Genomic DNA, 72,089 nt, shown 5'->3' on the forward strand with positions numbered 1-72,089 from the left:
GTCGGCACCCGAAGCCGATCTCTAGATCGTCTCTCGAGTGCTGCCGCCGCCATCTTGGGTATGGGAATCAGGAAATGGAGCCTTTCGGCTTAATTTCCCGGTTCCCTACTGCGCATGCGCGAGTCGGGCTGTGCAATAAGGACGGTCCCCGCTGCCTCTGGGATCTGTGTGTTTCCCAGCAGGCAGCGGGGCACTTGCAGAAAAGGGGCGGGCACTTGCGGAAAGGGGCGTAATCTACGCCCCTTTCCGCAGAGAGCTATCCCGGAAGTGGGTGCAGATACCTGTACTGTACAGGTATCTGCACCCCCCTCCCCCCTGAAAGGTGCCAATTGTGGCGCCGGAGGGGGGGGAGGGTTCCGATGAGCGGAAGGTCCACTTTAGGGTGGACCTCCGCTTTAACTGAAAAAAGTTTGAAACACTAGTCTAGAGACATCTCATACAATATAAATTCCTACACAAAATATACCTCACCCCAGCCAGGTTGGCTAGGATCTTTACCACTCAATCACCGAATTTCTGGTGGTGTACCTCCTCTAGCGCAGATTTTACCCATATTTTTTTGGAATGCACAGCGAAACAGCAGTTCTGGTTAGGAGTTACACCATGCATTCAAGAGATTACCACAGTGGTGGGGCAGATGTGCAGGGGGGTACAGTGGTGGGGCAGATGAGCAGGGGTGTACAGTGGTGGGGTAGATGAGCAGGGGGGAACAGGGGTGGGTGGGGCAGATGAGCACCAGGGGGGGGGGGGAACAGTGATCTGAAGTGTGGAGCTGCAGGAATCGGGGTTAATCTGAGGCGTGAGAGTGCAGGATGTTAATTTCTCACTCGTTTACAGCATTTACTTTATAAAAAAATCCTTTTCCTGATTGAGAGTGTGAAGTTGAATTTGCTTTTTTTGTTATAAAATTGGCACACTCAATTTCTTTGAAAACATTTTTCAGCACACTGTGATATCTATGATATAGGATTAAATGGTCTGGTCCAGATGTGGTATTTTATATGCGGGTTATACGTATGATTCTCGATTCGTATATGATTTCTCTTATGCCCTGTACACACGGTCGGGCATTCCGACCACAAAATCCGTCTGATTTTTTCAGATGGATTTTGTCCGAAACTTGTGTTGCATACACACGGTCGAACAAAGTTGTCGGAAAACCCAATCGTTCTGAACGAGGTGACGTACAACATGTACGTCGGGACTATAAACGGGCCAGTAGCCAATAGCTTTCATCTCTTAGTTTATTCTGACCATGCGTGGCACTTTGTCCGATCGAAATTTATGCGATCGGATTTTGTTGTCGAAAAATTTTAGATCCTTCTCTCAAACTTTGTGCATTGGAAAATCCAACAGAAAAAGTCCGATAGAGCCCACACACGATCGGACTTTTTCCATCTGAATTTCCGACCGTGTGTACAGGGCATTACACATCTTATGTCAGTCATAGTCCGAGATATAGGAGCCGACAACTTAAAAATGTAATATTTTTGTTTTTTGACGCACAAGTATTGGTAGATTACTGTTTAAAATATTCTGTTCTTGCCTGAGAGTCTTACTGGTGACCTGGTGCTGATGTTTTGTATGTTTTATGGTTTGGTGTCGCCTGGTTGTCAGGCGGTCACTCTGTGCTATTGGTATGTTCATAGTGCAAATTCAATAAAAAAAAAATCTCAAAAAAAAAAATAAAAAATTGTGATTTGGTATTGCCTAATTCGTATATGTAAATTTTAAGTACAAGTTCACTTCATCGGTTATTAATAACTCCAAACCCATACAAATAAAGCTCCAACACGCAAGGCTATAAATACTGTATTTGTGGTCCATATTACATATGCGTGAGGACACAGTTCTTGTTCATCGGTTTATTAGTCTCCCAGCCACATCTGATCTTCTGGATCCTCTTGCTGAAACACGGCAGAAGAAAGATGGCTTTACAGAGAAGGACGAGGATGGGGAGGAACACCGCCAACATGAAGGAGGGGGGCGTGTACCAAATAAACTGGCCGACATCTGCCCATTTATTCCAAGCAAACACCAAGGTGTGCGCGGTGCTCAGTAACAATGCCACGTAGCCCATCTTGCTCTGTGAAGGTCAACAGAAAGAACAATAAGTACATATCAAAGTGAACAGGATGTATTAAAGGCCTAGTGACCCTATCGAGGGATCTCAAAGTATACTATGCACAGGATGTTTAGCCACTTCAGCCCCGGAAGATTATACCCCCTTCCTGACCAGAGCACTTTTTGCTATTCGGCACTGCGTCGCTTTTACTGACAATTGCGCGGTCGTGCAATGTTATACCCAAACAAAATGGACGTCCTTTTTTCCCACAAATAGAGCTTTCTTTTGGTCGTATTTGATCATCTCTGCGGTTTTTATTTTTTTGCGCTATAAACAAAAAAAAAAAGCAACAATTTTGAAAAAAAAAAAACAATTTTAATATTAATATTTAATAAAATATCCTCATTTCTTTTTATTTTATTTTTTTTTTACAGCAAATTTTTTTCTCAGTTTAGGCCGATATGTATTCTTCTACATATTTTTGGTAATAAAAATTGCAGTAAGCATATATTGATTGGTTTGCGCAAAAGTTATAGCATCTACAAAATAGGGGATAGATATTTTTTTATTATATTTTTTTTTTACTAGTAATGATGGCAATTTGTGATTTTTAATCGGGACTGCAAAATTATGGCAGACACATCGGACAATTTTGACAAATTTTTGGGGACATTGGCATTAATACAGCGATCGATACTATAAAAATGCATTGCAGTTTCATAGTTAGTAAGGTTGAATAAAGACACCAGTCCATCCTGAGTGAGTGTCTACAATTTTCCCTATCCCTGTACATTGCACACTCACGTCGGTCCCCATTCATATACTAGGGCCAATTTTGGACAGAGGCCAATTAACCTATCTGCATGTCTTTGGATTGTGGGAGGAAACCCACACAGGCACAGGGAGAACATGCAAACTCCAGGCAGGTAGTGTCGTGGTTGGGATTCGAACCAGCGAACCAGGGCTGATCAAGGGGTTAATTGGGTTCCCTAGTAGTGTGTGTTCTAACTGAAGGGGAAGGAGACTAACTAGGGGAGATGACAGATTGCTGTTCATACTTTGCACTCAGTCACTTCTCCCCTCAGAGAACCGGATTCTCGCTGTGTTACAAGCGATCGCGGGAGTCCGGCGGTCTTGCATCGGCTCCGGGCGCGTGCCCCTAGTGGCCCCTTTAAGGAGCGACGTAACATGACAGCAGTGTAACTACGGCGGCTGGTCGATAAGCGGTTAATTCGTCTTATTTGCAGTGTTGTAATCCAGCAACAAGGGGTTGCTACTATATCTACCCAATTAGTGAAGTGAAACTAAAGGCAAACACTTTTTTCATTTTGGATATAACCCATGTCAGTTTTTTTGGCCATCTGTGTCCCATTGAGGAGATTTCCCTTCACTTCCTGTCCCGTAATCAAAACTGAGTGAGAGAAAACCCTGTTGCCACCAGAATTAATGTTCCTGTAATTTCTCCAGTACGCTCGTTCTGGGGACAACCCAAAATTTGGGATTTTCTTTTGCTTTCAGGACAAATAGGGAGATTCACTCTCTCTAACAGGGGTGCATACAGCAATAAAAACTTGAAAAGTGTTTTTATTCCTCGCCACTCTCTCCAACACAGAGACCGGGGTCTCACCGAGAACCCTGGACCCCATACTAGCAATCGGGACGCGGAATTCCAGATTCCAGGTCACTTAATCAATGTGATAGCCTCTGATTTGTGTCCGATTGGCTATAATACTGATCAGTCACTGTAAAGCCCGCCCCCAGGTTTTCTCTCTCTGAATGGAGGAGAGAGATACAGTGCAACTCTCTCTCCCCTTGCAGAGAGGGGAAAAAAATACTACTGTGTAAAAAAATAAATAAATAAATAAATAATAAAAAAAAAAAACTTATATCAAGGTTTGATCTAGGTCAGTGCCAGGGTTTGGGCCAAGGTCAGTGTTTTTTTTTGGGCAGGATTTTTTTTTTTAATTAGTATCAGTGTCAGTGTGTATAATGCCCTGTACACACAGTTGGACTTTCTGACGACAAAATCAGTCAGATTTTTTCCAACGGATTTTGCCCCAAACTTGTCTAGCATACACACAGTTGTACAAAGTTGTCGGAAAATCTGATCATTCCGAACGCAGTGACTTAGAACACGTATGACGGGACTATAAACGGGCCAATAGCTTTCATCTTGTAATTTATTCTGAGCATGCATGGCCCTTTGTCTAAATTGTCTAAACACGATCGGAATTTAAACAATCGGATTGTGTTGTCGGAAAATGTTAGATCCAGCTCTCAAACTTTGTGTGTCGGAAATTCCAATGGAAGAAGTCAGATGGAGCCCACACACGATCGGATTTTCTGACAACACGATACGATTGCACATTTTCCATAGGAAAGGCCGACCGTGTGTACAGGGCATAAGTCTGGATTCACACCTATGCAGTGTTAGTGCATTTTGCAGATTTGCACTGCAGTCCATTCAACATTGTTTCCTATGGAACACGTTTTGTAGTGCAAATCTGCAAAATGCACAAAAAATGCATAGGTGTGAATCCAGCCTTAAGGCAGGAGGGAAAAAAAAAAAAAAAAAAAGCAAAATGCGCACAATTGTTTCTGGGCTGTATTACGTGTGCAAACAACAACTAACATAAACATACATGGTATCACTGACAGGAGCAGGAGAATATAATAGGAGTTATTATTTGGTGGAAGGTTATGTAAGTAGCAAGAAACATACAGCTACATTTAAAAAAAAAATTTTTTTTACCATTTTGACACAGTTTTTTTATTTTGTTTTTATTTTTAAAAGAAAATCAGGAGATAACCATTTACCACCAAATGAAAACCCAATTTGTTATGGAAAAAAACAAGGTATAATCCACCTGGATGCACAAAGCAGATGCGAGGATACGTACAGTTTTACCAACACATGTCAAAGTTGCCAAATTGTGCTTAGGCATTAACATTGGTTATCCCCTTAGGCGTGAAGGGATTAAATGTGGTGGCTGCATTCGTTTTTCTTTAAGGCCTTTTTACCTCTATTTTCATCAGGCGATCCAGCCAGTAACACACTTCCTGTCTAAAGCCTCATACACACGATAGGACTTTGTACAAACTTTCCCTTGGATTTTTGTACAAAGGGCGTCGGCCCTGAACTTGTGTTGCATACACACAGCAGGACTTTTTCAGCCAACTTTCACCAAATCATGTGGTTTTTCTGCTCTTTACCGCCACCTTTGGTCAACTTCTGTATTGTTGTCTGATCTTTTGCATTGGTTCTGAGCATGCCTGTTTGTACTTTGTACAAAAGTCCTATGGTTTTCTGTACACACGATCGGACTTTGCTCCATCGGACTTTTGTTGCCAGAAAGTTTGTCCATTCGCACAGCCAACAAAAGTCCGATGAAAACCAAAAAAGTTTGGATGTTGCTCCAAAACAGCTAATTTGCATGTTTGTTGTCAAAAAGTCTGATCGTGTGTATGGGCCTTTAGGCTGGATTCACACCTATGCAGTTTTAGTGCTTTTTACCTTTTGCAGATTTACACTACGGTCCATTTAACATTGTTTCCTAAGGAACATGTTCTGTAGTGCAAATCTGCAAAATGCAAAAAGCAGTGAAAATGCATAGGTGTGAATCAGGCCTTAGGGTGTCTCTACTCTAGGTGGAGGAGCAACGGAGCCACCCTTGAACAGCAGCATTGCCAATCTGGGGAGAGGGTAGTGTTAAAGCCTCATACACACGGATAGGACTTTGTACAAACTTTTCCGTGGACTTTTGTACAAAGGGCGTGGTCCACAAGTTTGTATTGCATACATACGGTCGGACTTTTTGACAACAAACACGAACGTAATGACGTCACAAAAGAGGACGTTCAATGACTCCAGCACCACCTTTGGTGAACTTCTGTATTGTAGTCTGATCTTTTGCATTGGTTCTGAGCATGCGTGTTTGTACCTTGTACAAAAGTCCGATGCTTTTGCATACACACGGTCGGACTTTGCTCCATCGGACTTTTGTTGCCAGAAAGTTTGTCCGTTCGCACAGCCAACAAAAGTCCGATGAAAACAGAAAAAGTTTGTCCGATGGAGCGTACACACAGTCGGATGTTGCTCCAAAACAGCTAATTTGCATGTTTGTTGTCAAAAAGTCCGACCATGTGTACGGGCCTTTAGACTAGCATATTTAGATGGACAAATTAAAGCAGTTACTTTAAAGCAGAGTTCCAGGCATTTTTTCAACTTTTCCTGAGCGCGTTCGTGATCACTTTCTATTTTCTACTTGGAAATTTTTTTTTTTTCCTGCAGTGTAATCTTTTATACATTCTGAATCCTCCGCTTCCACTATACTTCACTGTGGCGAGGCACGTCGTGTCTGCCCGCCCGCCCAAAGGCTCCTGGGATACGATGTGTAATCAATCCTAGGGGTCAATGCGCATCCGCCGCTTGCATCTTTGTACTTTATGCGCGAGATCAGGAGGTGCATGCCGGGTAGCCGGCAGTGCTGTATCCCAGGAGGAACGATGCCCACACTGAAGATGGCAGCGCACCCGCTGGGGACAGCAAAGCCAGTTTAAAAAATAAATACATTTAAAGAGGAAGTAAACCCTGATGGGTTTACTTCCTCTTTTTTTCCCTGCAAAGGTAAAGCATAATGGACTACTATGCATCGCATAGTAGCTCATTATGTGTCACTTACCTGACACAGGAGCCAGCGAAGTCGCCGCTGTCCCCTGTAGTCCGCCGCATCCATGTTGCTTGTGGCGTCTCGCAGCTCCGACGAATCACAGCGGCGCAACCGCGATGACGTCACTCCCGCGCATGCGCACGGGAGTCGCGTCTCGCAGCTCCGCCGCTGCCATACGGCGAAGCCGCGATGACGTCACTCCCGCGCATGCGCACGGGAGTCGACAAATTTGGCAAATCCATTCTTGGATTTGCCGCATTTAGTGCGCCTGCGCGCCGCTGTCTACGGCGCATGCGCCGTAGACAGCGGTGCCCATTTTCGGGCAAATATCTCCTAAACCATATAGGTTTAGGAGATATTGCTTGGACCTACAGGTAAGCCTTAATCTAGGCTTACCTATAGGTCCAAGTTGTTTGGAAGGGTTTACTTCCTCTTTAAAAAAAAAAATAAAATAAATAAAAAAAAAAAGGGGGGGGGGGGAGAAGGATTTAGAAAACCTACATTCCCTACTAATACTGTTTGGTATAGCATTAGGTGTAAACATCATGGTGTGCACTTTATTTGTCACGGTGTTGGAGCATACACAAGATTTGTTCACATATGATTATTATGGACATTGATAGTTTATTTTATGGTGCACTTTATTAATCAGATACACATTGTAAATTTTATATTTGATTTTTCAATTGTTTCCTTTGTGATAGAGATAAATATATATATGTATGTATGTACGTATGTATATGTAGCACTTACCCTCAAAAGGAGCTGCTGGTTTTTGTTGGGCTTACCGTTACCTCACCCAGGGCCGTCTTTAAGGCAGGGCAAAAGGGGCAGCTGCCCTGGGCCCTGTCATTGTTGTGGGGCCCAAAGCAGCTGCCTCATACTTGCCAACTATCTCAGTTTACATTCCCTTGTAGTTTTGGTCCTGCGCTGTGTCCCAATATCTCAGTGTGAAGTGCTGCTACTAATGCTGCCCAGCTCTGCCCTATTGTTGTGTACAGATGACTCGCCCACAGACCTGTGTTTACATGTAAATACTGGCATTTATATGTAAATATCAGTGACATGCATATGTAAATAGCTGAGGCCAACTGCATTGATATATAAATAAAGGCAGCATTCATAGGTATATCATGCCCCCCTGCAGTGAGGACAAGTTGTGCTGTAACCTATAGCAACCAGTGAGCAGTATTACTGTACAGCAATCTCTAGCAGCCAATCAACAAGCAGAAATGTGCTGTAACCTCTAGCAACTAATCAGTGAGCCTTAAGGAGTGCTGTAACCTCTAGCAACCAGTCAGTAAGCAGTAATGATATGCTGTAATCTCTGGAAACCAATCGCAATCGCTGCCTGATCTGATACAGTAAACTGATTTTAAGTCTAGCTGCTATTTATTGTATGTCTCAGAGAAGGTGGAGAGCGAAATTGCATGGGGGGAGGGGGGCCCTAAGAAAATTTTTGCCCAGGGTCCAATCAATATTAAAGATGGCCCTGACCTCACCTGTTCACTGCGTCCGTTTTAGGGGTCCCGTTGTAGAGTGGATTAAAGCAGTGGTCTTCAACCCTGTCCTCAAGGCCCACTAACAGGCCAGGTTTTATGTATTACCTTGGGGAGATGCAGACTAGCACTGAGCAGCAAATGCTATCACCTGTTTTGTATTTCAGTTATCTTGCAAACCTGGCCTGCTAGTGGGCTCTGAGGACAGGGTTGATGACCACTGGATTAAAGAACATTAGCTCCAACACTTATTCCTTTTGCCAAAGATTTATTTGAAAGAAACATGAAGTTTGCAATAGAGGGATAGAGGGTTAAGGGAAGTTCAGGTACCTTACAATTGTGGGTTAGAGGTATTTCCTTGATCCAGAGGACAAATGGTCTCCACAGACTGGATCTGGCAATTAGACATGTGCATTCGTTTTCGTCCGAATGCATTTTCGTCCGAATTTCAGCTATTTTCGTTTTGACAAACGATAACGAAAGCACAAAATCCGAAAAACGAAAGATCCGACATAAATAAATGCTTTATTTTCGTTTTCATTGTTACAACAGTTCGATATAGAATAGGAGATTCGACATGACTCTGACAACAATCTGTGTCTATAGAACCTGTGGTCGAATGTGCCTAACCTTACCTCTATTAGTCCAAGATTATATAGAGAAAATATTCGACAGAGAGAAAAGATTCTGCAAGTTACTGTCCTAAAAAGTGTTTGGGGACCCGGGTCCTGCCCCAGGGGACATGTATCAATGCAAAAAAAAAAGTTTTAAAACGGCCGTTTTTTCGGGAGCAGTGATTTTAATAATGATTAAAGTGAAACAATAAAAGTGTAATATTCCTTTAAATTTCGTAGGGGGGGGTTGTCTATAGTATGCCTGTGAAGGGGCGCATGTTTCCCGTGCTTAGAATTGTCCCTGCACAAAGTGTCATTTATGCAGGAAAAAAAGTCCTTTAAAATCACTCGCAGCTATTATGAATTGTCGGCTCCGTAATACAGAGAACACTCATTGAAAGTCATTGATAAAAAAATAAATAAATAAATAAAAAAGCGTGGGGGTCCCCCAAATTCAATTACCAGGCCCTTCAGGTCTGGTATGGATATTAAGGGGAACCCCGCGTCAAGTTTAAAAAAATTGACGTGGGGTTCCCCCTAAAAATCCATACCAGACCCTTTATCCGAGCACGCAACCTGGCAGGCCGCAGGAAAAGAGGGGGGGACGAGAGAGCGCCCCCCCCCCCCTCCTGAACCGTACCAGGCCACATGCCCTCAACATTGGGAGGATGCTTTGGGGGTCTGTGACCCCTCAAAGCACCTTGTCCCCATGTTGATGAGGACAAGGGCCTCATCCCCACAACCCTGGCCGGTGGTTGTGGAGGTCTGCGGGCGGGGGGCTTATCAGAATCTGGAAGCCCCCTTTAACAAGGGGACCCCCAGATCCCGCCCCCCCCTGTTTGAAATGGTAAGGGGGTACAAAAGTACCCCTACCATTTCACAAAGAAAGTGTAAAAAATGGTTAAATAAAACAAACACACTTTTGAAAAATTCCTTTATTAAAAATAAAAAAATTAAAAAAAGATTCCAGCGGCGGTAATCCACTCTTGCTATCCAGCGACGGACGGTCATCTCTCCAGCGATGGCTCATCTCATCCAGCGCAGCGAATCTATCCTTCTTCTGTCTCCGTGTAGGAGACACTGCAGGCATTCCGGCGGCTGACGTTTCTTATATACGGAGGGCGGGGCCACCCGTCACCTGACCCCGCCCCCCTCTGACGCAAGGGGAAACCCGGGGTTCCCTGTGACGTATGGGTGACCCCGCACCCCTCTGATGTAACACAGGCAGGTTTCCGTTACATCAGAGGGGGGCGGGGTCACCCATACGTCGAAGGGAACCCCGGGTTTCCCCTTGCGCCAGAGGGGGGCGGGGTCAGGTGACGGGTGGCCCCGCCCTCCGTATATAAGAAACGTCAGCCGCCGGAATCCTTGCAGTGTCTCCTCCACGGAGACAGAAGAAGGATGGATCGCTGTGCTGGATGAGATGAGACATCGCTGGAGAGATGACCGTCCGTCGCTGGATAGCAAGAGTGGATTACCGCCGCTGGAATCTTTTTTTAATTTTTTTATTTTTAATAAAGTGAATTTTTCCAAAGTGTGTTTGTTTTATTTAACCATTTTTTACACTTTCTTTGTGAAATGGTAGGGGTACTTTTGTACCCCCTTACCATTTCAAACAGGGGGGGGGGCCGGGATCTGGGGGTCCCCTTGTTAAAGGGGGCTTCCAGATTCTGATAAGCCCCCCGCCCGCAGACCTCCACAACCACCGGCCAGGGTTGTGGGGATGAGGCCCTTGTCCTCATCAACATGGGGACAAGGTACTTTGAGGGGTCACAGACCCCCAAAGCATCCTCCCAATGTTGAGGGCATGTGGCCTGGTACGGTTCAGGAGGGAGGGGGGGGCCGCTCTCTCGTCCCACCCTCTTTTCCTGCGGCCTGCCAGGTTGCGTGCTCGGATAAAGGGTCTGGTATGGATTTTTAGGGGGAACCCCACGTCAATTTTTTTAAATTTGACGCGGGGTTCCCCTTAATATCCATACCAGACCTGAAGGGTCTGGTTATGGATATTTAGGGGGAACCCCATGTCAAATTTTTTCTTAAATTTGAGGCAGGGTTCCCCTTAATATCCATACCAGACCTAAAGGGCCTGGTAATTGAATTTGGGGGACCCCCACGCTTTTTTTTAAATTTATTTATTTTTTTATCAATGACTTTCAATGAGTGTTCTCTGTATTACGGGAGCCAACAATTCATAATAGCTGCGAGTGATTTTAAAGGACTTTTTTTCCTGCATAAATGACACTTTGTGCAGGGACAATTCTAAGCACGGGAAACATGCGCCCCTTCACAGGCATACTATAGACAACCCCCCCCCTACGAAATTTAAAGGAATATTACACTTTTATTGTTTCACTTTAATCATTATTAAAATCACTGCTCCCGAAAAAAACGTCCGTTTTAAAACTTTTTTTTTGCATTTATACATGTCCCCTGGGGCAGGACCCGGGTCCCCAAACACTTTTTAGGACAGTAACTTGCAAATTAGCCTTTAAAATTAGCACTTTAGGTTTTGAACGTTGGAGTCCCATAGACTTTAATAGGGTTCTAAAGTATGCTATATACTAGCTCCGTCGAATCTTCTTTATACATTCGACAGACACCATAAGCCTTCAAAGACAGATTCGACCGTAATTCATGTGGATTTTCGGACGAATGCAATTTTTGAACGAAAAACGAAATAAATAAAAACGAATTTCGGGAGTAACTAAATAAATTAAGTTTTCAGACGAAAACGAAATTCCGAAACGAAATATTTTACTCTGCACATGTCTACTGGCAATCACCGGATAGGCCCCTCTCACTGACCTAGCAGATGGTGAGATGCTCGAACAAAGTCTCTGCCACAGACTTTAGCAATCTTGTTATGCAATCCTCTGCCACAAGAAGGCACAATAAGCTTCTGGTTGCAAAATTAAAGAATTTCCCCAGAGTACCAGATTCTTTCAGCCGACCCGGCGACACTGTGTGTTAGACAACCCAGGATGCAACCTCCAACTGAGACTCCAGGCTTCTCCATGAAGCACCAGCCTTACTTGCTCGGTTCTCCTCAGAAAAGTCCTCCCCTGGATTCTCCAGTTGCGTGGCTTCTCCCCGCAGGCAAAACAGCACAGGATCATCTCTGGACCAGTAGGCCCCAGAACCTCTGCGCCTACTCTTCAGTTGTGAAGCCTCAGGCCAGCCGGCCACGAGGCACTGATAAAAGCAGCACACACCTCAGACCAGGAGGGCCACAAGGTCAGGGAAAACGAACCCCAGAAAATGGCGTCGGTACCTTAAGTACCCTTACCCAGAATGCACAGCGGGTAGACCACTCCCACGGGCTGTTTCTGAGCAAAAGGGGTACCCAATACATTTAGCTTGTTGCATTTTCAACACTTACCAGTGGTGACAGCGACACCCACGGTCAAGTGGAAACTAGCACAACCCAGCCAAACTGGTACAGAAGCCAGAACTCTAGCATAATTAGTCTGAGCCAAACTGCAGCTTCAGACAAACTTAAATTTACAAGAATAATAACACAGCGGGTAAAATACCAGCATGCATGCATATATATATATATATATATATATATATATATATATATATATATATATATATATATATATATATATATATATATATATATATATATATATATATATATATACATATACATATATACATACATACATACATACATACATACATACATACATACATACATACATACACACACACACACACACACACACACACACACACACACACAATTTTTATTTTTTTTGCATTGTTATTAGTGTTTCACAAATTTTAGGTGCAGCATTAGTATATAATCAACTAATTGTTTTTTGTATTGTGGTGCTAAAACCCAACACTCTCCCCCCCAAAACATCACGGGGGAAGTTTAAAAAAAAATAAAATAAATAAAAAGCTGATACTCAGCTTTAACATATTTTTTTTTCCACTTTGGGATAAGGATTTAAAAAAAAATAAAAAAAATTATGACTAAAAGCTGATCATTGTAAGAAGCCCTGTCAGTGTTAAATGGTTTGTCTGAACACTCTAGAAAACTAATGCAACTATCATCTACTGTATAAGCAGTAACCACAATATGATTTTTTGATATTGCTTTGTTGGTTTGTATTTATCACATGCTGGTGGTATAATTTGTACTAAAACTTATTGCCACTGACACACAAAACCCTGAGCAATACATTGAGCACCAAGTTACCAGGTTCATACTCCTGGACCTTGTAGTTCTCCTTCCATCAGCAGCTAGTCTGGCAGTGCCCATTGCCTGCACAAGGCCAGTATACAGCCCTGTGTATACAAATCATTTCTCATTCTGACCGCCCGGCTTCAGTGCGCCCAATTTTTCATATTGTTTTAATTGCAGCAGCTGCTGACTCACTGGATTAGTAGAACAATTCCAACTGCTGTCAGAAGGGATTTCAACAGCTTTACAAAGTTTTGGCTCCGTCTGTGTTGATTTTCCCGAATTCTGATGATGTCACTAATATTCCGTGAAAAGCTCGGACAATTTCCCCAAATGAACATGAGTCTACCCAGTCTTCCCGTTATCATGGGCTGCGCTCCTTCAGTATTGGTTCTATTATTCATCAAAGACATAGGAGACAAAGTTCATTTTTACATGCCTCTAAAGTTTCCTAATGCCAGGCAAATAGCAAAATAAATACACAAATGAATAAATACGTGGGCTCTGTTTTCCTAGTCAAAAGATTTGTATTTGTCCATCCAGTACTGAAATTTACACAGTTCAGGCAAACAGCACAGTCATATCTGGCAGGGAAAGGGGTCTGATTTTTCTCTACTGCAGTTTCACTATTACTTAAAGCGGAATTCCAGAAATTCAGCTCCTTTGTAAAAAAGTGAAGGTACACTATGAGTTAAGTCCAAAGAGGTGCATGCCATCTCTATTTACATCTGACAGCTTTATTGCACCCCCAAAAGGATGGCTATATCAGTATTTCTGGGGGTCTGATGCTCATACTACAGGCATCTTCAACATTAGTGTCGGTGCAGCTGCTATGCCTGCTGATCCCTTCTTCCTGCCCAATCCAGAAGCCTTTTTATCAGTGGCTGTGCATTAAGGGCGCACGGGCGCTGCCCCCTCTCTCCCCCCCCCTCTAGCACCAATAGATAGATTCATGCATTGCATGAATCTATCTATGGCCGCTATCTATTGCGCCTGCATTACAGCGGCGGGGCGTGGGTTTGACTCACCTGATTAGAGCCATAGGCTCCAATAGGCGTAAAAAAAAAGTGACTTGTGAGCATCATGCTGGGCGCTCTCTAGTCACTCAGCTGTGTTAGAAAAGTGAATATTCGCTTTCCTAACACTAAAAAGCCTCTCCACCTATCAGGTGCTCAGATATGTTACCCGTCATCTGATTGGCTGAAATGACAGGTGCTGTGATTGGACGGCAGGCATCCAATCATAGCAGAGAATGGGTGGAGAGGACTGGAGAAGACATTGAGGAGCTGTCCCACCGAGACAGGTAAGTGCAGACGGCGGGGGGCACACTGGCAGCATTTGATATGGCACAGTGTCTGTTTGATGGGACACAGCAGCTGTGTTTGATGGGCACAGTGAGGCAGCCTTTGATGTTTTTTTTTCAGAATTTTTAAGTCTGTTCCCCCCCCAGATATTTTGAGCACCAGCCACCACTGCTTTGTACTGTGCAAACTAATTAAATTAATTAAAAGGTTTCTCTAAATGGGCAGCAGTGGGGAGGGGCAGGCATAGCTGCTCTGTGTGCCTCTCTCTATTCTCTCACAGCCCTGAGTATCAGTGTATGATCCAGCAGAGCCATAAACCTGTCAGATATAAATAGACATAGGGTCAGGAGATGTCATGTGCCTCCTTGGACTTAAAGTGTTTGTAAAGGCTGAAGGTTTTGTACCTTCATGGATTCTATGCATGAAGGTAAAAAAAAACGTCAGTGTCCAGCCCCCCCCCCCCCCCCCTCATACTTACCCGAGCCCGATATTCCTCCAGCGATGTGCAGGAGAACCTCGGCTCTCAGGGATCTCTCCCTCCGCATTGGCTAAGAAAGCAGCGGGAGCTGCTCAGTGGAAAACTATTACACAAAGTAGGTAGGGTTAACATGTTTTTTTTTTTTACTTTAACTCGTAGTGTACCTGGACATTTTACACAGTGGCCAAATTTCTGAAATTCAGCTTTAAGGCTGGGTTCACACTGTCGTACGGAGTGGCTCGCACCAAGGGGTCCGGTGCGTCCCCGTTTACCGTTTCAGGTCCGATATCAGTCCGAATTCGGACCAGAAGACACACAGGACTCCCGTGCAATTCGCTCCGCAGCTGTCCCAGAGTTGCGTGAACTGGCTCCATAGAGAGCCGGTTACAGTCTTCTGACATGCAAATTGGATGCAGAGAAATCCACATCCAATTTGCAATAATGTGAACCCAGCCTAAATGTCTTATTGACCAGATTTCAAGTTTGCATTTTGTAATTGGACAGTGAAAGCAACTCAAAAATAAACCCATCCTTCAGTAATTCACTTTACTCTCTTTGGCTCCTTGTAGTCCTTCTCCCTCCCACAGTCTGAAATTGCTGCATAAGGATCACAAGAGGCTGGTACCTGAAGGTCAATTTTGAGTGCTTGTATTGATTCCATGTTGAGTACCAATACATTTAACCACTTAAGGATCGCCCTAGATATACTGTGGCAGGGCGGTCCTCCTGCACAAAATCACGTACCTGTACATGATTTTGTGCACAGGGTATGGGGCGCATGCGCATCCCACTGGTGACCCGCTCTCGCTGTGATTGGCTCCTGCTGTGTCATCAGTGGGTTTGGCTGACATGGACAGCAGGACCCGCTGATCGTTGACAGGAGAGGCAGAGCGGCAGTCTGTAAACAAGGCAAACTGCCGTTCTGTCAGAGAGGAAGATGGAAATCTTGTGTTTCTGCTGAGCAGAAACGCATATCTCTGTCTTCCTCTAGTTAAGCCGTCCCCCACATAGTTAGAAAGCATTCCCTAGGAGCATGCTTAACCCTTACAGATCCCCTGATGTTAACCCCTTCCCAGTCAATGTCATTAGTACAGTGAGAGTGCTTTTTAGCAATGACCACTGTATTGGTGTCACTGGTCCCCACAAAGTGTCACTAAGGCTGCTTTCACACTGGGGCGAGAGCAGCGTCGGCGGTAAAGCGCCGCTATTTTTAGCGGCGCTTTACCGTCGTTTTAGCGGCGGTGCGCGGGCGCTAGCGGGGTGGTTTTAACCCCCGCTAGCGGCCGAAAAGGGGTTAAACCCGCCCGCAAAGCGCCGCTGCAGCGGCGCTTTGCCGGCGGTATTGCCGCGGTGTCCCATTGATTTCAATGGGTAGCAGCGGTATAGGAGCGGTGAATACACCGCTCCTTCACCGCTGCAAAGATGCGGCTGGCAGGACTTTTTTCACCGTCCTGCCAGCGCATCGCTCCAGTGTGAAAGCCCTCCGGCTTTCACACTGGAGTTAAAGGGGCCGGTTTTTTTCAGGCGTTACACAGGCGCTATTTTTAGCACTGTAACGCCTGAATACCGCCCCAGTGTGAAAGCAGCCTTAGTGTCCCATTTTTCTGCTGCAATATCGTCCCGCTAAAAAATCACTGATCGCCATCATTACTAGTAAAAAAAAAAAAAGTTCCATAAATCTATCCCATAGTTTATAGCAGCTATAACTTTTGCACAAACCGAACAATATACACTTACTGTGATTTTTTTTTTTTTTAACAAAAATATGTAGCAGAATGCATATTGATGAATACATAAAAAAAAACAAACAAACAAACATTTATTGGATATATTTTATAGCAGAAAGTAAAAAAAAAAAAAAAAAAAAGTGAATATATATTTATATCAAAATAAATAATATTTTTCAAAAAATTGTCTGCTTTTTTGTCTATAGCAAAAAATAAAAAAATAGCACGGCCACGCAATTGTCAAAGTAGCGCACTGCCAAATTGCAAAAAATGGCCTGGTCATAAAGGTGGAGTAAACCTTCCTTGGCTGAGGTGGTTAATGATGGGTTAATGAATACACAGCTGCATTTATTTGTCTATTATATCAGGCTATAGATCCACCTTAAACTGTTTTTTATTTTGAGGCAAGACTAATGAGTTCATTTAGAAATAAATGAATGGCAGTGCACCCTTCCGGCTATAGTACGCGGTGTTCACCTCGTGTGCATCACTGGAAAATAAGATAATAAAAGCCAGAACTCTCCATCAATAGACAGTGATCTGCACAACACATGTGATTTATGCTGATTCAGTCTTGGAGCACCTGGAAAAACCACAGAATTATCTGGCCAGAAAACCTACAATAGTAAGGGAAGTTCAGCTTCATGGCCACTAAAATAAGGTACTAAAAATAAATTGTCTGGACGACCACTTTAACACTTCCAAAAATGCCAGTAGCCTGGCTGTCACCTCTCTTCTTGGTACTCCTGACATTTCACTTACTGCATGCTAGTTCCAGTCAGTAGAACTTAGATTTTTTTGCATAACAGGTTTACTTTAAAAAGGAAACTATAATATTTTTTACATTTAACTTTTTTTCCTGTTTTTTTTTCTCGAAAATATGCGTTTTGTTTTATATCTGTTTTTACCATATGTGTGGCTGAACTCTATGGACATTTTGTTTGTTTTTTTATGTATACAATCATTACTTGAGAAAAAAAAAAATAAAAATAAAAAAAGTTATCCTTTTTAATCCTGACCATTAAAAAATAAAAATATATATAATATATAATAAATAAGGACGAGGCTTGCAGGTGGATTATTTTATTTTCATGCTGTGCAATATATCAGTGATTTATGAATTGGAGATTAATAAATGAACCATACCTGTATGAACTGGTACTCTCGCCATGACAATGAATTGCTGACTGATGGAATTGATGCGATAGCCAATATGGCTAAAATAGCGAGCGATATAATGCCCAGACACACATAGATCTCCATTCTCCACACGTCATGCTCAATCCAGCTGCTTTCTTTCTGCTGCTTCACCTATTAAAGAACAAAACATAGTAACTTTAAAACACTTCTATTCCATGGTGGAATGGAAATGAAAATGATTTGGTGAAAAAAATAAAAATAAAAAAAACAATTCAATATTTGGTATGACTACCCTTTGGCTTCAAACCAGCATTAGTTTGTACACTTGCCCAAAGTTAGGGATTTTAAAGGATTAGAGTCAGGTTATGATTAACTAATTATACCAAGCATGTGTAGGTTGAAACACAGTCATTACCTCAAAAACAAAAACAAAAAAACAGCTGTGTAGGAGACTTAAAACTGGGCGAGGAACAGCCAAACTCTGCTACTAAGGTGAGGTTGTGGAGAACAGCTTCGTGTCACAGGTCATACACCATGGCAAGACTGAGCAGAGCAACAAGACAAGTAGTGATGCACCGAAATTTCGGCCGCCGAAACATATCGGCCGAAAATGCCCTTTTTGGCAATTTGCCGAAAGAGAAAAACGTCCGATAAGGGAGCCGAAAATGGGGCGTGGCCTGGGTGGGGGGCGGGGCTCCGCCCCCCGCCCCTGGTGATGCCCATCATGGGGGGTGTATAGCGCAGGAGAGCCACCTCCGCCGCCTGTTTGATCACAGCGCGGGGAAAACATCACAGCTTTCATGTCAATAGCTGTGTGTTCCCGGCCGCACGCCGTCACACACAGCCCCTCCCCCTTGTCCGGGCACTTAGATAAACAGATCATCCGCAGGATTGGACGAATGTCAAAGTGCCCGGACAAGGGGGAGGGGCTGCGTGTGACGGCGCGCTTCCGGGAACACACAGCTATTGAAATGAAAGCTGTGATGTTCCCGGTGCTGTTATCAAACAGGCGGCAGAGGCGGCTCTCTTCCCTGCACACAGTGCACAGGCTGGCTGCAAAATGGCGCACAGGCTGGCTGCAAAATGGCACACAGGCTGCAATTGGCTGCAATGGGGCACACTGGCTGCAATTGGCTGCAATGGGGCACACTGGCTGCAATGGGGCACACTGGCTGCAATGGGGGATGCCTCCTGTACCACGTCCTCTGTCTCTGACCACCTCCTGTACCACGTCCCCAGTCTGACCATCTCCTGTACCATGTCCCCAGTCTCTGACCACCTCCTGTACCATGTCCCCAGTCTGACCACCTCCTGTACCATGTCCCCAGTCTCTGACCACCTCCTGTATAAAAATATTTTTTAAAAACAGTCATTTTCGGTATCGGTGCTGTTTCGGTTTCGGTTTTCGGCCTAGTGTATTTTTCATTTTCGGTATCGGTTTCGGCACCAAAAAACCCATTCGGTGCATCCCTAAAGACAAGGTCTTTCCCATGCAAAGATTTCAAAAGCAGACTCGGGTTTCATGATGTGCTTTTCAAGATTTTTTTTGAAGAAGCACAAAGAAATGGGAAAAGCCGAGGACCGTAGACTCAGTGGTTGGCCAAGGAAACAATGTAGTAAGACACATCATGCTTACTTCCCTTCAACATCAGAAGATGTCCAGCAGTGCCATCAGCACAGAACTGGTGGGTCCCAGCTACACCCATCTACTGTCCGGAGAAGCCTGGCCAGAAGTGGTCTTCATGGAAGAATTGCAGCCAAAAAGTCATATCCCGATGTGGAAACAAGTCTAAGCGACTTAACCATACACAAAAACATAGGAACTGGGATGCAGAAAGATGACATCAGGTTCTCTGGACTGAGGAGTCAAAACATTAAATATTTGGCTGTTGGTTTGCCGAAGGGCTGGAGGGCAGTACAATAATGAGTGTCTGCAGGCAACTGTGAAGTATGGCGGAGGATCAGTGTAAGTTTAGGGCTACATTTCTGCAAGTGGAGTTGGAGATTTGGTCAGGATCAATGGTGTTCTCAATGCCTAAAAATACAGGCAGATACTTATCCATCATGCCATACCATCAAAGAGGCATGTGATTAGCCCCAAATTTATCCTGCAGCAGGACAACAACCCCAAACACACACCCAATGTCATTAAGAACTATCTTCAGCGTAAAAAACAACAAGGAGTCCTCGAAGTGATGATTTGGCCGCCACAGAGCCCCGATCTCAACATCAGTACGTAGCCCTAATATGGTACTCTGTTTTTATTGCTCACCCACCCCATGGTATATGGTTCACAAAAAGTGGAATCATCTGCTTATATCTGCATGTACCAAAGGCTTTTCTGAATCTAATGTTGCAGACCGGTGATTTATAGTTCGCTACCCTTCGTTATATGCCCCCCCCCCCCCCCCCCTTTTTTTATTGCATGTCAATCCTTTCTTTTTGAAAACTGAAATAAAAAAAAAAAAAAAAAAAAAAAAAAGGGAAATAAAGATTATATAAATAAAAGCTGAAAATTGAATAATATTAAACTTTTGAGATTACATTAACATGTTTAACTCATGAGAATTTAGGGATTCATTTTAAATCTACAATAAGTAGCAGTGAAGAATCATTTGCAGGCTTTATCACCTATTGAATCCTGTGATGTTGCTTGCAGCATGCTAATTAATGCACAGTGATGCAAAGCATGATAGTTCATCTCTCAAACACAAATAGGTACCACATTTACTTACATTGGCAAGATTATGCAAAGCAAATTAAAGCAGTTAGATGTTGATAGAGACATAAAATAGAATGGTTTAAAAAAGGAAAAAAATAAATTCAAAGGAGAACAGATCCATCTCCTAAAGACACTAGAAAAAAAAAATGGAGTCTTACAAAGTGGGTAGGATTATAATAGTGTGCACTAGGAACAGCCTGAGCAAGCTTTTTGTCCTGTAGTATACAATTAAGAGACATTATATTACCAAACGAGGCGAAAAGGCCTGGCTTGCGGTCTCCACTCTAATTCATCCCAAAGGTCTTCTATCGGGTTGAGATCAGGATTCTGTGCAGGCCAGTCAAGTTCCTCCACCCCAAACTCGCTCATCCATGGACCTTGTATGTGCACTGGTATGCAGTCCTGTTGGAACAGGAAGGGGCCATCTCTAAACTGTTGCCACAAGGTTGGGAACATGAAATTGTTCAAAATGTCCTCCCTTCAATGGAACTAAGGGGCCAAGCCCAACCATAATCCCCCTCCACTAAATTATTTAGATCAGTGCACAAAGCAAACTCAATAAAGACATGGATGAGCGAGTTTGGGGGTGGAGGAACTTGACTGACTTGCACAGAGACCTGACCTCAACCTGACAGAACCCTTTGGGATGAATTAGAGTGGAGACTGCAAGCCAGGCCTTCCCATCCAACATCAGTGCCTGACCTCGCAAGTGCGCTTTTGGAAGAATGGTCAGACATTCCCATAGACACACTCCTAAACCTTGTGGACAGCCTTCCCAGAAGAGTTGAAGTTGTTATAGCTGCAAAGGGTGGGCCAACGCAATATTGAACCCTTTGGACTAAGACTGGGATACCATTAAAGTTCATGTGCATGTAAAGGCAGGTGTCCCAATACTTTTGGTAATATAGTGTATCTGTTTTTACTCCAATGCTCATGTTCACTCCAGAGCTATCCCCCACACTACTTTTCTGCCACAAGATGTTCTCAGGCGTTGGTGGTGGAATGATGGGCAAAATAATTTAACCTTCTTCCTGAGTCCAGACCATCATGGACCTACCCCAGTCCGATTGGACAGTGAAGCAGAAACAGCACAGTGATGAGCTTATTCTGTTACACTGGTCGCTCATCCCATTAGCATGCTTCTTGCCAGCACATGAACTAAATTGCTCATAGGGCTGCTTCTTCATCTCCCAATCAGGCCTGCTGTAGATGACAAGCGGCTGTGCTTACCCTGCATGTATGCGACATAACCATACCTAATGTTTTCCAGCGGTTTTCCTAACCCGCCCCCACCATGACACCCATATAAAATCATACATAGGCGGACTAGTGGGATATGTCATGAGCCCCTGCACCATATCAGTGGCGGCCCTACATGCAGGGCGCCAGACGCATGGATTTAAAAATTTTTTGTGAAGTACATGATTAAAGCTTGAGGCTCTAATTGGCTTAAAAAAAAAAAAAAAGGGTGGGCTCAGGGCGCAGTACTGCCCACCCAGTTGTGTGACAATAGAGAATTAATATTTGCCATTATCTTCCTGATTCTCGTTCCAGTCAATCAGGATGTGGGTCATGAGACCCAACTGGCCAGGGAGTCTTAGGACTTCCTGTTTGGCCAGGAGGAGAAGCAACGGCCTAGCTCTTTCTTTCCCCTCCCCCTAAGGTAAGGCCTCTAATCACCACCTTCCCGTCTGCCTCTCATGCGCGTGTGGGGGGGGGCATTGATCGCCGCATTCCTGTGGGGGATCAATCGCCACATTCCCGCGTTGGGGGTGGCCGGACGAGGTCGATTTCTGCATTCCTGCCCATCTCCCGCATCGGGGGGGGGGGGGTGTTTGACATTAGTTTGCCGTCTCCCCAAATATTGAGCACTGGCTGCCACTTTGCCAAACGCAATTGACATGGTCTATGTTGTTACGGGAGCAGTTAGCTACAACTCAATCACCAGAGAGCCCCCTGGTGTGTGTCCCTTGTGGACGGTTGAAAGTTGTGTGTTGTGGTTTTGTGAAATTGTTGGGAATAGATGCACAGCAGAGTTTTGCTGGACAATCATTGAGCCACTCAACAAAGGACCTTTATCCGCCATGCTGTTTATGCTCAAGACTGTTTAGCATCATTAAAAACCTGCATTATATAGGTTTCAACAGTATACATGAATGCAGCATCAGTTGGGTCTCTCTCATTCTTGGCAAGGTATAGGGGGCTGTGATGTTAAGGAGCGTCCATTAAAAGTCCACTCTGTCTTTTCCTTGAAAACAACTATTCAATTCTATGGAATGGAATGGCTACCCAACCAACTGATCTCCTGGAAAATACGGGCACTGAGAGACCATGTTAAGAAACAAGCTGTACTTTCCACTTTATTGTACTACAACCCAACTATTGCTTGTCTGCAGGAGACACACATGGTAGGGGACGTTGTTGTTTCTTTTCACAAAGCTTTGTTCAAAGCCCAGCCCTACTCAACCTATTCCTCCTATGCGTGTGCGGGCGAGTGTTTTGATCTCTTCATCAGGAATGTTTCCTGCAGGCAAAGTCTGTTAGATCAGGAGGGTCACTTTGTATTTCTGATGTGTGTTCTTTATCATACTATTTCATTTTGGCCAATATTTATGTGCCTCCGTCTAAGGCCCCTTTCACACTGGGGCGGTTTTCAGGCGTTACAGCGCTAAAAATAGCGCCTGTGTAGCGCCTGAAAAAAAACGGCCCCTTTCACTCCAGTGTGAAAGCCGGAGGGCTTTCACACTGAAGTGGTGCGCTGGCAGGACAGTGAAAAAAGTCCTGCTAGCCGCATCTTTGGAGCGGTGCATTCACCGCTCCTAAACCGCTCCTACCCATTGAAATCATTGGGACAGCGCGGCAATACCGCCGGCAAAGCGCTGCTGCAGCGGCGCTTTGCGGGCGGTTTTAACCCTTTTTCGGTCGCTAGTGGGGGTTAAACCCACCCCGCTAGCGCCCGCAGACCGCCGCTAAAACGACGCCCCAGTGTGAAAGGGGCCTTATAGCAATGATGCTTTGAAGAAGCTCTTGAGGTTTATGGCTCAGTACCCAGTCGACCCCAGGCCTGGAGGTAGAGGATTTTAATAATGTTTTAAACCTTGCCATGTGTTGATCCACCCCTAGCAGCACTACAGAAATACAAACTGAAACAAGGCTATAAGTTGGGTAGTGGAGGTGGCCAATATCAAAACTGGAGCAGCTGTGCATGGCAGCCATTAAGCGCCTATCTTCAGTTTGTTCAGTTAAGCTATGAAAATGAAAGCTGGACGCCGATTGGTTGCCATGCACACCTATGCTAGTTTTGATAAATTCCCTTCATTTTATTGCAATTTCTGTACATGTTCTAGCACTATACCTGTTCATAGGCCCAGTTCAGGAGCTTGTACCTGTAAGACCTCCTCATGGGATAGGACAGACTGTAGATGGCATGCATTGCCCCAATGAAGAAACTTAAGAGTCCAAACTGCTTGCGTCTCAGCATCCATGTGTTTAGCCATGACGGAAATCTCTTGTATTTTGTGCCACGACGAAGCTGAATGATCGTGGCAAATATTCCAGGTAAATAGGCCATGGTTAGCAGAGTGATGGCAACAACTGGCAAAACTTTATTCACCACCAGTATTGGAAGTCTATAGAATTCATTTTTACTCTTCATAACATAGGGGTGCAATACTTCTCTAAGAAATGTATATGTAAACATGAATAGCGCCAGCCAAAACGCCATCTTCACTGGTAAGTGCCATTTTGGAAAAATGGAAGTCCTGTGGGAGGAGCTAACAGAGTCCCAATCAAGCACATCGTAGTAGATTGCTCTATCCAGAAGGTCAGGATCCGGGCTGTCCGATCTTAACTGTAAATCCACATTCTGCATAAGATAAAAAACACATTTATTACGTATATGATACACACTATGTGATGCAATTTATACATTAGACATTCGTATATTAGTAACAGCTGAACCCGAGAAACAAAAACTAATATATTCCCCCAGAGCCGAAGGGGCTGCCTAGGCCAGAATAGCGAAATAGGGGAAAACAAAAACACACACACACACACACACAATTCTGTCTTCCTACCACCTGTTGTAAGCCTTTTAACCACTTCACTGACAATTGCGTGGTCATGAGACGCTGTGCCCAAATAAAATGTCCTTTTCTCCCACAAAGAGCTTTCTTTTGGTGGTATTTGATCACCTCTTCAGTTTTTATTTTTTGTTCTATTGACAAAATAACCACCGACAAGTTTGAAAATATATATACATACATATACACATATACACATACACATATATACACACACACACACACACACACACTCACACACACACACAATAATAATATTTTTTACTTCTTACTTTACTTCCTGCTCTAAAACATATCCAAAAAAAATAATAATTATAATATAGTAAAAAAAAAATAAAAAAAAAATAAGCCCATTATTTGGTTCAGATCGTTTCAATCGTGTGTGGCGGCAACCAGGAGAAGAGTACAAAGACAAGTGTGTCTTGCACAGTGATGGTCATCTTACTTCAAAAAAGTAATTAGTTAAGTTACAAATTACTTCTCCCAAAAAGTAATTGCGTTAGTAACTCGGAACTCGGAGCTTGGCCTGGATCAGCATGGCATGAGGAGCCTTAGACGGGAGCTCCGCTTGCTATACGTTCCGAATCCCAATATCCTGGGGTTATCACAGCCGATTGCAGACCTCACACCTGGGTGGCACGGTACCCTGCATGTTCTGAGAGCATGTCACCCCCAAAATTGAAGCTTGCCATCGCTGCTAAGCTGGCTAGATATCGCCATGGGGGGGAAGGAGGCCACAGAGGAAAATGGCGCCGACCCCTCTCCTGCCCCTGCAGAGGACCCGAATGCCAGAGTCTTGGAGGCTATATCCGACTGCAAAAGCGCCCTCATGGGCAAGATCGAGGAGGTCAAGGTAGATGTCTCCCTGCTCCGCCAAGACATGCAGCGACTCAGGGAGAGGGTCACAGAGGCGGAGACCCGCATCAGCCGCGTGGAAGACGAGCTGCCGTCATTACAGGTCACCACAGAGCACCTGCAACACCAGCTAACGGCGGTAATGGCGAAGCAGGACAATATGGAAAACTGCCTCCGCAGGTGTAACCTGAGATTTGTTGGTCTGCCCGAGGGTGAGGAGGGCCCCGACCCCCCCACTCTTTCCTGGAGACTCTTCTCACTACCACGTTTGGCCAGGCGGAGTTCTCTACTACCTTTGTGGTGGAGAGAGCACACAGGCTAGCTGCTAAACCCCCTCCACCGGGCGCACCACCGCAGATGTTTATAGCTAAAATGTTGAACTTTCGCGGCCGGGATGCGGTCCTTCTCCTCACGAGATTAAAGGGCAATATCCCCTACAAGAATGTGGAGATCCAAGTTTTTCCAGACTTCTCAGCAGATGTCCAGAAAAAGAGAGCACTCTTTACTGAAGCCAAGCGTCAACTAAGGATCCGACACTATTCGTACGCCATGCTCTTCCCGGCTAGGCTCTGGGTGGCTGGTGAAGACACATTTCTTCGATACAACAGAGGCGGTTTTTGCATGGCTGGAGAACGGAGCGGCCCCCGCAAGAGACCCTGCCTAAGAACTCTTCTGCACTGGTGGTACGCAGACTCTGCTTGGGAGAGAAGGTGCTGCGGACTCACCAGGACCGGACTCCTTGCGGGACTAATGATTTCCCTCCCAGGTACTGTATCGTTATCTCCCCTCCGTGACTGTCCCCCCTTTATGAGAGAGCCCTCTTTGCTGATCCAGTGTGACTCCCTGCCCCCATCACCCTTGAAGCCCCTGTTTGGTCATCTACAGCGTGCTTTCCCTGCAACAATCACACGAGGTGTGACCCCACACACTTGATTGTAACTGCAAGCTGTAGACCTGCAACGTCTATTGGGATGAAAGATCTTCCCCTCCTGTCCCGCTTTACCCCCCGAAATGTATATCCTAAAGATCCAAACCCAGGAGGTGCTTTCGTCGTGCATCTACCCATTTTACAGCGAGCAAACGCCCCACTAGTTTTATGGGCCTTCCTAGGCCTGTCTGGCATTAAGGACTTTAGTGAATTTATTATGCTACGAAGAAGGTTTCCCTGCTCTCTTCGGTCGTGGTACAGTATGGCAGGGTTTCTTTCACTGTGCCAAGGGGCCGGACGGGTCAGTGTGTTAATACAATTGTTGGAAATGTTAAATGTTTGGTTTGTTGTTTTGCAGTATTGAAGTATTGAGCAACGAAGCAGTGCTAGCAAGTGGCAGATTAGGGTGCTAAATAATGTGCAGTGTATCAGTGGGCTACTAGGAAATGTTGAAACCTTTGATAAAGATGGTAATGTGTGCTCCCGGGACCCTATGTGCCTCGCGGGCAGTGCCGTGGGCCTCCCCCCACGTGGGGTGCGGGGGTTGGGGGAACCGATATACACGCTTGTCGTAATGATTGCTTTGAAATGTATTATGTGGAATGTCAGGGGACTGAGAGCCAAACCGTAGCGGGATGCAGTCCTCTCCTATTTGAAAGTAACTCGGAACTCAGAAAGAAGACAGAAGACAGAAGAGGGAAGGAAGAAGGAAGGACTGAGGAGACCGGGCTAGTAAAAGAGCTGCAAGAAGATAGCGGAGGAGCCCAGAAGAAGACGCCGGAGAGCAGGAGAGGAGGGCGGACACCGGGAGAAGAGGCCGAACACAGCAGAGATGTCACAAGAAGACCCCCGGAGCTGATTAATAAATTACTTTAAAAAACCTGTGTTGTGTTTTTTTTATTAACACTTTTTTCCCCAGTTGAATGGGTAGGGGTACATCGTACCCCATACTCAGTCACATAGGGTAGGGGGCCAGAATCTGGGGGCCCCCTTATTAAAGGGGGCTCCCGGATTCTGATAAGCCCCCCCGCTTGCAGATCCCGAAAATCAGCGGCCAGGATTGTCGGAAAGAGGCCCTTGTTCTCATCAACATGGGGACAAGGTGCTTTGGGGTGGGGGGCCACCCTTCCCCAAAGCACCACCCCATGTTGAGGGCACGTGGCCTGGTATGGTTCAGGAGGGGGGGGTGCTCACTTGTCCCTACCCCCTTTCCTGACCGGCCGGGCTACGTGCTCAGATAAGGGTCTGCTATGGACTTTGGGGGGACAGCATGATCCCCTCCCTTCAGAGACTGGGCCACTGGGCAGTATTCCAACATGATAATGACCCCAAACACACCTCCAAGATGAGCACTGCCTTGCTAAAGAAGCTGAGGATAAAGGTGATGGACAGGCCAAGCATGTCTCCAGACCTAAACCCTATTGAGCAGCTGTGAGGCATCCTCAAATGGAAGGTGGAGGAGCGCAAGGTAACACAAATGATGGTAAGCCAAGGAAAACAGAATATTTTACCACTCTGGTGTCATTATGTGGTCCTTTGCTTGTGTTGTATTGACTGACTTTTAGAAAACCAGCAGAGAGAAGGAGAAGCCCCTCGTTGGTGTACTATCGGGACAGACTGTTAAACCGGAGGTTGTGTTCAATCCTTTGCAATAGTTCACAGCAAAATCAAAACATTTTGTAGACGCGGCTGGTTCAGGGTACTCTCTAGTCTGCAAATAAATCAAAGCTGCAAGAATTGTCATGGGGTAAATTATTAACAACTTGTAAGATCAGCAAATACCGGCTCTCTATAGACAGTTGGGTTAATAGTAAATTTAATGAATCAGCCATTTAAAGTGAACAACTCACTGAGAAGAAGAATCAGCACAAGGGACACATTCAAATGACTAAGTTTTGACCACTGTGCTGATTTATCAGATTCTTGTTTTAGCTACACTTACTACTAAAACTTGAGAGTGCTTCCAACTTCAGCTTGTTCAATTAAGCTTTGACAAAAAATAAATAAAATAAAATATACCTGGAAGCCAATTGGTTTCTATGCAAAGCTGCACCAGATTTTGCACTCGTACACACGGTACGATTGTTGGCCAACCGAGCGTTTGATTTTTGTCAAAAGGGCGTGTGCCAGGATCTTGTTTTGCATATTAATGGTACACAATTGTCATGCCACAAACATGAACGTAGTGACGTACTACGAGGAATTTCAGCTCGAGCGCCACCCTTTGGGCTCCTTCTGCTAATTTTGTTTGGCGAGCACCGATTCCGAGCATGCGCGTTTGTACTTTTGACTTGTGTGACAGATTTGGGTACTGACCAACCGAAAATCTGACATCAAACCGTTGTCCGCTGAAAATTTACTAGCCTGTCATCTGACATTTATTGGCCGAAAGATGTCTGTTAACTGAAAATCCCCTGCCAACAATCGTACCGTGTGTATGAGACTCTAGGCTTTAACCGCTCACCGACCAGCCATCGTCATTATACTGCGCCAGGTCGGCACAATCCCACCAACCATCGTAGCTGTAAGTTGGTCCCTTTAAGAGGGATAGCAGGCACGCGTGCCCGCTGCATTGCGTGGGTGCTGTTGCGTGTGGCCATCGATCGCAATGACCGCCAGCGACGCGCTATCCTGAGAGGAGAGACAGATCGTGTGTTCCTACTAGCTAGGAACAACGATCTGCCACTCCCATATCCCTACTGTTAGAACACACACTAGGGAACACAGTTAACCCCTTGATCGCCCGATAGTGTTAACCCCTTCCCTGCCAGTGACATTTATACAGTAATCAGTGCATTTTTATAGCACTGATCGCTGTATAGTTGTCAATGGTCCCAAATATGTCTGATCTGTCCGCCATAATGTCACAGTCCCGATAAAATAAATAAATAAATAAATAAATAAAAAAATACATATTGCCTAAACTGAGGAAAAAAACATTTTTTTTGAAAAAAGCAATTTTTTTTCTCTAAGTTTAGGCGGATATGTATTCTTCTACATATTTTGGAAATCGCAATAAGCTTATAATTATTGGTTTGCGTCTACAAAATAGAGGAAAGATTTATGCCATTTTTTTTTTTTTTTTGTGTTTACTAGTAATGGCTAAAGCAGGGTATTTGTTATAGCAAAAAGTACAAAATATTGTGTTTTTTTCCCCAAAAATTTCCCTTTTGTTTATAGCGCAAAAAATAAAAACCGCAGAGATGACAAGGATTTTGACCAGATTGCCGATCTGTCAGAAGGGAAGGTTTTGATTCTGTGCCTGTGGAACATGGATTCATGCCTTTCCCCAGTCAAAGCAATTCCCACACAGTGAGACAGCACAGGCTAGGCACACAGTTAACCCTTTGTTCACCTGTTAACCCCTTTCCCTGCCAGTTTCATTAGTACAGGGTGACAAGGCCTATTTTATTTTTAGCACTGATCACTGTATTAGTGTCACAGGTCCCCAAAAATTGTCAGTAAGGTGTCCGATTTGTCTGCCACAATATCGCAGTCCCGCTATAAGTCACTAATCGCTACCATTACTAGTAAAAAAAATAAAAAATAAAATGTATAATATTAATTATATATCCCCCCATAGTTTCTAGACGCTATAACGTTTGCACAAACTAATCAATATACGCTTAATGGGATTTTTGTTTACCAAAAATATGTAGCAGAATACATATTGATCTAAATTGATGGAGATTAGATTTTACATTTTTATTGGGTACGTTTTAAAGCAGAAAGTAAAAATTTTTTTTTTTTTTTTTTTTTTTTTATAAAAACAACACACCCCACAGAGGTGATCAAATACCACAAAAATAAAGCTCTATTTATGGTAAAAAAAAAAAAAAAGGACATAAATGTTATTTGGGTACAGCGTCGCAAGACCGCACAATTGACAGTTAAAATAAACCAGTGCCATATCACAAAAAAATGTGCTGGTCATGAAGAGGGTTAAATCTTCCGGAGATCAAGTGGTTAAATGTTTGTTCTAGCTGAAGGTCTGCTTGTAAGATCAGTTACAGTAACCCTGAAATGTCTAACAGTACATCATAGAACGGCTTCCAATCATTACAGAGTGGAATATTCTGAAATGTTACCAGTTTTTCGCACTCCATATCCTGTAATTTCTTCTTGGGTGCCCACTGCCAGACATCTCCATTTCTTGGGCTGTTGTAATTTATCTCATCATCGGTTGTTGAGGACTAGAGTGGAAAAAAAAACAAAACCCTGTATTAGATTGTAATTAGATGAAGAAACCACAAAAGGCACATCCCTGTCCACTTCTAGAACTATGAATTGAAATGTTCTTTTCTAGTCTCCCGTGTCATCTATATAAACCTTGTAGCACTGACAGCTTAAATAATCATCCCCCCCCCATTTGATGAGCATGTTATAACAAAATCTTTTTATTAGCTGCACGGGGTAAGTGGCGGTGTTAGAAAAAAAAAAAAAAGTAGTCAAGCTGGAAAGGGGATCATCAAACAGCGCACAAGATTATCAGCGAATTAGTGGAAGTATCGGGTAAATCACATCAAGCTCTTAACAGACCATGATGCAGAAAAATACATGTCCTAACAGCCATGGCACACGAGTATCTGTCTATGCGACATCGCCAGCTAAATGCTTTAATATATTAGAAAGTCTGCAGTCTGACTGAACAGGTTCCTACAGATTCTAGGAACTCTAAAAATGCTTTGGTCTTCATATAAGGACTCTCTGCAGACTAAATGAGACAGCTTTAGGGCTCATGCATGTGAGCTCAACATATGTTCATTTAGGGTGCCGGGGCGCCGCCTCCCCTATCCATGCATCCAACCCCTTTCAGGACACCAGCGCATGGATTCCAATGAAATTGAGTTTTTTTGGAAGCACTGATTAGAGCCGGAGCCTCCAATAGGCTTTAACATAGGGTGGGCTCAGGTCGCAGAGGGTGTGCTCAATATTCGCTGTTGTAACACTGATCCTCCTCCCAGCCAATCAGGAAGTGGTTTTTGACACCAGTCACCCGATTTACTAAAAGGAAAGATGATCCTATTGGATGCCTAGGAAGAGAAGGGAGGAGCTGCATGGCGGTAGATGCCATGATGCAGAGAGGATACAGGAGGTGCTGCCTGCCGCCCATAGGAGCACACAACTCAGTCGCTGCCCATCACCCGTAGAAACCTGCCTGCAACCGATGGAGTGAGTGCCAGAGTGGGGGTGCCACCAACCGACCAACCGGGAGGGTGGTCAGTGTTATAGGGATCAGAAAGCAACAGTATTGTATGCTATGGGCTGATTCACACACTAAAATTGTGGTCTGTAGACATGTGCAATTCATTATAAAATGGAATTTGCATGATTCTGAGATTAGGATGTATACGAATCACAATAGTAACAAATTTCAATGAAATAAATGAAAACAAATTTATTCATATTGATTAATTTCATAATGCCTGAAGCATCCGAAATAACGCAAGGACATAACGAATTATCTGAACTGATTCGGATCTGTTCATTTTTATTCTAGTGAGCATAGTGTGAATATTCTAATAGGATTCGTTTTGTATTGGAGGATGAACTTGGGAGACCACGTGTATAATTTGTAAGTGTGTGGCCCTGTAGTGTCACATTTTGCTGCCTATCACAGGATGCTGCGGAAGTGACGTTGTTGCGTACTGCGCATGCGCGATGCGTTCCAAACACTCGCGCCGTGCGTTCCAACATAGTTTCGGCAATACAGTTCAGCGAAACCATCACATAATGTTACGGAAGTGATGTTACACACAACACAAACACTGGGCCATTCGTTACAACACTAATACTTCCCTTGTTACCTAGTAGGTTTTGCATTGCTGGGACTTGTAGTGCCTATCCTGAGCTACATGCTTCAATGTTCAGTGTCCTCATCCTTATCCCCGAGCTTCAATGTCCATCCTTATCCCCCAGCTTCAATGTTCAGTGTCCATCCTTATCCCCGTGCTTCAATGTTCAGTGTCCTCATCCCTATCCCCCTGCTTCAATGTTCAGTGTCCTCATCCTTATCCCTGAGCTTCAATGTTCAGTGTCCTCATCCCTATCCCCATGCTTCAATGTTCAGTGTCCTCATCCTTATCCCCGAGCTTCAATGTTCAGTGTCCATCCTTATCCCCGTGCTTCAATGTTCAGTGTCCTCATCCCTATCCGCGAGCTTCAATGTTCAGTGTCCTCATCCTTATCCCCGTGCTTCAATGTTCAGTGTCCTCATCCTTATCCCCATGCTTCGATGTTCAGTGTCCTCATCGAAGCAGGGGGATAAGGATGAGGACACTGAACATTGAAGCTTGCGGATAGGGATGAGGACATTGAACATTGAAGCTCGGGGATAAGCATGAGGACACTGAACATTGAAGCTCGGGGATAAGGATGAGGACACTGAACATTGAAGCACAGGGATAAGGATGAGGACACTGAACATTGAAGCTCGGGGATAAGGATGAGGACACTGAACATTGAAGCTTGCGGATAGGGATGAGGACACTGAACATTGAAGCATGGGGATAGGGATGAGGACACTGAACATTGAAGCAGGGGGATAGAGATGAGGACACTGAACATTGAAGCTCGCGGATAGGGATGAGGACACTGAACATTGAAGCACGGGGATAAGGATGGACACTGAACATTGAAGCTGGGGGATAAGGATGGACATTGAAGCTCGGGGATAAGGATGAGGACACTGAACATTGAAGCATGTAGCTCAGGATAGGCACTACAAGTCCCAGCAATGCAAAACCTACTAGGTAACAAGGGAAGCATTAGTGTTGTAACGAACGGCCCAGTGTTTGTGTTGTGTGTAACATCACTTCCGTAACATTATGTGATGGTTTCGCTGAACTGTATTGCCGAAACTATGTTGGAACGCACGGCGCGAGTGTTTGGAACGCATCGCGCATGCGCAGTACGCAACAACGTCACTTCCGCAGCATCCTGTGATAGGCAGCAAACTGTGACACTACACCCCAAACAATGTCATTTGGGAATAAGGAAATCAATTCCCTAACAAAAATAAATAAATAATAATAAAAAAATAAATAAATAAAAAAAAAGGAAGGAGATCCTGTTTTTCTTATAGCAGATTAAACAGCACAGTGCTTGTGCTGTCTAATCGATCCCTGCTGTAAAAACCTGGCTGATCCTGCCAGATTCTGTGGCCCACTCTGTGTGCTGACCACGGTAATCATGGCTGCTGATCCATGATTACCGTGGTCAGTGTATGCGCCTCCGTCATCCTACTCTCCTCACACCCCCCCCCCCCCCTTCCCTGCCTGTCAGCTCCTATGTGTGAGCCTCCCCTCCTGCCGCTATAAGTAGCTGGCAGTAAAGTTAAATGAAGATTCCTGCCAGCCCCTCTGTTTTAGCAAGCCATAACACATAACACGTGACCAGCCAAAAGAGATCTGAGATAAGGTAGTTACACAGGCATCGTTTTACACAAACGTACACTGTGTTATGGCTTGATAAAACAGCAGGACTGGCAGTGAATTTATATTTGACTTAATAGCCACATCATAATGAATGAATATGTATGAATTTGGATTATTTTGTTTTATTTGGATGAGAGCAGCATGGTAGTCTGACTCTTGAAGAACCGATTTTTTTTTCAATTAAATTTTTTTATTATTATAAAAAATGAAATATATCATATGGAAACATTCTGCAATACAGTAAGGTATGAACGTTAAATAAGTATACCGGTAAGTAATCTGTATGTAAAAAATTTTTTTTCTATTTAATAAAGAATAAAAAACATAAAAAGGAAAGTTAAAGAGGATGACGTCTACTTATTGTGATTGGGTTGGATTCACCATAATCTAAATCATAACAAGGAATTAATCCAAAATGTATTTCATTCCATTCATTACTTTCGGATGCATGTGACTCCAGTTGATATTGTCCAATCAGCTCATTCCATTTTTTCTTTCTGGGTTAGACTAGCAGGGATAAATAAGCATAAGTCATCTCCCGAAATAATGAACACATTAAAACAACTATAGTCCGTCTTTCGGAATACCCAAAGAATAACAGAACTTCCCAAAATACGGATTGGAATATATACTCTCCCGAAATAATGAATCGCTCCAAAAACGAATCATACATAAGGATATGTTTAAATTAAATGACTTAACGAATGAAACTGACACAAAACAAATTTTCCTTCGTGCACATCTCAAGTGGTCCCAAACTAAACTGGGTCTGATTCTGACAGTTTTTTCCCACGGTATGCATGTAGACATTTGTGCGAATGTTTACATGCATATCTGGACATGGCCATATGAGTTTGTGCCTAGTGAATTCAGGGTCAGGGCAGAGATATAAACAAAAACAATGTACAGAATCAATGGGACACAGTGGCGGCTGGTGCTCAATTTTTTTTTTGGGGGGGGGGGGGGCAAACAAACCTGGCCCCCTCACTCCCCACCATCGCTCGAGCGATTGCCGGTTGATCACAGTTTACGCACCTGTTGCCACCAGGCCACCCACCAGCCCTGCACTTACCCCATCCAGGTCGCAGCTTTGGCAGCTTCCCCCTGCGTCACCTTCGGAGTCCCGGCAGTCGCTTCTCCTCCTGGCCAATTGGGTCCCAGGACCCACTTCCTGATTGGCTGGGGAGGAGAAACAGGAAGACAATAGCGAATATGAATTCGCTAATGTCACACAAGTAGGTGGGATTGGGGTGCAGTGCTCTGTGCCCCGAGCCCACCCTTTTTGAAGCCAATTAGAACCTCAGGTTCTAATCAAGTGCTTAAAAAAAAAAAAAAAAAAAAAAAAAAAAAAAAAACACCCCATTGAAATCCATGCATCTGGTGTCCTGCATGGAGATTGGGGGGGGGGGGGGGGTCGGGCGCATGGATTGAGGGGCCCCTTATGAGCGGCGGCCACTGGCAGGATCCTCATGGGATGGCACAGAGCTGGGTATCTCTTTCCCCCTTCCCATCTCTTGCAGGCTGCTATTGGCAATCCCAGCGGAGGATTTGCATGGCAACAGAAGGTGGATTGGCTGAATTTGGCGGGCAGTTGCAGCTCACCCTTGCTGCTCCTTTAAAAGCCGCCACTCCCATGCTGCTGCCGCCTGGGAAGGATCGAACCGCAGCTGCCACCTAGGGTTGTCACCTATTCTTCAAGCCAAATACGAGCATTTTAGCAGCGCATGGCATGTTTTTCCTTTTTTCATATACACTATAAGATTATAAAAAAGTCCTGGGACACTTTTGAGTAGTGATGCAGCTCAGTGCGCCACAGTGAACAGTGAGTGTAGCCAAATTGTGGCTCCATCCACACCTAGGAGCTCTAGATCGAGATTCCACTCGCGATTCACTGAAAATCACGGGACACGCTTGTGATCCTGTTACTTTCAATGGCACCCCAATTGTGGTGCAATATTGCCACAATTGTCGCCCAACAAATCGATGCAAAATCCTGCAAACAGAATCGCAGGATGCCTGTCTCCCAAAAGTTTCTATTCCACCTGTGTTCTGGAACGCCTAGGTGTGAATGGAGCCCGCGAGTCTTGCGCACATAATGCAGGGGACAGGAGTGTATAATGCATATTAGAAGTCATGAGTACAAAACAAAAAGAGTGCAGGAGTTTGTAACGCACAGTGTAGGGCTAAGAAGAGTGCAAAATTCCCTCTGCAATACGCTACTCCACTATACCCTTTCAGCAAAAAGCCCCACTCCCTCTCCTGCAAAAAAAAAAGTCCAGCATTATTCTTTATGCTCAACCTGCACCCCCCACCAGAAAAAAATCAATTCTTCCTCTCCCAAAACAACCCCCCGCCCCCCCAAAACAAATCTTTCACAGCACAAGTCCCCCTCTACTATCTCATAAATCCTCAGTCCTAGCACAATCCCCCTTTTTCCTCATTCCAGCACTTATCTTCGCCCTCTCCTAATACAAATCATCTTCTTCCCCTACCACCACAAATTCTCTCCCCCCCCCCCCCCCCCCAATACCCCCAGGGCTGCTGACAGTGGGTAGGGCCCCCCCCCCCCCCCCCCAAGCACGCAGGGGGATGGGAGTGGCCGTACAATTAGAAGTGACAAATTAGGAGAGGGAGTAGCTCCAGGTAGCTGATGGTACAGTAATTTTTCCTTTATTTACATTTTTATAAACAATAAATCTGTATTGTACTCACATGTCAGAGCGGTCGGGATATCAAGTCTGCTGTCAGCATTCCCCTGATTCACACTGCTCTGATCGCTGAATCACTGGAGGAAGCCGGTATAAGGATAGAGAGCCGTAGGGAACTTCATTGACCTGTCAGCCTCTGATAATGGAGGCGTGGTTAAGCCTCAAAAAACGCTCTAATTAGTCAGTTTCCAGGCTATCTGACAGGTCACTGGAGAATGCTGACAGCGGACTTCACAGACTGATACGTCGACCGCTCTAACGTGTGTGAGTGCAATGCAGATTAAAAACAAACATTTAATTAAAACGAACAGTGATTGCACCAGCGGCTACCTGGCGCTTCTCTCTCTCCCAGTTTGTCTGACCAGTGAAGATGCACATCCCTAGTGGCAACCCTACTTCCATCCAGAAATAAAGAGAAAGTATTCCAAAAAAGGAAAACCTATGGTCAGACTTTAAAAAGGCACAAACAATACAAGTATACAAAAATATTAGCATTTATTGAAATATATGTGCAATACAAAAAACAGGGGCATGAAAGAAACAAATAAAAATCATATACACAAAAAGCAATCTATATATGATGTGAGTTCTAATTGACGCATTAGGGCTCACATATATAGACTGCTTTTTGTATATATGATTTTATTTATGTTACTTTCATGTCCCGTTTTTTGTATAACATGTATATTTCAATAAATGCTAATATTTTTGTATACTTCTATTGTTTGTTGTGCCTAAAGTCCGACCATAGGGTTTTCCTTTTTTTGGAATTTCTTTATTTCTTTTTTTATTCCTACTTCCATCCACCCTCCCATCTTATTTTCCCAATGTTGTCCTCGTGCCTATTTGGTGGGGGATTAGTTGTCCAGTTTATCTGGATGGACTTTGTGACTACTTTTGTTTGTTGTTGATAGTTTAGTCAAAGTCAGCCATATATTGGATAACTGAAACTGTTTGGTTTAATTAAGGTTACCCCATAAATAGCACTGTGGTCAAAATAATTCCAATAAAGTGTGTACATTTCATTTACTATGGTGTATTGTGTATTATTTGCTATTTAACTCCTTTGTGCCATCCCATGACCTCGACCTTAATTCACGATTGGCTAAAGGCCAAGGTAATTCCACACCCATGCCGGTGCCTACGCGTTGTAAATGTTTACATGTCACCCTGGTCCCGAAGGAGTCATTCACTAGGCAAAGGAGGTGGCGTCTGTCATTTTGAATGACTGCGAAGGGGCCAAAGTCATTCTGCACCACTGCCTAGTGAATGACTCATTTGAGTCATCAATGGCTGGAGAAGATGTATACTACAAAGTGCACCGTACTGTACACGAGTTGGAATGTCCTGCATAAAGGTCCTATCACAGGAGCGTTCAATTTGTTTCATCAGTTCAGACATGTTTTTTCAAAGAAAAAATAAATAAATCAGTTTACATCAGTTTCTCTGGCTTTTATACATTCATTATCAATGCAAAAAAACGGACCGTTTTCCCGTTTACATCCTTTTTTGCCCATTCCATTTTTTTTAAAAACAGAAGAAAAATAGGGCTTTGACTAGTTTCAAAACATGAATGTTGACAGAAGCGGATGTAAATGGATGAGCATTCATTTTTCCATAGAGATGCATTGATGTCTGTTTTTCATCCGTTACCAGATGGGTGAAAAATGGACAAACGGAAGACCTGTGTGAAAGGGGCCTAACTTCACACGCCCATATAAGACTTTAATTACTCAAATAGGACATTCCTGTATGTAGGGGCCAAGTTCCCATACAAGTATATAGGAATTGAGCAGTCAGGCGTCATCAGCCCAGCACTGTATAGTTACCAGATGGCTGTAGACGATGTAGGAGTCCACAATTATCAGAGGAGGTAGGTACTAACAAACATGTACCACTCACCTGTATACCAGTCTCATTTTCCTCCATGTTCTCCTTGCTCGAGGACTACCTATGAAGACATCCTTCAGGACTGTGCTCAGTGTCGGCACTGTGAATACAGAGAGGTCAGATAAATGAGGACTCTGGTTTCTATGGGAATCTACAGTTCTTTTCCAGCTGGGTTTTGGTGAATGGAATCAGCTTAGTGTAAATAATCCAATAACCAATCCACATTGCGTCCACTTTTTTCTCATGCCAAGACAGCTAAACTACCAGTACAAGCTTCAATCATATCCCAAAACAACAAAAGCTTTGCCCTTCTGTACACCTTGAATACTATACACACATTCCTCTGTGGCCCTCCACTAAACAGTGTGGGGCCCCTATCAGGAATTATGCAGCTCTGGACCTAGAGTTATCAGTGCATCATTGTGGGCATTTGGTGTACAGAATACAGACCTAGGGGTGATACCAAGTCAGCTTAACATTTATTGTTAGGTTAACATGCTTTGTTCTGAACTGGTCTATGTGGAGGTGGCCATCTTGGTGGAGGCAAGGCTTTGCTTCCTCGTGTCAGAGCCTCCAGCAAGGAGAACCTTGAGCAGCACAGCAATGACAGCACCAAAATCTCACTCTAAAATGTTGACTGTAGACATACTTTCAGTCTTATAAACATTGTCTGCTTTCCATCCAGATGATCTCATTCACATCTCCAGGACTCAATGCAAAATGCCACCAGAGAAAACCCCATCCTGCCATGTCACCTTCTTGTTTTACCTTTTTATTTCATATGCTCGGATCTAAATATCTTTACCTTACAACAGGATTTTCCTGAAAAGCTTTCCAAATGTTTCTACAAAACGCAAGAATTGCTGGCAAGTACAGCCTGTATTTGTTCCTTCTTGTAGACTGTCTTCTACAAACACAGATGAAGAAAACCTCCTGGGGCAATCCTTGCACCTGCTATTTGCCACGTTCTGAGGGGTCATTAGGCAGCAGAGCCAATTTCAGGTGACTGATTTCTGCGATAGCCAATCATTGTTGATCCCTCTCCTCCTTAAAATGGTGAAAGGAGAGGATTCGTAGTAGGTTTTGAATGGGAAATGAGTCAATGGATCTGCAGCATGGATCTCTCTTTATTTTAGTTTCTTAAAATCCCTTTCAAAAGCAAGAACACAGTTTTGTCAAATCAACAGGTAGAATGCCGACAAGGGAGAGTGAGAGAGTCAGCAGTGTGGTGATGCTCCTTTATTGTCCAGTCCTCATGTTAAGGGTGGGGTCAAGGTATGTTGTGCAAGTGTAGTAGAAAAAAAAAAAATAGGTCACTGACTTGGCAATGGAGTGTGGTAGGGGGGTCTATGGATTACAAGGCTGAATACAAGTACCAACCCCAGTCAGGTAAGACAGTCGACAGTTTACATACAGTGTATATACTTCCACTTGTGCATTTAGCAATTTCTGTTTTCTGGAGTTCAGATTAAAGTGTAAGTTCACCTTACACATTTCACATTGAAAAAGTGCAAAATTAAAAACAAAAATCTATTTATTATTATAAAAAAAAAAAAAAGTGTATCAGTGCATCCCTAATGATTACAGAGCTGCATTCATTTGTGTCTTTTAGATCTGTCCAGAGTTCAGCTTTTAGTAGAGCGAGTCTGCGGGAAAATAACTTCTTGCTAAAAAAAATAAAAAAAATTGAATAAATGTCATTATCCCTTTAAATGAGAGTACACGGAATGGAGCCAATCTGTCCCATATCCTGCGGTCAGAGCAGCAAACAGCAAACCACTGAATTGCCGAGCGCCCTCCAATGAATGCCACCATTATCCTCCAATAGTAAAAACTATTCTCCTTAGTAAATAAACCCACAGAGGCCGCCCTCTGTGTCGCTCTCTGCAGATTCTGCCAGGTCTGTGTCAATGTCAAAGTCTCTGGGAAACATCTGGACGAGTTTAAGGACAATTGGGTTTATTTTGCAGACCAAGACCTTCGCCATTGGAAGGTAAAAATAGACTAAAAACCATAAAAATTAAATATACAACATCGAGATTCTGATATTTTTACACCAGTTAAAGTGTACCTCTATCAGTATAACAATACAATTGTTCACCGCAACCATCATTTTGTGAGTCCTCCTGCACACGGACTAGAGGCTACAAATATGCCAAGTGTAAATTTTGGGGAGTTTTTCTGCACCCCATTTGAAAATCAAATCTAAAAGCGCAACTTGCTGACCCAAAAAAGCAGAACACGGAGTATTATAATTAAATATTTCTTATTTAACAAAGGAAAAAAAAAAAAAAAAAGAAAAAAAAAGGAAATTGTGACATAGCCAAAAATAAGGGAAAGTTTGGGACTTTCAAATGAGGGGTGTTACCAAAGATTGGTGCAGTGAACATAACCTAAGCGTGAATACATTGATCCATAAACCAAAAAGGTAATGCACATTTTAAGAGCACCTTCGAAGTCCCAAATCTCCTCTTATTTAGGAAATCGTGACATATTACATTGAGGACTACAAAATATGCATTTTAGATCTCACTGTAATAAAGAATATGTAAAAGCCACTATACATTTCTGTTAAAGCTAAACTCCAAAAAAAAAAAAAAAAAAAAAATGAAGCTGCTCTGTACACCATCAAATGTATGTTAAATGTAAGCAGTGCAAGTATATGACTTTTGCATGCCATCAGTCTCTTGTAATCTCTGTACAACAGAGCCCAGAAAGGGAGAGAAAGAAGCAGCACAAGGAACCAGTCAGTTTTGCTGCAGTGCTCACAATATCCCTGCTGATAGGAGGAGAGAGCAGAGTGACAGGGGTGAGTTCTTCAGTCTGCTGTTTCTCCTTTTACTGTCCAGTCACAGGCCGGTGGAGGAACAGAGGCTCCGCAATACATGTCTAGCAGGGATTCAGGAAGCTGCTGCAGTACCGATCACAGCACGCTGCTCCCTGCCGGCGTTGTGTCGAATACTGTCCCCCACCGGATAGTGTCTACCCTGTCCTGCGCTTGTGCAGTATGGACAAGGAGACGCCGAAGGTCTCTGAGTCCAGGTTCAAGCCCCACCATCCAAGTGGACATAGAGTTAGAATAAAAAATTGCAGATTGAAGCGAGGCCATGCCTGAAGCGCGGCGAGCGAAGTGAGCCCACGAGGGGCCCTGTTACTAAGTGCTACTGTATGTCCACTTGCATGGTGGGGCTTGAACCTGGACTCAGGGTAGAAGGTACTAGCAAGTGCGCAGGCACCGTTCATCTTCAGAAAATTTCAGAGTCTCCTTGTCCTCCGTACTGCGCAAGCGCTGCGCCTGCACAGTACGGGGCGGACACTATCTGATGGGGGGGGGGGGACAGTTTTTGCCAGAACACCGGCCCCTCCTTCCCCCTCATCCACCCCAGGTGCTTTTACTGTACATTACATCACCTGGGACGGACGACAAGAGAGGAGGGGCCGGCAGGGAGCAGCACGCTGTGAACGGTATTACAGGCATTGGGTGAGGCGCTGTTTTTTTTTTTTGGAGTAACATAGTCGCCATCTCAAGGGCGGGAGCTGGTGGCGCAGCAGCCAGTACAGGTGTAGGGGGCTGGGGGCCGGGCTCCAACAGGACTGCAAGAGGCCCTGTGTACCTCACAGTCCCCCCCCGCATGGTCTCCTCCTGTGCCCTCCACCACCCACAGTGCCCCCCCTGTGCCCTCCACAACCCACAGTGCCCCCCCCCTGGTGGAGGGCACGGGGGGAGGGAGGGAGACACACTGGGTGGGTGTTACAGGGGGTCGATATCATCCGTAAAGAAAACCTGGGCTTCTTTGTACCTGTAAAACATGCTTTGATTGCTGTGCCACAAGCTGGAGTCTCAGGGATACATATAAACTTCAACACAATCATTTTAGAAGACTACTTCCAATATATCTGGTTTTGTATACACTGAAAATAGACAGAGCTTAAAATAGAGGATTATGAAGGACACGAGGAACCCTGGGATGGGGCCAAAGAATAAGTGCTGCAGTACGTGTATTAGCCAATGATGGTCAGGGTCAAGTTGCGCCTAACAGTGGGAGTGGCTTAAAGGAGGGATGATTGAACAGAAGCTGAGCCTTGTTGCTGTATATAGAGCAGCTTTGCTTCAACAAACGAACATCAGAAGGAAATCTTCTCAAATGTCAGAAATATAAAAACATAACTCAAGGGCATAGTCACTTTAGTGGCTGTAGGGGGGTGGTAAAACCGTGGTTCAACCACAGGGTTTTTACCACCTCGCCAAGTGCTCCCTCTTTAGCTGCAGAGGCAGCAGCCAGGGGTGTACATGTGCTGCATCCGCCATGCTTCGCTTCATGGCTGCGGCAGGAGTTATATGCCCTGACGCATTGGTGGGCACTGCTGCCAACTGCAACCCATTAAAGTAAATGGAGATGCTCTGCAGGGCACTACTTTTTCTAATTGTACCACACCAAACCACATTAGTACTGAGGTACCATGTGGTTTGGTGGCCACAAACATGCTGTCATTAACAATTAATGGTATCCATGTGCGTTTTACAAGGGTAGAAAGGTTTGATGCACACAGAACGCACCTTTCTTGCTGGGTTCCAATGTGAACCAACCTTTAGGGAAAGGAGGGAAGGATCAATATGGAAGAATGAAAAAACGAAGGTAGGATCACTATGGTACATGGAATAAAGGAAGTAGCACTATGGTACATAGAAAGCAGGAAAGAAGGATCACTATGGTATATGGAAGGCAGAAAGCATCACTGGCACGTGGAAGACGGGAAGGATCCCTATGCTACCTGGAAGAAAAATATATGGTGGGGAGCTGTGAGCTGCGCACATTTTCTTTAACCACTTCAGCCCCGGAATATTTTCCCCCTGAATTACCAGGCCATTTTTTGCGATACGGCACTGCGTCGCCTTTACTGACAATTGCGGTCGTGCAACGCTATACCCAAACAAAATTGATGTCCTTTTTTCCCCACAAATAGAGATTAAAAAAAAAAAAAAAATTTGCGCTAACAAATAAAGACTGACAATTTTGAGAAAAAAATAATTTTTTATTTTGCTATAATAAATATACCCCAAAAAATAATTTTTTATTTTTTTTATTAAGTCTTCAGTTTAGGCCAGAATGTATTCTACATTTTTTTCTACCAAAAATAACACCCCGCATTAAGAGTATATTAATTGGTTTGTGCAAAAGTTATAGCGTCTACAAAATAAGGGATTGATTTATGGCATTTTTATTTTGTTTTGTTTTGTTTTTTACTAGGAACGACGGTAATCAGCGTTTATTTTTTTTTAATCAGGACTGCGACATTGGGGACAGAATGGACACTTTTGGGACCAGTGACATTTATACAGTGATCAGTGCTATAAAAATGCACTGATTACTGTGTAAATGACACTCGCAGGGAAGGGGTTAACACTAGTGGTGATCAAGGGGTTAAATGTGTTCCCTGTGAGGAGTTTCTAACTGTGGGGGGAGGGGACTGACTAGGAGTACAGAGAGATCGCTGTTCCTCATCTCAAGGAACAGACGATCACTCTGTACTTCCCTATCAGTACAGGGATCTCATTGTTTACATTGACAGATCCCCGTTCTGGCTCTCTGTGGAGCGATCGTGGATGGCCGGCGGACATTGTGGCCAATGGCCACGTGAATCAGCACCCCCGCCGTGCACGCCTGCTATAGCCGTTAAAGTGACCAACGTACAGCTATGGTGGTGATTTACATGAACGAACTGACCTGCCGCAGTATAATGATCGAGGTCTGCGGTCTGTTAGCTTCAGTGGAGGGCAGATGAGACATCAGGGGTCCAATAGGCCCCTGTTGTCTCATTAAAGAGAACCAGTCACTATAAACAGTCAGTCACCTATGGGGCCATCGATCCCATATGTGACAGCAATAAAGTTTAAAGCGACGTTCTACCCAAAAATGGAACTTCTACTTTAAGTGACCCCCTGACATGCCACATTTGGTAAGTTTTTTTTTTGGGGGGGGGGAGCGGATCCCTTTTTAGAGGCATCCAGTGACCCACTGTCTCCTAGAGCTCCATGGCGCCGGAAGGAAGTTCACCTCACCCCCCTCCATGCAATCTTCTGGGACACGTCACAGGTCCCAGAAGATTGCACAGCCAATTACAGCACGCAGCATATTCTTTAAAAGGATAAGTTCACTTTTCATAACATGTTACACCCATATTTAGGGTGTAACATTTTATGAATGCAGTGACCTCCCCGATCCCCGCTGCGACAGAAGACCAGGGATCTTCTGTCTGATGCCACAATCCAGGCAGAGCTCATTCAGCGTGTCCTGTGAATGGAGAGTAGCGACTCTGGCAGACTTTGCGGCTGTCAGCTTGTAGTTTTTAATGAACTACCATGGCGCTGTGGTAGTTTATGGAGTCTTCCTATCAGAATGTCTCGGCTTGCTTGTACAAGGTATGAGCAAGCCCATACACTGACGGGTCTGCAGTGATCTGCTGATCGCTAGTGCAATGCTTTCCAGGCTCCTGCAACAAAAAATAATCAATGCACATTTTTTTACCTGCAAAAAAGTGCATTTTTTTTTTTAACGTGGAGTCTAGGGTGTGCAAGGAACAAGCGGTTATACGCATCTCCTCGTTCCTACGGACTCCCTCCATCTTGCAGCAGGGTCCCTGCATTTTTTTTATCTAGTTACTATGATTGAAGAAGCAAGGTCATTTTATTGCTAGCATGCTGGTTACACCAGTTTGTTGAACTAAAAGGTCCATTGTGAGACAGAATACTGATGTCAGCTAGACTGACCAGGCTGGAAACTGCACCGACCAGTTCAGGACGCAATCAGTCACTGGCACATGGCAGACATACCACCCACTGTCACAGCGTCTGCGTCTAAACATCAACAAATGAGAATACTGAAGCACTGCACCACTTCTATAAAGGTCCAGATACAACTTTATTCCTAGAAAGGTCCGGAGGTCAACCCAAAGAGTAGCCAATGCATTTTGGGGGTCCAAAAATGACCCCCCCCCCCCCCATCATCAGGGCTTGAGATTGAAAATCTAAATGGACTAGAAATGAACTGGAGCTTTTAATGATGTTTCTTCATGTACAGGTCTGGTTTTTGTGTAACAAACAGCACATCAAAGGTCCACCAAAGGTAGCCTAGAATACAATACCATATGTGATTCTTCCTTCTGGCATTAACACCGGCTCGCCAGTCTTCGCCTGCCCAGATTTATGTTGCCAGGGAGCCCTCCATCACATACCTGGTAACAGAGCCTAATATGCAAAGGTAGGCCTCCTCTTATACATCTGACTCAGGGCCAATGATGGTGTAGGCAGGAGGCGCAGGAGTACAGAGTGGCACGAGTACCTGCAAGTCTTGCTAGCAGCAGGACAGGTGTCCATGCTGGGCAGCTGAAGTAGTCAGAAGGCTCCAGTAGGCAAGTGAGCTGGTAGGCAGACTGTGGCAGGCTGGCACGCCTGACAGCAGGCAGCTGAGATAGTTGCTGGTAGCAGATAGTAGGTCAGCCAGAACAGGGTGGTAGGTGGGTACCGATGACAGCAGACAGGGTAGTAGGATCAGGCAGGCCAGATAATATACAGGCAGGATGGATCAGGTACAGGGCATAGGCAGGACCGTGGTCAGGAAACAAGCCAGTTCAGGAACAGATCAGAGAAGCAGGAGCCAAAAGAGCTGACAAAAGCGGAGGTCAGGGGGACAAACCAAGGTCTGTGCAGGCGGAGTTCAGAGCATGGTCAAGACAAGCTGGGTCAACAGCTGGAATCAGGATACATAATCACAGGAACACAGGAGACTGAAGACAAAGCAGCACTGATCCCAAGCACTGGCCCAATTTAAATAGCCCATAGCACCAACATCTGTTACAAGTGCATGTAAGTACTGGCGCACACAAGTGTGCCCATTTGTATTAGCAAGTGCACAGAAGTTCGTCCAGAGGAGCCATCTTGTCTATTGGCATGCCCTTTCTTACACCTTCACTGGTGCCTTTACTTACATTCACATCTTCTGTTTGCTGCCCTAATCCCTGCTGTAACCCCCTATGACAATATCCTTCTAGGGTAGGCTCATCCTTCTTTCGTTTGACAGAACGTAGGCTGGGTTCACACATGTCCAGCTGCAGTTTGCAGTCGAGTCCAGTGCAGTTTTGTTCACCGGTTCAGGTGCGAACATTTACTTGAATTCGCACCTAAACCGGACTCAAAATCGCACTGGACCCTTTTCGCCCCGGACATGTATGAACCGGCTCTATTGAGAGCTGGTCCATTCCACATGTTATGTGAATCAGATGCAGTTGAAAACGCATCCAATTCGCATATATGTGAACTGCGCCTTAGGCCTGTTTTTGACAGCTCAGACACAGAGCACTGCATTATAGGTGGTATTGTAAAGTGCAGTGCTGGATTAATAAGCGGGAAAAGGGGCAAGTGCCCTGAACCCCCTGCCAGAAGTTGAAGAAACCGATCAGTATGATGATCAATTTGCAGCCTTTACCAAGCTCCATGTCTTTTCTACTTCATGATGAAGGACTCGCTGACACATTTCCAATTGGTAATGTAGCTCTTAGAATATATTTGAGCATGATGGTCTCTGGTGGTTCAGGAGAGAGATCATTCAACAAACTGGCACTGAGAAAGAATCATCTGGGGAACCCCAATGACCTATGGAAGACTAAGTGCTTTGTGCCTACAGGATGTAGAGAGCAGTGTTCTACAGGTGATATGGTCTGAGGAGTTTATTAAAGATTTTTAGATGCCGAGTGTAGAAAGAAAGAACTTGTGTAAATGTTGTCTTTGATAAGATTAATGAGGAACTGCAGTCTGCTCACATAATTTGCAATAAAAACATCTTTGCCATTCTGAAATATATACACACACACACACACACACACACACACACACACTGATTCTGTACTTGCTAAATATGCTGAAGAAATCTTCCTCCACTGAATCTGACTGCAACCATTTTAACTGTGGGCAGCTGAAGCTGCGGCCTGTTCACTTCCCAGCTCTTATTGGCCCTCTTATGATTCACCCCCCCACCCCCCTCCCTTCCAGGCAAACTGACAAGAGTGAGAGAGATGTGCATGATGTCATAAGCCTATGCTAATGACAAGAAACAGGAAGTGGGCTGTATAAGGTATTTATTGGCAGAAAAAAAAAAAAAAAAAAAAAGAAGTTTTACTATCCAAAGTTAAAACAACAAGGGCAGAAGATTTAATAGATGGAAAGATGAAGAAAAAAAAAAAAAAAGAGAAAAGACTGAAGGTCTGCTTTAAAGCGAGAGTCCGCCGGGAGTTCCGCCGTTTTTTGTTTTTTTTGAAAAGCCAGCAGCTACAAATACTGCAGCTGCTGACTTTTAAAATAAGGACACTTACCCGCCCAGCATGCCCGCAATGTCGGCACCCGAAGCCGATCTCTCGATCATCTCTCGGGTCCTGCCGCCGCCATCTTGGGTATGGGAATCAGGAAGTGGAGCCTTTCGGCTTCATTTCCCGGTTCCCTACTGCGCATGCGCGAGGCGCGCTGCGCAATAAGGATGGTCCCCGCTGTCTCTGGGATCTGTGTGTTTCCCATCAGGCAGCGGGGGACTTTCGGAAAGGGGCGTAGATTCTGCGGAAAGGGGCGTTCCTTTCTGCAGAATCTACGCCGGAAGTGGGTGCAGATACCTGTACTGTACAGGTATCTGCACCCCCCTCCCCCCTGAAAGGTGCCAATTGTGGCGCCGGAGGGGGGGGGGGAGGGTTACAATGAGCGGAAGGTCCACTTTAGGGTGGACCTCCGCTTTAACTTAAAACTTTTGCACTGAAAGTATCAGATTACGGTACACCAAATTGTCCATTGGCAACGGTTTAAAAGCCTTTATTATATGGCTTGACTCATTCTACTTCTGTTGATGCAAAAATGCAGGAACAGTTACAACTTGCTTATTCAATGGTATTGACTCCTTTCTACACTTGCAGTGATTTACCACACTCAGGCTCAACTCTGCTGGAGGGATGTCACCTTATTATACTGTACGTATGGCAGCACAGTGGTTTAGTGGGTAGCACTCTCACCTACCAGTAAAAAGGGTTGTTGTTTCGAATCCCAACCATGACACTACCTGCCTGGAGTTTGCATGTTCTCCCTGTGCCTGCGTGGGTTTCCTCCGGGTACTCCGATTTCCTCCCACACTTCAAAGACATGCAGGTAGGTTAATTGGCTTCTGTCCAAAATCGGCCCTAGTATATGAATGGGGACCTTGGATTGTGGGCTCCTTGAGGGTAGGGACCGATGCGAGTGTGCATGTACTGGAATAGGGACAATTGTAGACACTCAGGTTGAACTGGATGGACTGGTGTCTTTATTCAACCTTACTAACTATGTATACTATTTAGGGTGAAAATCCAAGAAGATTCATGCCTACATATGGTGGGAATGTCCCAACATTTATCCCTACTGAGCCGATATTGGATTTAAATATACCGATTCCCATGACTTTTTTTTGTCTCCATGTCACCCCAATTTTCCTCTAGTTTCAATGCTTAGAGAAGGAGGACCCCCACTATGCCAACATCCAATAGATAGATGAAAGGATTGAGAACATCTCAAAGAAAAAAGCAAACTTTATAGGCACATCATGAGGCAAAATTTATATATAAAAAAAATTATACTCTATTACAAAAAACAAAAAAAAAAAAACACCCCTTTTATAGACAACACCCTATTGATTGACAAGGTCAACAGATACCCAATAAAGCAAATAAAGTTTGGATCCTAAAGGTGTATCATAAACTCATAATATAAATGGATTGTATTAGAATGGTATGACCCAACACCGCCTCCACACTTGCTTGTCAGCACATTTTTCAATTTATTAGCTTCCTCAGGACATACTGGGTAGGTGCTGACAGGCCTTGAACCAGGTATGGGGGAGGGGATGACATCACAGACTACAACTCTAAAGCAATTCTGCCGGGGACCAGGTTCAGACGTTAAAGATAATCAATATACATGTATATTTGACCCCTTCATATAGGGAGGTGGACAGGAAGGAGTGTGCAACCTCCACAAATACCACAATCATAGATGAATCAGGTACGCAGCGATTATATAAACAGCATATAGCGCATGACCAAAAGAAATGTATATAAATTTTGCCTTATAATGTGCCTACAAAGTCCGCTTTTTCTTTAAAAGATGTTCTCAATAGTTTCAATGCTTGTTCTGTCTGGGGAAGCCGACTATAGCAGTCAAAAGGTCATTGAGTCATAAACAGGCCCGAGTCCTGGCGAGTACAAAGAAGGGCAACAAAACTAATAAAGGGTCCGGAGGATATTAGCTATGAGGAAAGGTTGTGAGCACTGAGCTTATTCTCTCTGGAGAAGAGACGCTTGAGAGGGGATACGATTTCAATATACAAATACCATACTGGTGACCCCACAATAGGGATAAAACTTTTTTGCGGAAGGAAATTTAATAAGACACGTGACCACTCACTAAAATAAGAAAAAAGAGGTTTACCCTTAAACTACGTAGAGGTTCTTTACTGTAAGAACGGCAAGGATGTGGAATCCCCTTCCACAGGTGGTGGTCGCATCGGTAGTTTCAAGAAACTATTATCTAAGCACCTGAATGACCGCAACATACAGGGATATACAATGTAATACTGACATATAATCACACTCATGGGTTGGGCTCGATGGACTTGTGGCCTCAACCTCACCTACTATGCAACTGTTTATTTTTCATTTACCCCCTTGTGGTGCACGACCAGGGTCCTAGTTATCCTGTATGCAACTTACCTATTCCTTACAACACTGTCATGTCGCCAGAGGAAGAAATAGGTACATCAGAGACGATATCCTACCATAAGTGTATGATATCTACATGTCTGTAAAATTCCTGAAACCCAAGGCTGCAAGTTGCACGCTTTCTCATTCACAAGAGTTATTTGTTTTGTTTTTATGTATAGTTTGCAATACACACACTTCTACCTCTTCCGACCAAACAAGATGAGTTATGCTGCTTTAATTTAAAGCGGAGTTCCACCCAGAAATGGAAATTCAGTGGATTGGATTCCTCCCCCCGGGGGCACATTTGCCACCTTTCGGGGGGGGGGGGGTTATCAAATCCAGGTATCTTTTCCCACTTGCGGGAAAGATCGCCGCAATGTTGTGCTGCGAACTACGCAATGTAGTCAGCAGCTGCATTATTTGGAACTCCGCTTTAAAATTATTTACCTTCATTGCACTGAATGGTGGACACCTGTATGTAAATTATGGCCCTAAAAATATCGCTGTCACTCTGGCGTGCTCAGCAATACCGGATATGTGCATGTATGCAACAGTGAATGGGTCTTTAAAAACTTTTTTTTTAAATGTATTTTATTAAAACTTTTACCTTTTATTATTATTATTATTTTTTTTTTACCTAACCTTATAGCTATCAAATGAGAGTGTGCATCTGCTAAGATGTTCCTAGGCACCCATGAGGGACAAGTGAGCCCGCGACACGTGGATGGTCAGACAGCACGTTACCATAGCTCCCAACTATCCCTGATTTTGAGGGACTGTCCCTGATTTGGAACAAAGTCCCTCTGTCCCTCTTTCCTCCTCATTTGTCCCTCATGTTGGTTTGATCTATATAGTTGTATATAAAATGCACTATTTATCTTTTGAAAAGCATTTCTCTGTGCTAAACCTTTCATCCAATTTCTAAATTGCTGCATTTGTAAATATCAAAAGCCAATATAGAGGAATAATAGTGGTGGTTTGCCTTTCCATTTTTTCTGAAAAAGGTGAACTTACACTTTAAAGGCTGATTCACACCATGAATTGCAGCAGGAAAATGCTGTTTTTCTGTGCGACTAACATGCGATCCAGATGCAATGCGATTTCAACCCATTAATTTGAATGGGCTGAAATTGCACCAGACCATAGCAAGAGTAGAAAAAAAAAAAAAAAGCACAACAATCGGATCCTATGGTACTACTGTATCATGCAATTCAGTGCAGGTGAACACGCTGCATTTTTGACACGGGGATTTTCAGGTGAAGTTAACATTGACAGCTGCGGTGCATTTTGAGCTTGGTGCTGGAAACATGCATGGAATTCAGGTTTCCCGCACAGCGTTCTGGTGTGAACTGGTCCTAAACACTGTTAGGCTGGGTTCACACATGCTGCGGATGCGGCTCACAGCAGGGAGTCCGGTGCGTCCCTGTTCGCCATTTCAGGTGCGAATCTAGTTCAAATTTTGCCTGAATTCAGACTTGAAAACAGAGCCGAAGATGCACTGGACCCTTTTGCAGGGCGGACTGCGGCTGTCCGGATGTGTGTGAACCTGCTCCATTGAGAGACGGTCGCACTCTCCTGTGACGGGAAATGGATCCGGTGAAATCCACGTCCACTTCGCATAAGCGTGAACTCAGCCCAAGCCTAGGTTCACACTGACAGCGCGATTAAAATGGCAGTCTGACTTCGGGGGCTATTCCAGAGACATCTGTGCAGGTTCCTGCAGAGAAACCTATACAAATCGCACTCCGAAGTCACCAAAAGTAGTACAGAAACTACTTTTTGGGAATCGGTGCGGCGCTGGAAAAAGTCAGCGTCGCACCGATACGGACGGTGCCATTGCCGGCAATAGCTGCCCATTTGGCATGTCAAATCGCATTCCAAATCACTTCAATGTGAAACTAGGCTAAAGGTGATAAGATCACAGAAGTGAATGGAAGTAGTTGCAAAGCGTCAAACACATGTGGAACTCTGCAAGTGGCATTATTTATGTGTTGCTGCCACGAGGGCAACGCTAATCCTGCCGTGTGTACACCTCCATCCGCTCACTATTTTAACAAATGTGAGTGCCATTGATAGATGGTCGGGAAGTGATAAAAACGACCAACCAATCACTTATTTTTAATGCCTGTGTGAACGAGACCTTTACACACACACATATAGTAGGACATACAATGAGTTAATCACAAACGTCTGTAGCTGATCACAGCAGCGTGGCTGAAAATCCTGTTTGTTGACGCACCTTTGGGCTAATTTGGTTGCGAAACAGTTAAAGTTATTTCCTGTAATAAATGGCTGAGGAAGAAAAAAAATAATGTAATTCTCTTATATAAAAGAGTTCCCAAACCTTTATCCCGGGTCTGAGATACTTCTAAGACGATACGCTCGGCGGTGGATACGTTCTCTGTTTCTTTTGCCTGTTAATAGGAGAAAGTAAAGAGTTGTACTCACGGAAGTTTGCCAACAGTCAGTGTGACAGTGTTGTGCTCTGAGCCGGCAGATGTGAATCCTGTTCATTAGTCTGCCTCCAGGAGGACACTCCCTTTAAGTCCTCGCACTCCCCTTCCCAAACACAGCGTGACCCAGTCTGCACTACAACACCCAGCGTCACACCACGTCACAAAGGACACATCACCTCCCACCCATTTTATAACCTCCGACGGGTCACGAGATTTTAATCCCAAACTGCTGACTGATTTATTCTTATTGCAAGCGAATCATAACTACGAAACATGGGGTCTCCTAGCAAAAATGTTCATAGGACCCTCCCCAGGATAACTTTACAGCAGCTGACAGTGCCAGCCTTAAGAATATGTGTCATTGGTCTTATCATAGGGTCTGCATACCTCCCAACTTTTTGAGATGGAAATGAGGGACACCTATAAGCAAAAGTGTGCAGGCATAGGACACAGCCCTGGTCACGCCCCCTTAAAGGAGAATTGTACAAAAAAAAAAAAAACACACACACACACACACACACACACACACACGATTGCTTTTACATTGGCTTTTGGAATTTACAAATGCAACAATTTAGATGGATCAGTACTAGAAAACACTTTTTGATAGATAAAAAGTGCATTTTATATGCATCTATATAGATCAGACCAAAACGAGGGACAAATGAAGAGGAAAGAGGGACAGGGACATTGCTCCAAATGGAGGGACAGTCCCTCGAAAAAAATCGGGGACAGTTGGGAGCTATGGGTCTGTCTAAACCAAGGACAGGCAGCAAGAGAGCTGTCAGCATGGTCCGGGCACGGTCAGGGAGCTGTGCCGGGGAAAAAGTGATAGCTGCAGTCATAATGATATTTTATATTATAACAAAATTGATACATATATAATAATAAAAGAACAATATACCATTAAATTATATAAAAAGGGATATTAACCATCTAAAGACCAAAGCCGTTTGACACTTGTTTACAAGTTAAAATCATTTTTTTTTTGCTATAAAATTACTTAGAACCCGCAAACATATATATTTTTTTCAGAAACCCTAGAGAATAAAATGGCTTTTGTTGCAATACTTTGTCACACCGTATTTGCTCAGCGGTCTTACAAGTGCAATTTTTGGGGGAAATTTTTTTTTTTAAGTCAAAAAGGACAACAGAAAAGTTATCCCAAAATTTTTTTTTTTATATATTGTGAAAGAATGTTACACCAAGTAAATTGATACCCAACATGTCACTCTTCAAAATTGCGCCCGCTTGTGGAATGGCGACAAACTTTGACCCTTAAAAATCTCCATAAGCCACGTTTCGAAATTTCTACAGGTTACCAGTTTTGAGTTACAGAGGAGGTCTAGTGCTAGAATTATTGCTCTCACTCTAATGATTAAGGTGATACCTCACATGTGGTTTGAACACAGTTTTCATATGTGGGCACAATTTATGCACTTGCTTCTGCGCACAAGCTCAAGGGGACGTGGCACATTACATTTTTTTCCTTATTTATTTTATTTTTACACTGTCCCTTTAATGCCTATTACAAGGAATGTAAACATCCCTTGTAATAAATAAAAACAAAACAAAAACAAAAAAAAAAAAAAAAAAAACACACACACACACACACACACACCAGAGATCTGGGGTTAAAAAGCACCTCTAATCTCACATTTACACCTAAATGCAATTAAAAAAGACCATTGGGTGGAAGTGATGTTTGACATCTCTTCCTTCATCCAATGAGTCGATCAAAGATAGTTCCCATTGCATGCCACATCCCTAAACCTGGTGTATCAAAAAAGTATCTGTATGGGACTTTTGAGGCACAACGTTTTAGTGAAATTTGTAACTTTTTTTTTTTCTTTTAAAAAGAAGTAAACATATAAAATACAATTATAAAAACAGTTATTTTAAAGCACTACAGTGATTTATAGCGAGTCTTTCCGCTCAACGCGTTTCATGGACATGGTCCTCTTCATCAAGAGCTAGCAGACTTAAGTTGCTGCCATCAAAATAGTGTGACAAAATGAATCTTAAAAATAGTTATATAAATATAGTGCATTTTTCATACATCATGCCATAATTCCTCCCCATGGGCTGCAATAATGTGTATCCAGATATTCCTTGCAGTTCAACCATATGTGGCACAGGGGTCCCACGATGGGGAATGTTTTCGATTGGTGGGTGACAAAAATATCCCTCACCCATTTGGCTGGGGATTGGCTGAGGCCCTCATTGAACCACACTACAAAAAAAACAAACCCACTCTATGTACAACTCATTCAATCCAGCGCTGTGAATGTCTGCAGCTCTTCTCTCCCTCAGTTTCTGGTCCAACTGGCTTTGCAAATGTGGTAATCAAAGCCAGGAACAAGGGAGCGGGGCAGTGCCGGATCTAGCCCGTCCGATCTGGGGGATGCAGAAAAAACAAAAAACCCCCCCCACACACTATGGAGGTTGCCCTTCCTTGTTTTTCTGTCTCTCCAGCTCCCCCATGGACCACACTACGAAAAAAAAAAAAAAAAACACTAGGCCATGTATTACATACTCCTGATCCCTGCACTCTGAAAGCTCCTATTAATTGCTAGAGGTTACTGAACATCATTAGTGCTCACCCATACCACTCCCTCTCACGGATTGGCTGCTAGAGGTTACTGCACATCATTACGACGTGCTGATTGGTTGCTAGAAGTTACTGCACATCATAATTGCTCACCCGTTGGTTGCTAGAGGTTGCTGCAAATCCTTAATGCTCCCACTCACTGGTTGGTTCCTAGAGATTACTGCACATCATTACCACTCACTGATTGGTTGCTAGTGGTTACAGCACATTATTGCTCACCCATTGATTGGTAGAGGTTATGGAAAATCCTTACTGCTCATCGACTGGTTACTGTACATCAATACCACTCACTTATTGCTAGAGGTTACTGCACATAATTACTGCTCACCCATGGGTTGCTAGAGGATAGTGAACATCATTAATGCTCACTGATTGGTTGCTAGCGGTTACTACACACAATTACCACTCACTGATTGGTTCCCGGAGATTACTGCACATCATTACTGTTAACTGATTGATTTCTAGATTATGCTACAAACTCACACAGCAGTCCCCTTGCTAGAGTAGAAGTGTTGTCTTGCATTGCAGCAGAATTTAATATGTGGCAGAAAAGATGGGGTTAATGAAGCCAACCAGGATTACATTCCAAACAGTACTGTCAATGAGCATAGCAAGCAGAGAGGCAGAGATAAGTGACTTTAGCAGCTGGAAGAAGTGAAAGTTCAATAGAACAAACAAATTCATTCAGATTGCTAATCACAAAACATACTCCATTGTATGTACTGGCATTCCTAGTAATGTTAGTAGCAAGCAAACATGAATAAGCTCAGCCAAGCACATGTTCCATTTCAGGTTTTAACTTTTGCACCACCTGCTTTCCTTATCTTTGCTGTCTAGGAAGGTCATCATCTCCTCTTTGCCATCCTTCGCTCTGTTCTCTGCCACTGCTTGTCAGTGTGTCTTTCCACTTGGCCAGCTCTGCTGCCAGGCATGGACACTGCTTCCCTTTCCCTTCAGCTACACTATGTGCCAGGGAGGAAGTTTCAGGCCCCACAACAACGTCAGGGCCCAGGGCAGCTGGCCCATTTGCCCCGCCTTAAAGACGGCCCTGGTTTTAGTAAATATACAGTATCTCACAAAAGTGAGTACACCCCTCACATTCCAACATGATAACAACCCCAAACACACCTCCAAGATGACCACTGCCTTGCTAAAGAAGCTGAGGGTAAAGGTGATGGACTGACCAAGCAGGTCTCTGTAGTGATATAGTATATGTATAGTGGTGGGTAGATGATTAATTCGTTATTATAAGTACTCTTCCGCAGCAACCCAATTCTTCCAGAGAGATGCACTTTATTGACTTCCAATACAGAACAAAGTCTTGCAATAGATGACCCAATCGAACAGAGTAAATCTTATCAATATAGTAAATATTCAGATCCCCATATTTCCTCAGACCTTGGTGCCTTCACGACCACCACACACCCAGACAAGACTGACTGAATGCCAGCTTGAATGTCCTCTCTGTACTGGTCTGACACGGGGGGGGGGGGGGGGGGGGGTTCTGCTAGGTCAACCAAATGTTTCCCATGAATACCTCCCTCCAATCTTATTACCATCAATAAATACTTCTTCTATGGTCCTACATCTTCCTTAAGTTAAAACAATGTATCCATTGAAATGTTCAATTAGCTTAACAGGCCATACCTCACACACCCAGGTAGACTTGCATAAGATTAACACATCAAAGAGTCTTCAGCTGTCCCTTTGATATGTTAAAATGCAGTTGGCTTGGACAACTCAACTGAATTTCTGGTCATTATGGTACTTTAATACAATATCCTACATGAATTGGCCAACATATATTACAACAGTCTCCAGACCTAAAACCTATTGAGCATCTGTGGGGCATCCTCAAATGGAAGGTGGAGGAGCGCAAGGTCTCTAACATCCACCAGCTCTGTGATGTCATCATGGATGAGTGGAGGAGGACTCCTGTGAAACTCTGGTGAACTCCATGCCCAAGAGGGTTAAGACAGTGCTGGAAAAGAATGGTGGCCACACAAAATATTGACACTTTGGGCCAAATTTCGACATTTTCACTTAGGGGTGTACTCACTTGCTGCCAGCATTTTAGACATTAAATGGCTGTGTGTTGAGTTATTTTGAGAGGGCAGCAAATTTACACTGTTATACAAGCTGTACACTCACTACTTTATATTGTAGCAAAGTGTCATTTCTTCAGTGTTGTCACATGAAAAGATATAATAAAATATTTACAAAAATGTGACTAATTTTTGGGAGATACTGTAAAATGCCATATACCTTTTCTCATCAGCAGTATATAGAAGTCTTGTGACTTCTATAAGTGTGGCTAAAGATTGGAGGAGGAATTTTCAGTCTCCCCTGATTGTCCTATGTGGCTGCAGGACCCCTGACCGTCTGTCTGGGCATTGCCAATTGGCCCTATGCTGATCACATGCACTAATAAAAAATGAACTCTCTAGCAATACACACTAAGCTGAGCATGTGCAGCTTGCCTACAAGGCTCTCTGTTTTATCAGGAGATGGTTTGGGGACAGTGTAAGGAGGGGAGGATCAGAGAAGACAGGATCAAACAATGCAGAGAATTAACCCCTTAGGTTCGACAGTGAGTATGACAAGCATACTTTACTGCATATACAGACTGTTTTTACTGTTGTAGCACCTGAAATCTGATTTCAGCCCAACTATACTGGATATTTCATATTTTATTTTACCGTAAAGTGGAAGTAAATTCTCCTATCCTTTTCAGCCACTGAAGCTGCCATTTTGCCCTCTATTTAAACTTCAACTGCACATGTGATCAGTTATGACACCAGTCATTGAATGGCTTGACAGTTTGTTTGAGAGCACAACCATTGCGACAGTTACATTTCTGGCACGTGCCAGGAATGTAATCGTTTTTTGAAACTGTTAAATCAATGGGTTTAATTCCAGGAGGGAGGAGGGGGGAGTGGGTACCTGTTTTGACTGGTACCCATGCCCACTTCCGAAAGATCTCGCCGCAATCACTCTGAAGTTTGGCCCCCCTCCTCCTTCCCCCACCGCCGGGCCATTCAGAAAGCACAGCACGCATGCGCAGTAGGAAACTGGCTGTGAAGCTGCAACTTCACTGTCGGTTTCCCTTACAGGCAATGGTGGTGGCAGCACCTGAGAGCCAATGGAAACATCGCCTGGGGTGCCATCACTGGATTCCAGGACAGGTAAGTGTCCTATTATTAAAAGTCAGCAGGTACAGTATGTGTAGCTGCTGACTAAATTTTTTGCTGGGGGGGGGGGGTCAGAACTCAGCTTTAACATCCTCCTTAATGAGGCCTTCTACACCAGCTGCTGCCTGATCTGCTTTGGCTATTGTTACACCACTGGTTGCAAATAACCTGTGCAGCACATTGGTTTTGGATCAATTGCCACCAAGAAGTGAAAATAAACAATGTGTCGGTTACAGCCCTTCCCATCTGCTGTCATCTTCTTCCTGTCTATTTTGGGGTGCCAAGTTCTCAGCCTCTTGATTGGCCAGTGGGGGAATGACATCATCCTGTGCATGTGCAGTGTATATTTAGTAGAAGACTGAGCAAGCAGGTAAGTGTTTGCTATTGCAGAAGAGACATAGGCAGTAAAAAGCTGCCTGCTCGCTGTTTAAGTTACGGTAGGTTTATTTCTGCTTTAAAGCGGAGGTCCACCCTAAAGTGGACCTTCCGCTCATTGGAATCCTCCCCCCCTCCGGCGCCACATTTGGCACCTTTCAGGGGGGAGGGGGGTGCAGGTACCTGTACAGTACAGGTATCTGCACCCACTTCCTGGATAGATCTCTGCGGAAAGGGGCGTAGATTACGCCCCTTTCCGAAAGTCCCCCCGCTGCCTGCTGGGAAACACACAGATCCCAGAGGCAGCGGGTTCATCCTCATTGCGCAGAGCGACTCGCGCATGCACAGTAGGGAACCGGGAAATGAACACGAAAGGCTCCACTTCCTGATTCCCATACCCAAGATGGCGGTGGTAGCACCCCAGAGACGATCGAGAGATTGTCTTCGGGTGCCGACATCGCGGGCGCGCTGGACAGGTAAGTGTCACTATTTTAAAAGTCAGCAGCTGCAGTATTTGTAGCTTCTGGCTTTTAAAAAAAAAAAAACAAACAAACACGCACACTCCCGGCGGACTCCCGCTTTAACCACTTGAACACAGGGCACTTATACCCTCTTCCTGCCTCAAACCAAATTTTCAGCTTTCAGCGCTGTTGCACTCTGAATGACAATTAGTCACGCAACACTGTACCCAAACATTTTATCTTTTTTTTTCTTCCCCACACAAATAGCTTTCTTTTGGTCTTAATCACCAATGGGCTTTTATTTTTTGCAATAAAAGGAAAAAAAAAATTCTATTACAAAATTCCTATTATAAAATTTAGCAAATAAGTAATTTTTGTTCATAAATTTGGGCCACAATTTATACTGCTTTGGTAAAAATAACCCAAATTTGTTGTATATGTTACAACAAAGAAAAGCACGCGCTATGCATTTTTCAAAGTTAAAGTTATGCCTAAACTGCAGTTTGGTTTGGGTACAACTGTCCAAATTTAGACTTCAGCATCAGTCTGACTGGACTGTGAGATGTTCAGCCTGGCCACAGGGGGCACCGTCTCTTCTGGCAGGCATGGAAATATGGTCTGGTTAGGTACTTAAGTTACTCTCTCTCGGAGCCCGCCCAGTGGGAGTGGTGATCTCACTGTGCTTTCTGGGAGAGGGTATTTAAGATGCGAACGTCACATGGTTCGGGATTCAGGTCCAGAATGATGTACTGACTTCATGGTCCTGGTCCTCCTGACCAGCCCCCTGGAAGGCTATGGCCTGGGGTGCGGATCCACCCGACTTTGATGTCTCGGGGCTGGCTAGCCCAAGCCAAGGAAACTATAGAAGGATTTTGAGGTGGTTGGGTGCCGTCTCTGGTTTGGGAGAGACCCAGTGACTTCAAGCATTCCAGGGGAGGATTCTTCAGAAGAAGACCACGTACGGGTTGGCTTCTTAGTGAGAGCCTGGAAGGGCTGAAATACCCAAGAGAATCCTGTCTTGTGGATATCGCCAAGCTGGCTGAAAGATCCAGGTATCCTACGAGTGTTTTCAAGTTTAGTTTCCCTCAGTGTTCTACAGCAATGTCTGTGGCAGAGATTTGTTCCTGAGTAAGCACCTTGTTGGCTGCTAGGCCTTGAGAGAGGGACTGTCCAACCTGAGTGATCATCCAGTTGAGAATGGCTATTCTCTGGATCCGGTCAAAGTAAGCATGTTCTTCAATATTTTGACTTTGACACTAAGAGTACCTGAATTTCCTTTCCAACCCTCTGATCCCAATTTAGGAGACTGTTCATCATCTACGTTTTGCAAATAAAATCCATTCAAGTGGATCTGTTGTCGGTCTCAAGTTACTGGGCCATTTACCAAAGGACATCCCCTAGACGTGCAATGAGGAAAACAGAAGGCAACGGTAGGCCCAAATCTAACCAGCAGCTCCTTCGGGGGTAGTGCTACATATATATTTTTGGTCTGTGTGAAAGTTAGAGAGTCTACAAGATATGGTGCAAATCATTAAAAATTGATCACACCTGATGTACTGACATCTCATTTCTTGAGGCCCTGAAATGTCAGGACAGTACAAAATTTGTACTGTCCTGACATTTCAGGGCCTCAAGAAATGAGATGTCAGTACATCAGGTGTGACCAATTTTTAATGATCACACCTGTTTTGGAATACCCCCTTTTTGGAAAGAAGACATTCCAAGGTATTTATTAGGAGGTGTGGTGAGTTTTTGAAGTTGTAATTTTTTCCCACAATTCTTGGAAAATTAAGACATTTATTCAATTTATATACACAGAAAAATGTCATAACAAGTAATTTCTCAAACACAGCATAAGCATATTTCCAATTACACCCCAAAATACATTTTGCTACTCCTGAATATGGCGATACCACATATGCGAGACTTTCACAGCCGGCCTGGCCACATACAGAGGCCCAACATGCAGGGAGCACCATCAGGCGTTCTAGGAGCATAATATGCACATCTAATTTCATTCCCACCTATCACACTTTTGAAGGTCCAGGAGCACCAAGACAATGGAATTACCCACAAAATTACCCCATTTTGGAAAGCAAACACCCCAAAGTATAATCGGAGGCATTATGAGTCTTTTGAACATGTAATTTTTTCCACAAGTTTCTGGAAAATGTGGAAAGAAATTTAAAATATTTTCTTACACAGAGTTGTCAATTTATATTTCGATTTTTCTAACATAGCAAAAATTACACCCCAAAATACATTCTGCTACTCCTCCCGAGTATGGCAATACCATATGTGTGAGACTTTCACAGCCTGGGCACAGAGATTCCCAACATGCAGGGAGAACCATCAGGCATCCTAGGAGCAAAAATGACACATTTCTTGACTATTTATCACACATTTGAAGGGCCTGGAGACAATGGAAACACCCACAAAATGACCCCATTTTGAAAAGCAAAACACCCCAACGTATATTCAATGAGGCATGGGCTGGTGACAGGTTTATTTGTGGGGCAATCAGGGGAAATCACTGTACTGCAGCACATTTCTCTCCTCAGGTCTCCTCCTTACACTGAGGAGAACCCGGAAACAGCACTACAGTAGTTTGTTGACATTTCTGACTGGACACAGCCGGTCATGTTTTAAAGAGCCAAATGTAATCGGACATCCCCAATCGCTGCACAGCATGCCCCCGGTGTGCAGGAGTGGCGAGAACGAGCACAACACACGTGACCGGCTGTGATTGGACACAGCAGGTCACGTGGTAAAGAAACATTTCTATTGGTTCTTTACCCTCATCTGGGATGGACTGTGTCCCAAGGGACACGCGTCATCCCCGATAGACGCACTGCGGGCCCCCTGGGGACCCGCGAGAACCAGGAGGTTGTCATATAATGTCCACCTGGAGGGAGGAGATGTTCCTGCCGGCATCATATTACTATGGCCCGGTAAATTGGAGATTTTAGCAAAATGCACTGGAGTCAATAAGGAAGCGGACATTGTGGTTTTTGGATGCTTTTAAGCCCAGGTTCACACTTCTGCAGGATTTCAATCTATAGTGGTGTATTGTCTTACCAATGGTTTGTTTGGTGACTGATCTCAAGGCAGTTGGGACCACATTCACAAGCTCCTCCCATGTAGTTCTGGACTGATCCCTCACTTTTCTCATGACCATCCCTACCCCAGGAGGCAAAATCTTGCATGGAGCTCCAGACTAATGGCGATTGATGTTTTTTTGCATGTCTTCCATTTGCAAATAATTGCCCCAACAGTTTTCTTCTCACCAAGCTTCTTGCTGATGGTCTTGTAGCCCATTCTAGCCTTGTACAGGTCTACAATCTTTCTACACACCCTAAGGAGATATAGGCATTAGCAGTGCTAAACTCTTGTGAGTGTAAAATCTTAAGGGAACAGAGTCCCACATGGTGTGGTGAAGGGATGAAGATTCTGAGGAATTATAATAATAAAAAAAAAAAAAATGTTAACACTCCCCTATGCACTGTTGGTTGGTTGTTACACCTGATTACTCTACAGAGACTTTATACATTTTTATTCTTGTTTATAATGAGGACATTGTGCTGGATTTATATATTATTAAGTGTTTAAAATGAATATATTTCTGGGATTGATACAGGAGTTTATCTCTGCTAATGCTTATATCTCCTTATGCTGCGTACACATGATCAGACTATCTGGTGGACTTAGTCTGGTGACAAACCGCCAAAAGTCCGCCGGACTGTCCGAACGAGCGGACCAGCCCACACACAACTGGACTTTTCCAGTCCCAGAGGATGCTGGGACTGTGACATCATAATGGGCGGGGACATCACCCGGTGACCCCACCCATTGTCCCTATATAAGTCGCCGTGCAACACGTCCCTGTCATTATGGCCAGAGACAGTGTCGAGTCAACATCTCAAGGAAGAAGAAAAGGCGGCGACAGAAGACCGGGCCACCACTAGTAAAAGAGCTGGAAGAAGGAGCGGAGGCCCGGCAAGAAGAACCGAAGAGGGCAACAAGACCCCCGAAGTCGGAAGAAGACCCCCGGACGGCGGCGGCGAAGAAGAAAGCCGGGCTCCTCCGCTAGTGAAAGAGCTAGTAAAAGAGCAAAAGATAGCTCACTCGTCCCCACCCCATTTCCTGACCGGCCGGGTATCGTGCTCAGATAAGGGTCCGATATGAACCTTGGGGGGGACCTCCACGCCGTTTTTTCGGCGTAGGGCTTCCCCTTTAAGTCCATACCAGGTGACGGGGCCAGCGACGTGTCAATCTCGCTGCCTTCGGCGGCGAAATTTACTTCCTTTGCTATTCCCGGCTACCTGGAGCGTGTTCAAAATTTGTGAGCAGTCCGGTGGACAATTTTTGAGTCAAAACTACTTTAAGTCCGCCGGATAGTTTGATCGTGTGTACGCAGCATTAGGGTGTGTAGACATATTTTTTACTTCCTGATTCACTCAATAGCAGAAGCTGGAGGGTCGATGACCTGTTTATTTTAACAGATTCATGAGTGCTGAGGGAAAGTGGATGTTTGCTGTTATTTACTTTAAAGCCATGTACACACGATCAGACTTTCCACAGACAAAATCTCAGACTTTTGTCCGAAGGCGTGTGCCTGGATTTTGTCTTGCATACAAACGGCAAGGAATTGTCGGCCAACAAATACGAATGTACTCACGTTCTATGTGGTTTTTCAGCTCTTTAGTGCCACCCTTTGGGGTCCTTATGCTAATTTTAGTGTTAAATTTGCGCTTTTCAGTTTGTGCTTTTCAGTTAGTTTCTGAACGGCCGTTTGTCAACCAGACATGTTGTGGAAAGCGGAGGAGATAACATGTTATTTATTATTGATCTTAGAGTTATTGCTTTGACCCAAGTCCAGGAACAGAAGGAGGAGGATTTCTTGGACCAAAAATTGGTTGCTTTATTAATCGTGACCAATTATGTCATATGCCTTTGCTGCAGGAACTCCAGGAGAATAATCCAGATTTTCAGAATTATCTCTTGATGATGGACCCCTGCTTTCACCAACTCTTGCCATTGTTGACCCCCTATATTAAGAAGCAGGACACATGCATTTTATTTTTTGGTTGAATAATAATGATTTGGTATATTTTCTATATTTTTGGATGCATAGAATGCACAATTTTGTGCAGTTCTATTGACAGATAGCATGTCTAATTTTGTTTGTTTTCTTTTTTTAATGCACAATAAAAAAAATTGTGGAGAATAATACTTGGCTATGTGTTTTACTTCAAATGACAGTTTGGGAGTAGGCAGTTACATAAAAAAAAAAAAAAAAAAAAAAAAAAAACACACAATGTAAAATTGACAAGGGACACCAACATAGTTCTTAAAAACTATGGGATAATGTAAAAAAAAATAAAAAAATAAAAAAAAATTATTCTTGATATCGCTAGAAAACAAACAAAAACCCTTTGAAAATTTGTTTGCAATAACTCCATCAGTATCACCAGCAAAGCAGCTTCATTATTATCCCATTAAAGAGGAGATTGTGAGCTGCATTTGAGGAATTCATAATTTGCCGTGTCAGGAATGTTAATTCTCCATTACGAACGCTAGTTTACAAGACCGTCCGCTTCTGGCTCGTCCTTGCTTCCGAGCATGCGCGTTTGTACTTTGGACTTTTGTCTGACGGACTTGTGTACACACGCTCGGAAAAGCTGACATACATTTGTCCGCGGAAAATTTTAAAACCTGCTATCCAACAAATCCAGAAATTGTCCAATGGAGCATACAAACGGTCGGATTTTCCACCAACAGCCTGTTACACATTTCCCGTTGGAAAATCCAAGCGTGTGTACGAGGCTTTATTGTTTTGGATATAGGTCTACAATCTTGTCCCTGACTTTGACAGCTCTTGCCCATGATGGTGAGGGTTGAATGAAAGAAAGCGATTCTGTGGACAGGTGTCTTTTATACACGACAAGTTGTCGTCATTGAGAGCAACTTCTTAAATTGACAGGACTAATCTGTGTACCACATGATCACATAGTGTAGCCAGAATTATTGTTGGTTGGTAGGGGATCAAATACTATTTTACTCACTGAACTGCAACTCAATTTATAACATTTGTAGCGTGTGCTTTTTCTGGATTTCTCATCAAAATTCTGTCTCAGAATTCTGTATCATTTAAAATACACCTTTGATAAAATAATTTTTCCCAATGTATGTAGTACCCCCCCCCCCCCCCGACCTCCAGAGGCATGGTGCCAACCCCAAGAGACAGGGAAGGTTAACATTTTACCTCAGGGTGCAGGTTACTAGGCATAGTGGGTGGTGTACAAGGCAGAAAAGATGGGTGCCAGTCACTTTTATGTTGAACAAAAGGTAAGTTTATTGCTCACGAAAACAAACAATGCAGGAGGAGGGGGTAGGGCATAGGAGTCCCTTAAGCCTCGCACACGATTGTTGGCAGGGCATTGTCTGTTGACAGACTGTTGTCCTAAAATCTTACCGTTAGTACGCTCCTTTTGACAATTGTTGTCCAACTTTCAGCCAACAAATATTGGACGACAGGCTAGTAAATTTGTGGTCAGTACACAAATCCATCACGCAAGAGTCGAAAGTACAAACACGCATGTTTGGAATCAATGCTAACCAAACACAAAATTAGCAGAAGGGGCCCAAAGGGTGGCGCTCAAGAGCTGAAATTCCTCCTAGTACGTCACTACATTCATGTTTGTAGCATGACAATATGTGTAATGTTAGTATGCAAGACAAGTTCCTGGCACACGCCCTTTTGACAAAAATCAGACGCTCGGTTGGCCAACAATTGTATTGAGTGCATGAGGCTTTAGTCAAATAAAGCAGCAGACTAGAAGAACGGCAGACTCCTCAGACAAAAAAGTAGAAAGGCAGACAGCAGTACAGAAAAAGCCTTTAACTGTTTGCCGACCGCACCATAGCAGATTTACTGCTACAGGATCATGCATAAATTCTGCACTTCCGGGTTTTGGGTACGAGTGCGTGCCACCGGCAGCTCACTTCCGCTGTGATTTTACACAGTGGGAGTTAATCAGCAGGTCCCAAGGACCCGATCTCTGCCGGCACCCGCTGATCTTTCGGTACACTGACAGAATGCCAGTCTGCCCATGTAGAACAAGACAGATTGCCATTTTGCAGTACAGAAGACCTAGACCCTGTGTTCCTGTAAAGCAGAAACACAGAGCCATGCCTTCTCACTATTAAAAGCACCTCCCCCAATACACTGCAACATTAGCTAGGCACACAGTTAATCCTTTGATCACCCCTGATGTTAACCCCTTTCCCTGCCAGTGTCATTAATACAGTGACAGTGCATATTTTTAGCACTGACCACTGTGTTAGTGTCACTGGTCCCCAAAAAGTGTCAGCTAGGTGTCTGATTTGTCTGTCTCATTATCGCAGTCCTGCTATAAGTTGCTGATCGCCACCATTGCAAGTAAAATAAATAAAATGATACAAATATCCCATAGTTTGTAGACACTAACTTTTGCACAAACCAAACAAACAATACATACTTATTGGGATTTTTTATTGGAGAATGTAAAAAAATATTGTTTTTTTATTTTTCAAAATTGTTGGTGATTCTTTGTTTCTAGTGCAAAAAACAGACATAAGTTGTATTTGTGTACAACGTTGCACGACCACTCAATTGTCAGTTAAAGTAATGCAGTGTCATATCGCTAAAAATGGCCTGGTCATAAAGGGGGGGGGGGTAAATCTTCCAGAAGGCAAGTGGTTAAGCTGTGACCAGCAATCTGTACTTTTGTAGCATCAGCTGTCTGCTATAGCAACTGAAAAAGAACTCACAGATAGGAAGGCAGGAATTCTCTGGATGATTTTGTCCTGATGCTTTTCCAGGCTCTCCACAGTTCCCTGGTCCATGGCAGACTAACTTTTGCTACTTCATCTCAGGTCTCCATCCTTTCCTTCATGCCTTCAGGTAGTGAGCAGGCTCTCCCTTGCAGAGCATCGAGCACATGGCTAGGCTTCAGGACCCTGATCACTTGACCTCCCCAGATATTTATACCATTTCCCAACATGCTCAGTGACCAAGAAACTCCTACTGATTGGCTGGGAAAAGTAAGCATATTCATAACCTAGCTTCTCTGTAGCTCATCATACTAATGCCAAAGGTAACAGTGCCACCTACTGACAGAAGGGAGGAACCACAGCTAAACCAGTTTTAAGGGAAAACCCAAATGCTCATAAAGACTACAAATCAGCCAGGCTAGTTGCCAACTAGCAAAGCTAAATTTACTGGTAGCGCCTGTTTAACCACTTAAGCCCCGGAAAATTTTGCAGCCAAAGGACCAGGCCCCTTTTTGCGATTTAGCACTGCGTCATTTTAACTGACAACTGCGCGGTCGTGTGACGTGGCTCCCAAACAAAATTGGCGTCCCTTTTTCCCCACAAATAGAGCTTTCTTTTGGTGGTATTTGATCACCTCTGAGGTTTTTATTATTTTTTATAAACACAAATAGAGCGACAATTTTGAAAAAAATTCAATATTTTTAACTTTGTGCTATAATAAATATCCCCCAAAAATATATAAAAAACATTTTTTTCCTCAGTTTAGGCCGATACATATTCTTCTACATATTTTTGGTAAAAAAAATCGCAATTAGCGATTATTGATTGGTTTGCGCAAAAGTTATAGCATTTACAAAATAGGGCTAGTTTTATAGCATTTTTATTAATATTTTTTATTTACTAGTAATGGCGGCGATCAGCGATTTTTATTGTGACTGCAAAATTATGGTGGACACATGGGACATTTTTGACACATTTTTGGGACTATTGTCATTTATACAGCAATCAGTGCTATTTAAATGCGCTGATTCCTGTGTAAATGACACTGGCAGTGAAGGCGTTAACCACTAGGGGGCAGTGTAGGGGTTATGTGTGACGTTATGTGGTTTTTTTATTGTAGGGGGCGTTGCCTGGCATGTGGCGTCACTGATCGTCTTTCCCCATAAAAGGGAACAGACGATCAGTGACAGCCACACTAGGAAGCACGGGGAGAGGTTTGTTTACACAGACCTCTCCTCGTTCTTCAGCTCTGTGTCCCGATCGTGGGACATTGGCGGCGATCGGGTCTGCTGGTCCCACGGCCACGGTCACGGAGCTCAGGACCGGGGCTGGAGCGTGCCGCTGACGGCGTGATTGTGCTCAGCCGTGCCATTCGGCCGACGTATATCGGCGTGACGCGGTCCTTAAGTGGTTAAGACAAGGGTAAATATATATATATAGAGTGTCCAATATATGATCCTCTCAACTAATTTTAGATCAATGCCAGGAAAATGTCCAAAAAAATCACCATAAAAATAAACAGCTGTGGATATTCCAAAGTGTCTCTTGTCAAAAACACCGGGCCGCTCACCTTACGGTTATGACCCCTGCATCACCAGTAAGGTCATATCAAGCTGTTGTTCCCTTAGGGAAATGGGGTTGCAGATGTAACATTCCCACTCCTCTGTATCTCCTATGCCAACTTCCAACATATTGGGTTTAGAAATTAAAACTGTGCATGTAGAAAGAGGAAAAAAAAAACACACTAGACCTAGTGTTCCCCATTTTGAATATTTAATGTGCGAGATAAAAGTAATATACTTATTCATAGCTCCCAACTGTCCCTGATTTCGAGGGACTGTCCCTGATTTGGAACAATGCCCCTCTTTCCTCCTCATTTGTCCCTCCTTTTGGTCTGATCTATATGGTTGTACAAAGTGCACTTTTTATCATTTAAAAAGTGTTTCCCAGTGCTAAACCTTTCATCCAATTTCTAAATTTCTGCATTCGTAAATTTCAGAAGCCGGTATAAAGGAAAAGCAGTGGTAGTGGGTTCAACTAATCATTTTTTTTTTATAATTCTCCCTTATGGGGGCGTGGCAGGGGGTGTGTCCTATGCCTTCATACTTTTGTTAATAGGTGTCCTTCGTTCCCATCTCAAAAAGTCGTTAAATATTACCACCCCCCAGGTCGGTCGGGCGGTCAGCAGTTGGGTCTGGGGCACTTACGCCATCTATGGTGGGCAGCGCTTCTCCCGGGCTTCACTGGTGGCTTCCCTTGCTCTGCGGCTTTCCCTTCCCATGCTCTCCACGGGCATTGCAGTGGTTTCCATTTCCTCCCTCCTCCTCAGCAGTCTATTGGGACTCTTCTCTTTTTGGCCAATCGGAAAACGGGTCTCAGACCTGCTTCTGATTGGCCGGATTGAGGATCAGTGTTTTAATAGTGAATATTAATTCGCTGTTGTAACACCTGGGTGGGCTCCTGGCACAATGCTCTGCACCACGAGCCCATGCTATTTTTAAGCCTATTAGAGCCTCTGGCTCTAATCAGGTGCTTCAAAAAAACATTCCCGCCAATGTAATTCACGGCTTCCTGAAAGGGGCCGGACATATGAATAGGGGGTGGTGGTGTCCTGTCAGAATAGAGTTCTTGGACAAAGCATGGGGGTGGCGGCCATGGATAGAGGGGGCGACGCTCTGGTGCCCCTAATAGATGGGCCGCCACTGGAGGTATGCTTACAATATAAGGAACTTAACCAGTGCTAGCTTGAAACACATGTACCGCGTGCAGCCGCTATCCAAGATGGCTGCGAGATGACGTCATACGTCACTCATTCACAGTCCTCTGAATGGAAAACTACAAGTCCCGACTACCTTTGCGGCTATCGGTTTGTAGTTTTCAATGAACTATCATGGTGCTGTGGAGAGCTGTGGTAGTTCCTGTAGATTGTATCTGCTTGGCCAAACGATGCACAGGCACACAGATACACTGATAGGTCTGCAGGAGACCTGCATGGCACCCGCGATCTGCTGATACATTGCTTTACAGGCTCCAGAAACAAAAAATAAAAAATGCACTTTTTTTAACCTGCAAAAAAATGTGCATTTATTATTTTTTGTTAAAAGGTCAACGTATCCTTTAAATGCAGCCAAAACATTTTTTCTGTAGGCTTTTACTGTTATCCAGGACTCCATTAGAAAGAGTTCATCTCACTTCCTGTTTTGCTGACAACAGTTTTACTGTACAGAAATTTAGGGGAAGTTCTGCAACAGGAACACAGACAACAAAGATATTGGGTGCCATTGGGGGTTTAAATTACTTCCTGTCTCATGAAACCAAACCATTGTCATCAGAGCAGAAAATGAAGCAAAATCTCTCTAATCTAATCAGTAAAATCTGACAGGTGCACTAAATTCTCCCCACACTATCCAAAAAAATCTATAAAAAGATTTGGGCTAAACATACATATTTACTGCCTGTGTGGCTTTACACGTACATGAACTTTAATGGCCTCCCAGTCTTCGTCCGTAGGGTTCAATATTGAGTTGGCCCACCCCACCTACCAGTGTCCACAGTGCCACCTATCAGTGTCAGCAATCAGTGCCTCATTAACATTGCTGCCCATCAGTGTCACCTACCAATGCCCATCAGTGCCACCTATCAGTGTCACCAATCAGTGCCTCATTAACATTGCTGGCTATCAGTGTCACCTACCAATGCCCATCAGTGCCACCTATCAGTGCCATCTATTAGTGGTACCTATTAGTAATCAGTGCCTCCTTGTCTGTGCCTATCAGTGCCACCTTATCTGAGCCTACCAGTGCCCACCAGTGCCGCCTCATCAGCGCATATCAATGAAGGAGAAAAATTATGTGTTTGCCAAATTTTATCACAAACTATGAAAAATGTTTTTGTTTTTTTTCAAAGTTTTCCATATTTTTTTGTTTGTTTAGCAAAAAATGAAAATCCCAGCAGTGATTAAATACCACCAAAAGAAAGCGCCATTTGTGTGAAAAAAATTATAAAAATGTCATCTGGGTACAGTGTTGTATGACTGCGCAATTGTCATTCAAAGTGCGTCAGTGCTGAAAGCTGAAAATTGGTCTGGGCAGGAGGAGGGTTTAAGTGCCCAGTAAGCAAGTGGTTAAACTGCGTAGAGGGTTCTTTATTGTAAGAGCGGCAAAGATGTGGAATTCCCTTTCACAGCTGGGGGTTTTTGGGCGGGCGATACAGAGCTAAAAATAACGCCTGCAAATCTCCCTGAAAGAGCCGCTGCTGTGTCTCCAGTGTGAAAGCCCAGAGGACTTTCACACTGGAGCAGTGCGCTGGCAGGACGCTAAAAAAAGTCCTGCTAGCAGCATCTTTGGAGTGGTGAAGGAGCGCTGTATACACCACTCCTTCACCACCTCTGCCTATTGAAATCAATGGGGCAGCAAGGCTATACTGCTGGTACAGAGCTGCTGCGGCAGCGCTTTGCAGTGGGTTTAACCCTTTTGCGGCTGGTTTTGAACCCTTTCTCGGCAAAGCACCCTGCTAGCGGCCGAATAGCGCAGCGAAATTGACAGTAAAGCTCCGATAAAAAAATAGCGGCACTTTACTACTGACGCACCCACCGCCCCAGTGTGAAAGGGGCCTTAGATAAGCACCCGAACAACCGTAATGTACAGGGATATACAATGTAATACTGACATATAATCACACACATAGGTTGGACTTGATGGACTTTTGTCTTTTTTCAACCTCAACAACTATGTAACTATCTAACGTAGCTGAAACCTTGATCTAAGTATTTTTTTTATTATTATTATTATTTATTAATATTATATATTTTATTATTATTATTTTCTTTCTATACACAATACACACACTTTTTTTTCAATCTCTGCAAGGACAGAGAGTGATATAATGTATCTCTCTCGTCCACTCACAGAGATAGAAAACCCCGGGGCGTGCCTCACAGTGACTGATCACTGTGATAGCCAATCAGAGTCTACCACAGCGATCCTAGAATTGGACTTTCCGGGTCCCATTCGTTAGAATGGTGAGACCCCAAACTCTATGCTGGGAGTGCGCTGTGTGGCGTGTTCCCAGCACAAAGGGAAGTAACCAAATATGCAGCCCC

The 72,089-nt window shown here is 44.0% G+C and overlaps 1 protein-coding gene across 2 annotated transcripts; it reads right to left on the reverse strand.

The window, feature by feature from the left end:
* Positions 1–1,796: 1,796 nt before the first annotated feature.
* Positions 1,797–52,691, reverse strand: STEAP1 (STEAP family member 1). 2 transcript variants are annotated; one of them, XM_077490886.1, is made up of 6 exons: positions 52,528–52,691; positions 38,326–38,413; positions 30,368–30,472; positions 23,770–24,279; positions 17,699–17,863; positions 1,797–2,086 (listed from the first exon to the last, which is right to left on the reverse strand). In XM_077490886.1, the coding sequence occupies exons 2-6, from the start codon at positions 38,350–38,352 to the stop codon at positions 1,829–1,831; spliced, it is 1,065 nt and encodes a 354-aa protein (XP_077347012.1). In that variant the 5' UTR covers positions 38,353–38,413; positions 52,528–52,691; the 3' UTR covers positions 1,797–1,828. The 2 variants fall into 2 exon arrangements, with proteins under 2 accessions (XP_077347012.1, XP_077347013.1); XM_077490887.1 differs by having other exon boundaries at positions 52,424–52,582.
* Between the last annotated feature and the right edge of the window lie 19,398 nt (positions 52,692–72,089).

The sequence above is a fragment of the Lithobates pipiens genome, unplaced genomic scaffold (genome assembly GCF_037356315.1).
Source record: "Lithobates pipiens isolate NorthernLeopardFrog02 unplaced genomic scaffold, aLitPip1_a1.2 Scaffold_19, whole genome shotgun sequence".
Classification (NCBI taxonomy): domain Eukaryota; kingdom Metazoa; phylum Chordata; class Amphibia; order Anura; family Ranidae; genus Lithobates; species Lithobates pipiens.

Excerpts from the sequence above, each read along its gene's own strand:
- STEAP1 (XM_077490886.1), bottom strand. The coding sequence starts at position 38,352 with ATGGAGGAAAATGAGACTGGTATACAG. Across the intron at positions 30,473-38,325 it reads AAAATGAGACTGGTATACAG|TCCTCAACAACCGATGATGA; the intron begins GTGAGTGGTACA and ends TTTCCACTCTAG. Across the intron at positions 24,280-30,367 it reads ATATGGAGTGCGAAAAACTG|AATGTGGATTTACAGTTAAG; the intron begins GTAACATTTCAG and ends TATCTTATGCAG.